This window comes from Cannabis sativa, unplaced genomic scaffold (genome assembly GCF_029168945.1).
Source record: "Cannabis sativa cultivar Pink pepper isolate KNU-18-1 unplaced genomic scaffold, ASM2916894v1 Contig2, whole genome shotgun sequence".
In the NCBI taxonomy this organism is placed as follows: domain Eukaryota; kingdom Viridiplantae; phylum Streptophyta; class Magnoliopsida; order Rosales; family Cannabaceae; genus Cannabis; species Cannabis sativa.
In genome coordinates, this window is record NW_026870038.1 from 95,809 (window position 1) to 166,115 (window position 70,307).

Genomic DNA, 70,307 nt, shown 5'->3' on the forward strand with positions numbered 1-70,307 from the left:
TTTGTAATTGTGTTTTAGTGTCATCTATATAACATAGACAGATGAGTAAAAAAATTGTAATGAAAAATAGAGTCACAAACACAAAACTTTACATTGAGATATTAATCTTTTATTATGTACTTGGTCACAGAACTTTACATTGAGATATAAATCTTTAATAAACAAATAAAGTGAATCATTACATTACCACCATTTTTAATCAACTCAAAGTCTGTATTTGGATTAAACTTCACCTCCTCTCCTAATAGAAACCAAACTCTTGACATAGAAACAACCCAAAAAAGCAAATATGTTTCTATCTAGTTCTAAAACATAAACAAGTTCTCTTAACATTCCTCTACGAAGGTTGCAAGACACCAACTGTGGTTCAACCCTACAATCTTTCCAAACTTTGATTAGAATATCATCATTTTTCGAAAATGGTAACACTCGAAAACAATTCTCTAATGGTACCTTAACAACTTTGGTACCATCCATGGTGGAGATATGAAGAATGTTGCCATTGAATCTCCAACACATTACAACTGAATCTTTCCATACTGACAGGTGAGGCAAATAATCAGGAACCAAAGGTTCATCAAAACTTGGCAAAGCTATGAGCTCAACTTCCTCATCATTCATATTAAAAGTCAGAATGTTTTCACATGCATCATATGTTAAAGGAATATTCAAACAAGAGCATTGTAATCACTATAATCAAATATATTAATCCAATGATGCTCTTACAACTATCCAAGATCCAAGCAATAAATTTAGAGCATTAATGGTTAAGAAAACATACCTCCCATATTGCTCATCCCATCATATTGAGCCATTGATCAATATCCAAGTCCAAAACACACAAAAGTAGAGAGTGAAGAGTAATCAAGAGACAATTGTGGAGCAAACCCACTTATGTCTAACCATCATCCTTAACACACACTTTTCATCGTTAATATATATATATATGTTTTTCACATACCCATCTAACCCTAAAGGGTTATATAGCTTATTGGGTTAATAAGGACTAATTGATGGTGGACTATAACTCAATGGGCCAATTATAGTCATATGGGTGCTCTCATGTGCCTCTAAATAATTAATAGTTGTTAACCATCCCATTATGGTTGTATGAGAAATATTAGGCACATAATTAATGATTGTAATTATGGTATTATATTAGTCCACAAATAAATAATTCTAACATTCTCCCACTTGGACAATATAATCAATCACCATAACATTGTCTACCACACATAAGGTAACCAATTAAAAAAACGTACATAATATCATATCGACGGGATACATATATTATGTATGAATTGACCTCAAAGACATTTTAATTCAATAACAATCATTAACAATCAAACCAAACATGCATGAGGTACAACAAAATTGAGACTATGCGCATTCATCTCCTTTTGTACCTGTCACTTCGATGAATAACACATATATGCACACATATGTCAACAATAACTAGAAGTGACTACAATATCATTATGCATGTTCAAAACATTAATCATAAGCATTCCATACAAGATACTAGCATGTCCGATACATAATAATAAAACTCCCACTGAGCTCAACAAGCTAGGCTCCTAACAATCCCATTCGAGCAACATGCTCTAAAAATACACATATGGGTAAGCCTTTCGTTAGTGGGTCTGCTAACATGCCGATCGGGCGTGTATTCAATGGAAATAAGAGACTCTGTAACTTTCTCTTTAACAAAATAATACTTTATGTCAATGTGTTTAGAACGAGAAGTACTTCTAACATTTCTAGAGAAAGCTACTGCTGCGGAATTATCACAATACAATTTCAGCAGCCTCGAGATAGAGTCCATAACACCCAATGCTGAAATGAAGTTCCGCAGCCATATTGCCTGACAAGTAGCCTCATAACACGCCATATACTCTGCCTCCATTGTTGAGGATGCTGTGAGTGTCTGTTTGACACTTTTCCACGAAACAGCCTCCTCCAACCCATCATGAAAATGTAGCCCGATGCGATTTCTTATCATCCACGCATCCTCGCATAATCGCGCGTCACTAAACCCAACTATATCAAGAGTGTCAGCTCGCCGATAAGTCAACATATGATCCTTGGTACCCTGAAGATACCGCATGACCTTCTTAGCCGCTTTCCAATGGCTAAGTCCAGGATCACTCAAGTATCTACCCAACACGCCAACAACAAAAGCAATATCAGGGCGTGTGCATACTTGAGCGTACATCAGGCTACCCACTACTGACGCATAAGGAACCACTTTCATTTCATCTCTCTCTTTGTCATTTTGTGGACATTGGCCCTTTGAGAATTTGTCACCTTTCACTATTGGTGCCTTTCCAGGTGAACAAGTATGCATATTGAATCTTTTCAAAATCCGATCAATGTAAGTTCTCTGAGACAATCGAAGAATACCTTTAGATCTATCCCGAGGATCTCGTATCCCAAGTACATATGAAGCCTCACCAAGGTCTTTCATATCAAAATGGTCGTATAACAATTGCTTTGTCTCGTACAACGATTTTTATCATTAGAAGCAAGCAAAATATCATCAACATACAAGCACTGTGAAGATGAAGTCGCTCCCACCGACCTTCATATATATACATTGATCAACTTTGTTTTCCATGAAACCATTTGCAAGTGACAACCGCATCAAACTTGAGATACCACCGTTGTCGATGCTTGTTTAAGTCCATAAATAGACTTATTGAGCTTCGCAAACCATATGCTCCTTGCCGTGCTCCTCAAAACCAACAAAGTTGAGTCATGTAGATGTCTTCATACAAATCTCCATTTAGAAAGGCAGTTTTCACATCCATTTGTTCAAGTTCCAAATCAAAATGAGCAACCATAGCCATGATGATTCGTAAAGAATCTTTGGTGGAGACAGGTGAGAATGTTTCTTTGTAATCAATACCTTCTCTCTGGCTATATCCTTTAGCAACAAGTCTAGCCTTATACTTTACTGGTTGCCCACTTGAATCATATTTGATCTTGTAAACCCATTTGCACCCAATGGGTCTGCAACCTTTCGGTAGAACAACTAAGTTCCATACTTTGTTTCGCGACATGGAACTTGACTCATCTGTCATTGCATTCAACCATAACTTAGATTGAGGACTTCTCATGGCTTCTTGATAAGTAACTGGTTCAGAAGCGTCTCCCACAACATAATCATGTTCTTGCAAATAGACAAGGTAGTCATCATGAATAGCAGGTTTGCGAGCTCTCTCAGATCTTCTCAATACAACTTCACCACCCTCAATATCAGGATTTTCATCTTGCATATGATTCTGAGGTTCATCATGAGCTTCTGTTGGAATTTGTTCAATCACAGGATCAATAGTAGGAGCGGAAGCGGAAGCAACAGGTACAGGGACATAAATACGTTCTTCCCTGAACACAATTTCTCTTGGCCCTTGACTTGAACCAAATTCATCTTCAAAATAGATAGCTCTATCTGATTCTATCACCCTGGTGGTGTGAGAAGGACAATAGAATCTAGAACCCCTCGAACCAATAGTGTAGCCTACAAAATAGCCACTGATAGTCTTCGGATCAAGCTTCTTAGATTGTGGGTTATAGGGCCTTACTTCAGCTTTACATCCCCAAACATGAAAATGACGCAAGCTCGGTTTCTTGCCTGACCACAATTCGTATGGTGTCTTTGGGACGGACTTGCTAGGCACTTGATTCAAGATATAAGCAGCAGTCCTTAATGCCTCACCCCATAAAAATTCTGGCAAGCTAGAATGAATCAACATACAACGTACCATGTCAAGAAGTGTGCGATTCCTTCTTTCAGCAATTCCATTTTGTTGGGGTGTCCCTGGCATTGTATATCTTGCATCAATACCACATTCCAGCAAGTATTTGGCAAAAGGCCCGGGGTCCTTCCAGTCTCATCATAACGCCCATAATACTCTCCACCTCTATCCGAATTGACAGCTTTAATCTTCTTTCCCTTTTGAAGCTCAACATTCGTCTTGAAAATCTTGAAAGCATCTAAAGATTCAGATTTTTCACGAATGAGCTCAACATGACCATATCGAGAAAAATCATCAATGAAGGTGATAAAGTATTTATAACCACCCATAGCAGGTGGAACAAAAGGCCCACAAATATCAGTATGAATAAGCTCTAACACATCTGCAGACCTGTCTGACTTACTCTTTCTAACCTTGGCGATCAACTTTCCTTTTATACAATCAACACAAAGAAATCGTAAAAATCAAGATCCTGAAGCACACCATCTTTCACCAATCTCTCCATTCTATCTCTAGAAATATGGCCTAAACGTTTGTGCCAAAGCATGGAAGATTTCAAATCCGATCCGGCACGTTGTAGAACCAACACCAGCATTAAGAGAAGAAGAAGAAGAACAAGAGGGAGAAGTAACAGGAACAACATCAAGCAATTCAAGCTTATATAAGTTTCCACACAAAGTTCCATTTCCAATCAACATAGAGTCACGATACAAAGTCAGTTTTCCAGATCCAAAATGAAGACTATAACCTAGTCTATCCAAAATAGATACAGAGATCAAATTCCTCCTAATAGAGGGTAAATAAGCAACATCATGCAACTCCAAAAAATGCCCAGTATTCAGCTGCAGATTAACAGTCCCAAAAAATTCAACTCTGACTTTAGTATCGTCTCCCATGTATACATACTCCTCCAACCTACTCGGCCTTCTTCGACTTGTCACTGCCTGCAAAGAATTCGTAACATGAATTGTAGCACCAGTATCTAACCACCAAGTGTTTGAGGGTACATCAATAATATTGGATTCCAAACAAACCATCACAAGACAATTACCTTTCTTCTCTAAGTGAGCTTTGAGCTTTCGGCAATCAGCTTTCTTATGCCCGAAGCATTGACAAAAGTTGCACTTTCCTTTGAAGAACTCATTCTTATGACCAGTTGAAGAAGAGCTTGCTTGTCCATTTCCCTTAGGATTGGTGGCTCTCTTCTTATGAAACCTTTGGTCACTAGAGTTGTTGGGAGTGAACTTTCTCTTGTGAGAATTGTTTGGATTGGTCACCATGGAGATACTTCTTGCTCTCCCCTTTTTCATGTCCTCTTCTTCTTTGGCAAGAATAGCAGTCATCTCCTCAATGGTCCACTGCTCCTTTTGAGCATTGTAGCTTGATCTGATCGAATCAAATTGAGAAGGAATGGTTTCCATTACAAACCACACCATGTAATCCTCACCAAGATCCAATCCCATCCCTTTAAGCTTCTGGTAACAACCCATGAGCTTGTCGATGTGAGCTCTAATGTCACCCGTATCAAAGATAGTTAGTGCGATGGAACAAAGTTAAGCACTCATTTTTCTCATTCTTTGAGAACTTCTTATACTTTTCCTTAATGGCAGCAAGAAAATCTTTTGCACTTTCAGTTTGAGGAATACTATCACGAATGGACTCATCCATGTGATACCTCATAAGCATCAAACAACAACGATTGGAATGCTCCCAATCCTCATAGGACTTCTTGTCCTTTTCAAAGGGCATCATCACGGGTTTAGGCGGTGCATCCATTCTCAAGGCCAAGTCCACTCTCATAAGAGTCAAATTTAGCATGAGGGATTCAACCCACTCGCTTGTGGTTGGTTCCATTTAGCGTCAACATGGCAGAAGTTTCTTGGAGCGCTTAAAGCTGAATGAGAAACAAGAGCAATAACCATTAAATGCATGTTATAACAAAATCATGTCATTTGTGCTCTTTCTCTCATAAATAAATGATCGCAAAATAACAAATGATCATCATGTATGCTAGAGTTCTTAGACAAATAAATAAAGTAGAACTCATACACGAGTAAGAACAATCTATTAAATATTATAATCAAATACATTAATTTACTATCGAAAGGATAGATAAATTGTGATTCATAATATTTAATAAATTTTCTTCACCATATTAAGCATCCTTAGCAAGCAATTATTACCGATAGGATAATTAATTACTTATAAGGATCTTAATAAAATTTTGGAGGAGATTACAAAATTTAAATAAGTTAATATTTAAATGTTCCTCATGACCAAACAATTCCATGCTTAATCTTACGATAGGTAAGAAAATAAGCACTAATTGTTAGAAAAATAAATAAAGTTTATGCCACAATACAAAAATTAATGACCAAATATGAATAAAATTCATGAATTAGTATTGTGCAAGTAAATGATAGAAAAATTAAAAATGGAACAAAATGGTGAAAAAGGGCCCAAAATAGGCTGTGCACGCGCCCCCACGCGCTTCCACCTTTCCTCTTTTTTTTTTTTTTTTTTTTTTTATAGTGCCGTACGACATGTCATTTTTTGAAAACGACATGTCGTTTGTGGAAAACGACATGCAGCAGATACCCCAAACGACTTGTCGTTTGCTGCAAAAAGGGGGGCTTTCTGATGTGCGAAACGACACGTCGTTTGCCCGACAGTGGCAAAACGACATGTCGTTTTTACCACCCCTGTCACCCAAAAGTTTCTGTAACGGGTCCGCGGGTCTGCAACTCGGATCGGCGCGACCCGGTTCGTGACCCGGCCGGATAAACCACCTCCGGCCACCAAATTTGACGCCGCTTGAGGGGTTTTGTTCCATTTTCAACCCTCTATCACAATCCAATACCCATTTAATCCAAAAAATTCAAAATAATGGCCAAGGTACTATGAACCCGAAATGGGTTTTCCTCCATTAATGAACTCAACAAAAAAATGCAATCTTACAATACAAACATGCAATAACCGTCCAAAAGTTTTAAAAAAAACTCATTCTAAAATTTTAATCTCAGATTACCCATTAATAACATATAAATCCAAAAATGTGTTATTAATCCGAAAATTTATTTTTTGAATAAATGGGTTAAGCACAACAAATATTAAGCTCTAAAATTAATAGCTTTGGCTCTAGATACCAATTGTTAAAGGAATATTCAAACAAGAGCATTGTAATCACTATAATCAAATATATTAATCCAATGATGCTCTTACAACTATCCAAGATCCAAGCAATAAATTTAGAGCATTAATGGTTAAGAAAACATACCTCCCATATTGCTCATCCCATCATATTGAGCCATTGATCAATATCCAAGTCCAAAACACACAAAAGTAGAGAGTGAAGAGTAATCAAGAGACAATTGTGGAGCAAACCCACTTATGTCTAACCATCATCCTTAACACACACTTTTCATCCTTAATATATATATATGTTTTTCACATACCCATCTAACCCTAAAGGGTTATATAGCTTATTGGGTTAATAAGGACTAATTGATGGTGGACTATAACTCAATGGGCCAATTATAGTCATATGGGTGCTCTCATGTGCCTCTAAATAATTAATAGTTGTTAACCATCCCATTATGGTTGTATGAGAAATATTAGGCACATAATTAATGATTGTAATTATGGTATTATATTAGTCCACAAATAAATAATTCTAACATCATAAGAGTAAGACCACACAAACCAATAACAAACACCTCTCCAACATATTCCATCATTAAGTTGGGTACCAATAAGAGAGTATATTATGTCTTGAGAAATGTTGAGCTCTCTCCATGAATCAGAACCAACTGTGTATGCCTCAACTGTGCAATCTTGTCCATCGAGCCAGATGGCAACACATTTGAAATCATTGTTTATAGAATCAATTTCAAATCCTATCTTGGGATAAGGCCCTTTGATTGTAGTGTTATTTGGTTCTGGGAGAATCATGGATTCTTTCAAACAAGGATTGCATAACACCATTTTCCCAAGACTATTTACTTGCAAAATGAGTCCATCGCAGTGATAAATCCGATTCCATCGCACCTTTCATCACGAATAAGAGGTAAACTAATAGATCCTTTGACAGTTATAACTTGATAATTTGCATCATCATCATCATCACTTTGATCACCCTCAACACCATCATCATCATCATCATAGGTTATAGTCAATGATTGATATGTGATTGAGTTATGATCGACATGGAGGAAAGGCGACTATAAAATAAGGATACAGAGGACTGGTTTTTGGTCATGATGAGGTGCTTGGAAACAAATTCCTTGTTCTTGATGAAACCCGAGATCAGCGAATAACAGAACTTGTTCACAAATTTGAACTGAAACACAGAATCCGCAGGTACCAACAACATAATCTCCTCCAATATGTCTATTGGCAAATCGCAAAAGCTTGCCATGATCTGCATTAACCATAAATAGACTTTCATATATTAAAACAATATGTCCTAAAATCACACCAAGAATTAAAACAAGGCTTTCTATGAAAGTTTCAAACTCTTGAAAGAAAAAGACTAATAAGGCATTTATTTAATCACACAGCTGGTAATAGAAATTAACATAAAGATTAATGAAACTTCAAGATTATTTAGTATGTATTATTAACAGAACAGAATAATCAAATTAAGAAAATGCATGACATTTGTGTTTCTTTTTGAACAATATATAATCTTGAAATGAAACTTTTCAGAATAATAAGAATTAAAGAGAAAATGGAGGAGAAAATACAAACCAATGAGGTTGTAAACGAAGCAGGGAGAAGATGAACGTACAAGAGTTTCCTTTGAAGTTGAAAAGCAGAGAAGAAATCTTGGAGATGAGAAATGGCCTTTCTTTCTCAGAAAACTCAAAGAACAAAGATTTTCAAGCTAAAAAAACTGTGAGCTTCCACTATATATATACTTAGTGCCAACGGCAATTCCACTATTTATTTTTCATAATAAAAATAAAATATATTGGGAAATTCTACAATGCACTCGTATTTATTGAGAAATATATTTTTTTTCACGGATACATTGATGCACTCTTATCTGTTTTAGCACCCGAAATAATTTTTTAATTAATTTTTTTCTCATGGTCACGTACGTTATAGTTATTTAAGACATCCTGCAAAATTTTAAGAAATTTGGAAAAGTTTAACACGCCGAAAATTACGTTCAAACAGTGTATTGCACGCGTGACTATTTTATTTTATACGCGTGTAAAATAGATTGTTTGAACATTGTTTTCTATATTGTAAATTATTCGGAATTTCTCAAAATTTTATAAGTTATCTTAAATAGTTATAACGTAAATGAATATAAAAAAAAATTAGACTAAAAAATTTTCTTGATGCTGAAACAAGTCAAGGGTGTATCAATACATCCCTTTTAAGAGGTGCATTCTATAATCACCCAAATATATTTATGTTTTTATTATAATTTTTGTTCAGGGAAATATTACATTTTTTTTTACTAATTAGGATTTTTAATTAAATTTTGGCATGTATCAAATTGTGCATTATAAACTTTTCTGATAGTTATAAATTACCATTAAACTATTGAGATTAGTTAATTTAATGATTTATGTGTAATTTCATTCAATTCAATGCGCCAATTATCTATGTACAAAATCATATTTTCAGAACGTTGATTTTCTTTGGGAAATTTGACATTTTATGCTTAAAAATGTGTAATGGTGTTAAATTATACCATCATCCTAAGAATTTGGTAACTATGCCAATCTTTTAATGGTAACCCCAAAATGCCCTCTCCTCAAACCCAAATAAATCAGCCCCTCCTTTCTCTCTCTTTCCCTCTCGTTTGATCTCTCTCTCTTTCTTCTCTCACTCTCTCTCTTCTCGCACTCTCTCTCTTTCACTTTGTCTCTCTTTCTCATTGCTCTCTCCGTTGCCGCCGACTGCCGCCGCCTGCCACCTCCACGTCTTGGCCGACTGCCACCTTGAAGATTCTCACCCTCAAAGTCCACCACACTCAACAAAGCAATGGGTAAGTATTTTTCTTAGTAAATAGTGTTGTTTTTTGTTGTATTGTATGGATCTGAACGTTGTTAGTTGTAATATGTGACTTTTGTGTCCTTGAAATGGAGGTAGAGTTTGTGGCTAACAGTCTGTGTTTTTCTGGGTTTTTTTTGGTTTTGGCGATTTTATGCGACATCATGCGATGTGTTGTGCGATGCCATGAGAAATCTGAGGTTAGGGATGACATGATTAATTTTGGCGACTTTGTACGATTATTGTACGATTGTATATGCGATATTAATGTTTGGCGATTTGTGTGCGATTTATATTGCGTCGTTATGCGATTTTGTTGATTTCCAGATATTGTGCGACTTTATGCGATTTCTTTCCTTTGTTGTGTGATTATTGTGCGACATCATAACTGGTTTATTTTATGCTAGCTTAAGGCGATGTTGTGCGATATTGTGCGATAGTGTGTGCGATATAGTATGGTATTTTTAAATGTAAGTTTGTTTGTTTTTCTTTGGGACAGATTCATCTCTATTTGTGCTTGTACTGTATGATGGCGTTTGGACTGTGGAGGGTTTCAACTGGGTATTTGATTCCTCAAAAAGTAAGACATTGATATTGGACGTTGAGTGTACACTGAAAAAGTTGCATGAAGTTTTGCATGAGGAGTTGGAGGTGGACCCCTTGGTGTTTGAATTGAAGTTAGAAGTTCTTTACATGTACATGAAAGGCACTAAGTTTCCACCTGAGGTTTTAGTGAAAGATAGTCAACTACGAGTGTTCTTGAGCATGAAGGCAAAAATGAGTGTGGACAACTTGTTGCCACTATTTGTGACTAAGGTGAAGAAGAATGTGAATTTGGAGCAGACTCCCCGAAATGTAACCCCTAGAAGTGTTGTTGGGACCTTTGTCCCAGAAACTGATCTGGGGGTTGGTTTGGACGAGCAAGTTGGCACTAATGTAGATGATGAGAGAGTGGGTATCGAGTTTCATCATTCAGATGAGTTCGATGCTCCCTTTTACAACAATGATCCTGTGGTTGATTTGGGTGTGGATGATGATGTGGCTGCTGATGTACCTCCCCTGAGGATGGAACTAACTCCAAGCAACCAAGTAGAGCGACAAAGAAGACCCCCCCGTAGTGAGAATCGCCAAACACCAGGAACTAGTAGCAGTCGGCCAGGTCCTTCTAATAGTGCTCCTGTATCTGAATTTGAAGTTTCTACTAAATTCAAACCTCTTGTGTGGACAAGGGAAGACATAGAGGAAAATAATGTGTATACAACATCTCTTAGTGGTACGCCTTCAGGGGAGATATATCTTGGCAAGTTGTACAAAAACAAGAAAGAATTGAAGAATGTAGTTGGTAGGTATGCACTGAAAAATAATTTTGAGTGGATGGTAAGTAAGTCTGGCACTGATGTGTTTTACGTTACTTGTAAGGATGAAAATTGTAAATGGAGATTAAGGGGGAAGAAGAAGGCACTTTGTGACATGTTTGAGGTTACTGTGTTTCACAACGAACACACATGTAACTTGGATTCTAGACATTCTGATCACCGGCAAGCAGCACCGTGGGTCATTGGTCACATTATTAAGAACAAGTACACATCAGATGGATCTAACTACAAGGCAAAAGACATACAGAGGGATATGTTTGATGAATATGGCATCAAGATGAGTTACGAGAAAGCTTGGAGATGTAGAGAGAAGGCAGTTATGTACAAGAGGGGTACTCCAGCAGAATCTTATACGAAATTATATGGTTACTTCTACATGCTGGAACAGAATAATCCAGGCACTATTACTGACATTGTCAGCGAGGATAACCGGTTCAAGTACTGTTTCTGGTCACTCGATGCTTGTAGGAAGGGATTTAAGTATTGTCGTCCTGTGATTAGTATCGACGGAACATTCTTGAAGACGAAGTATGGAGGAACACTGTTAGTTGCTGTTGCGTACGATGCAAACAACCAATTGTTTCCGGTAGCCTTTGCAATTGTTGACAGTGAGAATCATGACTCTTGGAAGTATTTCTTGCGAAAGTTGAAGGAAGCCATTGGTCCGGTTGAAAATCTTATGTTCATATCGGATAGGCATCAAAGCATTGAACATGCTGTTGATGTTGTTTTCCCAGAAGCATGCCACTGTGCATGCTTCAAGCATATTACTATGAATGTCAATCACAAGTTTAAGACTGATGTATGCAACAAGCAAATATGGCTTGCAGCTTACGCATGGAACAAGACGGAATGTGATAGGCATTTTGAGGTGCTGAAACAGATGGACCCTGCCATTGCTACATACGTCGAGCAAATAGGGTTTGAAAAGTGGGCTCGTCCTTATTGTCCAGGCGATCGGTACAACATAATGACAAGCAACGCTGCCGAAAGCTTCAACAAGGTGACAGAAGAATTCAGAAAATATCCAGTAACTATTTTGGTTGACTTCATCAGGTTCACACTTCAAAATTGGTTTGCTTCTCGTCTCGAAAAGGCTAGTAAGTGCGCTACTCCTTTGGCTACTACTTTTGAAAATGATTTAAAGGATCAACACAAAGATGGTATGTTCAGGAGTGTCCTTCGTAATGGTGCCCAATTGTTCAACGTTGGTACGAGTCCTCAAGGTGAGAGAGGTGGTGATGTGAACTTAGTGGAGAGAACATGCACTTGCGGACTTTTCCAAATGCTGAAAATCCCTTGTCCACATGCATGTGCCGCAACAGTTAGTCAGAATGTGAGCGTGTACACACTTTGCTCTCCATATTACACTAAAGAAACGTGGAAGAAAACCTACGATGCCACAATTAATATTGTTGGCGAGGAGGATGAGTGGGTACTACCGGAACATATCAAGAACATAAGAATCGGGGTACCAGTGGAGAAAACCAGTAGGTCGGCCTAGGAAGAGCAATGCACGTAGAAGACCGACGAAGCGTCGACCTTCTAAAGTGGTCGGTGGTAGTGGAACCTCGTCATTGTTCGCTATGTCACGGTTCGTGCACAACAGAGCTACATGCAAAGCTCAAGTTTGAACCATTTCTCCAATTTTTAAATGAATATGTGTTGTATTGCTGGTTGTTGGATATTGTGCTTTTTTCTCCTAGATTAATAATTTTTTGGTTTGTTTACCCATTTTAGGCGACATTATGCGATTACTGTGCGATTTGTAACTGACAGGAGCTAGTTTGTAGTTTGTTTTGTATTTTTTGGCGATATCCTGCGATTATTGTGCGATTTTTGTGCGATGTTAACTGACAGGATCTTGACAGGATCTTGTTTTTTGGTTGCTCGTTTCTGTAGTGTCTGGCGATATTTTTGCGATTATGGTGCGATTTTTGTGCGATGTTAACTGACAGGATCCTGTTTTTGAGTTTGCTTTGGTTCTGTATTTTTGGCGACATTGTGCGATTATGGTGCGATTTTTCTGCGATGTGAACTAATCTAGATTTGTTAGTTTGTGTATTTTGGCGATATTATGCGCGATGAATGTGCGATTTTAATGCGATTCCTAGTGAAATAATTTATCAAGAAGTGATCTTCTCACAGGATTTATGAAAAATTTAAAAAAGAAATAAATTGATACAAGCAACAATTTAAATAGCTTTAAATTTACTTGTTATATATAAATTTGGTGAGATTATAATACAATTACAAAAGGGGAGTTTATGTGTACAAGATTAACATTGCAAAAACCTACAAAAAACTACCACGTTAAGTTCTGGTAAAATAGGTCCACACACCACCTATGTCTAAAGGTGAGCATGTTATCATCATGCACATGCTCCAACGACCGATCCAAAGATCAAGTTGCTCAATGTGCTCCATGGCATACATTCCACAATTGCCACTAAAAAAAAAAACTAAATATTAGCAACAATTAAGTTAAGTAATTCATAATGGAGTGCAAAATTAAATAAATTACTCAAAATATACAAAAGAAAAAGAGATTCACCTGCCGTTCGTTTGTGGTACAACCTCCGAGGTAGCTCGTCTATAATGGAGGGGTAGGAGCTGACTGAGATCGCCCAACTCCACCGGATGTACATAATTATTGTATTGGAAATAACCGCTATCTCGAATTAGATTTGCAAAGAGCTCGCTGTAAGGCTTCAAATATGACTCCATGGCTGCCTCAACGGTGGCACCGATATCAGAATCATATACAATGATCTCCCGCTCGATATCCACCTCAACTGCCACCCAGTGGCGCTCTTTGGGAAGGTGCAACACAAAGTATATGTACTCCTGCTTCTCCCAACATGGCAAGTATCTGTGCGGTATCCCCTGCACGTAACTCATGACGCTCTCATCCCATTTCATCTTGCTCCTGTCACCCTCACACATATTCCAAAACATGGAAAAGAACTGTGGAGCAGATGTGTCCAAAACTACACCTTTTCGGGTGTAGACTTCTGGGTACAGGGTCCGTCTTCTTCTCAATAAGTGCGCCATGGCATTAATTTGCTGTGTTCCAAATGAAAACAGTTAGAAAGAAGTCGCATAAAAGTCGCACAACGAATCGCAGGAAATCGCACAGCAAATTACCAAAATTGTTTCAAATAATCGCACAACAATCGCACAAAAATCGCACAATAATCGCGAACCAACATAAATCAGTTTATAATCGCAAGCACATCGCACATAAATCGCATAAAGTCGCATAAACCAGATTACATATAGAGTAAGTATAAATCGCATGTAAGTCGCATATAAGTCGCACAAACAATAAAAAACACAATAAATTAATTCTGTTAAGAAATAACTTACAGCATCTTCGAGCCATTCGTTCAGCACCATCAACTTCACGAACCACGATCTAGTGGCTTCGCCAGTGTGAACATCCCTAGGACGGCCAGTGTCCCTAGCATAAGTGATCCACTTCTGGAAAAATTTTAACAGCCGGGCGTCCGCCGGTTTCAGGGTGTCTACTACCACGGGCCCATGTCGTTGTTTCTTCTTCCCAGCAGTGTAGTCATTCAAGAAAACCGGCTTGCGCTTTCGCCTAAGCCTACAAAACTCCACTCCATCTGGTGGCCCCTGCAACTCTTCCACATCCTGAGATTCAGTATCACCCAGCGAAATGACAATGGCGTTTGCAGGAGTAGAAGGAACGTCACATGCGTCAGGTTGCCAATCTTCTGGGTAGACCTCATCATCATCATCATATGTCGGCGGTGATGGATGTACCGTCTGTAATGGCTCTGCCGTGTCTGATGGTGTGGGGTCTGATTGCTGTGCCGGCCCTGATGGTTGTGTCGGCTCCGAAGGTCGCTTCGTAACAAACTTATCACGGCCGCAATTTGATCCATGATAAGATTCTTCATCTCTTCTCGACTTCTCTTGAAGTCGCCCTTCATCTCGGCCTCGCGCAGCCGAATCGCAACTTGTTGCGCTTCTACCTTCTCCAACCTCTTAGCCAACAAGAGGTAGTTGGAGTCATTGGCTGGAGCAGAGCTTGGGGGCACAGTGGCAGGCGTTAGGGGCACGGTGGCAGATGTGGAGGCGTCTGGTGCTTCTTTGGGTGGGGATGGTGGAATAATTTTGGACTTTTTCACATAATCCGCCACCCGTTCGGCTTGGGTCTGGAATGCGGTCGAATCTTGCGCCCCGACTTGCGTTTCTTCGACCTCATCCAACCCCATTTCCACCGTGGGGACCTCACCCTCACAATTGCTCTTCCAATAGTCCACCTCCCAATTCCTAGGATACAGAATTTGAAGAACAACCATCTGGAAAAAAATATATATTAATTATCGCACAAAAATCGCACACACGTCGCATAAAATCGCAGAAAAGACCAGGTTTGTTTAAAACACAAAAAGCATATTAAACTCGCCCAAAAATCGCAACTAAGTCGCATAACATCGCAGAAAATAGCAGAATCCTATTCAGCATAGTGAAATCGCACAATAATCGCACGAAAATCGCATAAACTCGCAAAATAAAACAGTTGCAAATGAAATAGGTCTAACTCGCACAAAAATCGCATTGAAATCGCATAAACTCGCTAAATGAAACAGAGGCAAATGAAAAACATGTTTAAATCGCACAAAAATCGCATTATAATCGCATAAAATCGTTGTAAAGCACAATTTAGCAAAAGAAATACCAAAACAACAAAGAAAGTCAGATTGGCATACCCTTTTCTCGAATAGGGTAGCGACATCAGGTTGCTTGACATCATGTTTCATAACTGTGTTGGGGGTGCTCCAATTCAACATTCGAGGGAATCTAGTCCCTCTGCACTGCCCGTACTTCTTCCCCAAATCCTGCATCACCTCAAAGGCCCAAGATTGTAGCGCCGTGCATATCCGTAGACATTGTACTTCGCCTCTGGTTGAGTAATTTTTTTCTCCTTCTTCCCTTTCTTCTTATCCTTAGTAGATTTATCAAGGTAGTTCTTCCTCGAGTCACCATACTTTTGGCTGTGGATGACAACAACTTCTGATATGAAAGAAGGCCCCACGGATATTCGAAGAACTTCTCCTCGTTTTCTACTAACTTCAGCATATCCGACCATATATAAACACCCTCAGCCCTAGATAGAAGCACTCCTTCAACAAATGCACACAGCCCCAGCTTGTACACGTCGTCGGCCACATCGCACGCCTCAAAAGCTAGCCAAAGGGTTTTGAAAGTGACCCGTTTGGCATTATTGAGGTAGTCCCGCAATATCCGATCGACTCACATACCGTATTCAATTCTTCGCCGAGGGGCCACCGCTCATCTTCAGTCCCGTAATCAATCCAAACTCAGATCTTCCAAATCTGGCCTCGGTTTTACCCACGTAAAACCACACTTCATCATTCTTTACCTCACTCACTTTCATTTTCCTCAACAGTAGTTGATGCACAATCACCCCGGAGAATTTCAGTTCATTCGCATTCCAAAAAACTCCAAAAGGAGTTTCCTTCACCCTCTCGGTCAGGTTAAAGGCTTCAAACTTTGCTTTAATAGAAGCAAAGTACCCATTTCCTCGGTAAGTGATACGCCCAGGAAAATGCTCAACCAAGGGGAGAATGAGTTCTGGAGCCATCTGCAAATACAAACAGGAAGATTATTAATCGCATAGAAATCGCATAGAAATCGCATAGAAATCGCATAACAGCCAATGAATGACATACAACATCGCACAAACTCGCACATAAATCGCACATTAATCGCACACCAGAAATAATCCTGGTTGGCAACATATTTGAATATAAATCGCACACCATCGCACAAGGAATCGCTAAAAATCGCACAAATATAAAAATTGCAAACACAATAGCTATAAAATCGCACAAAGTCGCACACGAAATCGACAAAAATCGCACAAAAGACGTTTCCACATTAAATGGTAATTAATGTGACATTTATTATCCCGCCTAACCAACTACTTGATTATGTCGCTAACATGTCGCACATAAATCGCGACATGTCGCGAAAATTGCCCAGATTGCTTTTTGCATGACAAACATGTGTACAATTGTGTAATTCAATTTTTACATTTATTATCCCACCTTCCCAACTACTAGTTTTCTCTATAAAAGCCAATTGTCTATCTCATAAGTTACACATATTTTCTTAATTTTTTTCCTCTTAAGATAATTCTCTTAGCAATGTCTACTAGAAGGAACAAGGGCAAATATCCGATTCTTACTCCTGAAGAGATCAAGCAGGAGCCTGATTGTGGGGAAATTACGCCTCAAATGCAAAAAGTGCTTGACGACATGAAACGTTTTGAAAATGAACGGCTTATGAACGAGTGGAGGTTTCTAAAACTTGAAAAAAAATTTAACAAAACAGGTGTATGGCCGGCTCCACCACCAGGGTTCCCCGAAGGCTGCCGTCGCTGCAAGTTAGGTTATTTAAATGGTAAACAGGTGAAGCCTGGATCTCTATGCAAATATTGCAAGGCTACACTTCGCTTTGAGTCGCAAATGTAATCGTTAAACGTCGCTAAATATCGACTTTTCACTGAATAAATAAAAGTTACATTAATGTCGCTATATGTCGCTAACTTAATCGTGAAACGTCGCTATTTTTTAATTTTTTCCAGAATTGATAAAAGTTCTTCCTACATGTCGCTTTGAAATCGCACATAATCGCACAGAAATCGCACAAAATAAAAAAAACCCCAAAATCTATCTCCCTAAACTCGAGCTTTCTTCCCCAAACTCTAAAATTGATAAATTTAAACAAATACATTTCAGCTTATATCACGTATGCACAATGTATATGATAAATTGCAAAAAAAAGTTAAGTTTAGCCCATACCCGGTTCGTGGATTGTGCTTGGGACGATTTCTCCTGAGTGGGTCTCGTGTGGGTCGTGTGGGTAACACTTGGAAATTTCGATGTCGAAATCGCACAATAAGTCGCAAATAAATCGCATAATGTCGCTAAAAATTCAAAACCTTGACCACATTCTATAAATCGCTCAAAATCGCACAACATCGCATAATATCGCTTAACATACCCAACACAGAAAGTCTACAACTTAATCGCACAAGATCGCACATAAATCGCACAAAGTCGCAAAAACACAAAAACACATGAACAGATCAATCAGCACGAAACCCATATTTTTCCTACATTTTTCTTGCACAATTTATCACAAAAACACATACTAACTCAAAATTAACCACATATTCATCCACAAATTAGGTCACACTTTAAAGATAAATTAAAATAAAAATTTGAAAAAAATACCTCTTTAATGCGATTGGGTTCGTGGGATTCGAGTGGGTGTAGTTGGTCGCTGGGATCGATTTGGTCGAGAGGGTCGGTGTTCGTTGTGTCGAGAGGGTCGTTGTTCGTTCGTGAGTTCGTTGGGTCGTCGTTCGTTCCGAGGGGTGGGTTCGTTGGGTCGTCCGTCGTTTGGGGGGTGGGTTCGTTGGGTCGTCGGAGGGGTGGGTTCGTTGGGTAGTCGGAGTCGTCGGAGGTTGGCGTCGATGGTCTGGTTCGAATGGAGGGGTGGGTGGGTTCGGGGTTTTGGGTTCGAATGGAAAGGGAAGGAAGAGAGAGAGAACGTTGATAGAGAGGAGGAGGGAAACTGAAAAGCTAGGGGTATTTTTGGAACCCAATTGAAAAATGAGCATATTTACACAATGTGTAATTTTTTTGTTTAAAATAACACCATGTGTTATTTTTTAGCATGAAAGATCAAATTTCCCTTTTCTTTATATTCGAGTCTACTACTCGTCATGTGTTTGCTAAGTCACTTAATTATTCTATTAAATGATAATATAAATATTATTTAGGATTTTATCCTGAATTATGACATAAGTATTATTGTGCTCCTGAATTTTTTAGACTAATTTACAGTATTAAATATAGTGGACCATTTTTAAAAGGCTAAAAAGTTAAGAGGCACACTAATACATAAGTCATAATTCAAAGGTAAAATCCTAAATAACATTTAGGAGAAAAAATAGATGGGTAAATACTATTTTTGACCCTATATTTTACAAAAGTTACCAATTAGACTCTTCGTTTTGTTAAATGACAAAATTGACCCTGTATTTTCTAAAATTGTACAAATAGGACTCTGAACTGATTTTTTATCAAAATAAAACTTAATAATAATATGATCTAGAGATGTTATGATAAAACTGGTTACATTTTCTTGTATTAGAAATTTTCTTAAAGGTGATTATATTAAAAAATAAAATTGTTAAAAATTGAGCTCAGGGTCCTATTTTACCATTTTGAAAAATATAGGGTCTATTTTGGTATTTAATAAAATAGAGGGTCTAATTGATAACTTTTGCAAAACACATGATCAAAAATAATATTTACCAAAATAGATTAATTACTAAATCAACAATGATTTAGAGATGTTATGATAAAACTGGTTACATTTTCTGTATCTATTCGTATTAGAAATTTTCTTAAAGTTGATTATATTAAAAAATAAAATTGTTAAAAATTGAGCTCAGGGTCCTATTTTTACCATTTTGAAAAATATAGGGTCCATTTTGGCATTTAATAAAATAAAGGGTCTAATTGATAACTTTTGCAAAACACATAGTCCAAAATGATATTTACCCAAAATAGATTAATTACTAAATCAACAAAAATTTTAAACAGTTTGGTACGAGGTGTTCAAAATAATTTGATTATAGAAAATATTATGAAGGAGAATATGATTATAGGGAAATGTGTAAACTGTGTTTGGTTGTGTAGGGTAATATGTAATCATATTCCTGTTAATTAAATTACACTGTTTTGTTGAGTACATGAATCTTATATATTGTTTTAAAAAATTAAAATAAAAATATTTTTTTATTATATTTATTTAATGTTAATTATATAAAAAATAAAATAATTATTTATTAAAGAAATTTACTTATTAATTAGTAAATATTAAATTTTATTGTATTTTTTATTAATTAAAATGAATATTTTTATATATTTTATCACTACATTATTTATTTTTGTTTGCTATATCATTTATGTACAACATCCGCATAAAATTTATGTGTAATGAATATACATATATTATTGCAAATAATATAAAAATAACTCAGTTAAAAAATATTTTATTTATAATAAATGATAATATTATTGGTATTTAAATTTATTTATTAATTCGAAAATGCTATTTAAATTAATATAATGGAAGGTAATGATTCAATCCTACCATTTTTTAAAGTATCAACATTACCCTCCTCAAGGGTAATTATATTACTAAGGGAATAACAATCCAAAGCTAAACACTCAGGGCTTGTTTGGTACGCCGTATTGTATTGTATTATAATGTATTGGGTTGTATTGTATTGGATTGGATTGTATAATTTTAATACAATACTATGTTTGGCATTGAATTGTATTAGTGTTGTGTTAAATTATACAATGTTTGGCTCACATTGTATTGTATTGTATTAATTAAAAAATTTGCAAAAATTAAAAAAAATCAAATAAAAACTGAAAAAAAAATTAAAGACTGTTCAGATCAAACCACAGCCGAAGTAAGTACCGAAGAGGCTGAAGCTGCTTCATGGATTCTTCCTAACCCTAAAGCCATGGAAAGTCCAAATCTGAACTCCGGTCAATACGTCTTCCCCGATATGGTTCTGTATCTAGATTTGGATTACGATCATCTAGATCCGAAACTTGAAGCTCAAGAACAAAATAGTTCAGGTACTGATGGAGTTGTACCCGTACACAGTAATAAAAGCTCTCAATCGATTTCTCTGGAGAAGAGAGAGAGAGGAGAGAGAGAGAGAGAGAGAGAGAGAGAGAGAGAGAGAGAGAGAGAGAGAGAGAGAGAGAGAGAGAGAGAGAATACCAAACGAATTTGAGAGATTGGTATGCTAGAAAAGATGAAGTTGCTTTTCACTGAGAAATGAATCTGAGAGATCGATTTGTCGGAGAACACGAAGTTGCTCTTCACCGAGAAATCCAGGCCAAATCGGCCAGAGAATCGGCAAAGATGGCTGAACGGGAAAATGAAGAAGTTTGGGTGAGAGGGAGAGTACTGGCTAACACCGTCCAAAATAATACAATACAACCTTATACACTGTTTTTATTCAGCATAGAATAATACAGGATAGATTGTATTAAAAATTAGGGTTGTAATATCTATTACAAACAATACAAGGTCCCACCCAAACATGATACTCTTATAATTTAATACAATACGGAGCCCTTATACAGGGATCCAAACGAACCCTCAAAACAAACAAGATTCCCTTGTTAGCAATAACCCATTCCAAACACCCACTTTCCTTCCATTTTTATAAATATAAAGAATGCAGTAAATAAATATTATAAGTAAATAGAATAAAAATATATTTATTTCAAAAAGAAAATGTTATAAGGAAAAAGAATAAAAATATTTCTCTAAAAAATAAATATATATATATAGAGAGAGAGAGAATAACAATATGATTATCAGTTTGAGAAACTCGATTGAGATCTAACTGCCAAGGAGCACCAAAAATGGCGAAATCGAGCGCAGACGACGATGAGCTCAGGCGAGCTTGTGAGGCGGCAATCGAAGGCACCAAACAGAGTATCCTCATGTCGATCCGTGTCGTCAAAGGTCGAGGCGTCTGGGGTAAATCCGGCAAGCTTGGCCGTCACATGGGGAAACCTAGGGTTCTTGCGCTTTCCACAAAATCCAAAGGTCAGAAAACTAAAGCTTTTCTTCGAGTTTTAAAATATTCCACAGGGGGAGTACTTGAGCCTGCAAAATTGTATAAACTAAAACATCTTTCGAAGATTGAGGTCATATCAAATGATCCCACTGGGTGTACTTTCACGTTGGGATTTGATAATCTTAGAAGCCAGAGTGTTGCTCCACCTCAGTGGACAATGCGAAATATCGATGATAGGAATCGTCTTTTGTTGTGTATTCTTAACATTTGCAAAGATGTGTTAGATCGTCTTCCTAAAGTTGTTGGTATAGATGTTGTAGAAATGGCTCTTTGGGCTAAGGAAAATAAGCCTACTGTTACGAAAAATCAAAGGGTTGTACAACAAGATGGTCCTGTTTCAACAACAGTAACTGAAATTGATTCGAAAGTTACTGTGGAGAAAGAGCTTGTTTCTCAAATTGAAGAAGAGGATATTGTTGGGGAGGCTCTTTTGGGTACTTATGTTATGGGTATTGGTGAAGCAGAGGCCTTTTCGGAAAGGTTGAAGAGAGAGCTTCATGCTTTGGAAGCTGCAAATGTGCATTCCATTTTAGAAAGTGAACCTTTGATTGATGAGGTATTACAAGGGCTTGAGGTAGCTTCGAATTGTGTTGATGATATGGATGAATGGTTAGGAATCTTTAATGTGAAGCTTAGACACATGAGGGAAGATATTGAATCGATTGAAACTCGTAATAACAAGTTAGAGATGCAATCTGTAAATAATAAAGCTCTCATTGAGGAGTTAGATAAGCTTCTTGAGCGATTGCGTGTTCCTTCTGAGTATGCAGCTTGTTTAACAGGAGGTTTATTCGATGAGGCTCGTATGGTTCAGAATGTAGAAGCCTGTGAATGGTTGGCTGGTGCTTTACGCGGTCTTGAAGTACCTCATTTGGATCCTACCTATGCTAACATGAGAGCTGTCAAAGAAAAACGAGCTGAACTTGAGAAATTGAAAGCTACATTTGTTAGGAGAGCTTCTGAGTTTCTGCGAAATTACTTTGCGAGTTTAGTTGATTTCATGATAAGTGACAAGAGTTACTTTTCACAGAAGGGACAATTGAAGAGACCTGATCATGCTGATTTGCGGTACAAATGCAGGACATATGCTAGGCTTTTACAACATTTGAAGAGTCTTGATAATAACTGCCTGGGGCCATTGAGGAAAGCATACTGTAGTTCCCTTAATTTGCTTCTTCGTCGAGAGGCTCGTGAATTTGCAAACGAGCTTCGTGCTAGCACAAAAGCGTCGAGAAATCCAACTGTCTGGCTTGAAGCTTCTACAGGATCCTCACAGAATGTTAATGCTGCAGATACTTCTACAGTGTCTGAAGCTTATGCTAAAATGCTGACGATTTTTATCCCGCTCCTTGTAGATGAGAGTTCCTTTTTCGCACACTTCATGTGCTTTGAAGTTCCTACACTTGTGCCTCCAGGAGGTGTTGGTAATGGTAATAAATCTGGGAACAATGATGACGGGGATGATGATGATTTGGGGATCATGGACATTGATGAAAATGATGGAAAAACCAGTAAAATGTCTGTGGAGTTAGCAGCACTGAATGAATCTCTTCAGGATTTGCTGGATGGGATCCAGGAAGACTTTTATGCTGTAGTAGATTGGGCTTACAAGATTGATCCTTTACGTTGCATATCAATGCATGGGATTACAGAGCGCTATCTCTCGGGGCAGAAAGCCGACGCAGCAGGTTTTGTGCGTTTGTTGCTCGGGGACTTGGAGTCGAGAATTTCCTTGCAGTTCAGTCGTTTTGTTGATGAAGCCTGTCACCAAATTGAGAGAAACGAACGCAATGTACGACAAATGGGTGTCTTATCCTATATTCCAAGATTTGCAACTCTTGCTACTCGGATGGAGCAGTACATTCAAGGACAATCCAGGGATTTGGTTGATCAAGCATACACAAAATTTGTAAGCATAATGTTTGTGACTTTAGAGAAAATTGCTCAAACAGATCCTAAATATGCTGATATCATTCTTTTAGAGAATTATGCTGCATTTCAGAATAGTTTGTATGATTTAGCCAATGTTGTGCCTACACTAGCCAAGTTCTATCACCAAGCAAGTGAAGCTTATGAGCAAGCTTGCACTCGTTATATCAGCACAATTATTTACAGTCAATTTGAAAGGCTTTTCCAGTTTGCACGAAGAATAGAAGATTTAATGTACACAATCACACCTGAAGAGATCCCTTTCCAGCTTGGTTTGTCGAAAATGGATCTTCGAAAGATGTTGAAAGCTAGTTTATCCGGGGTTGACAAGTCTATCGCTTTAATGTATAAGAAGTTGCAGAAGTACTTGACTTCAGAGGAACTTTTGCCTTCTTTATGGGATAAGTGTAAGAAGGAGTTTCTAGACAAATATGAAAGTTTTGCACAACTGGTTGCCAAGATTTATCCCACCGAGAACATCCCATCGGTTGAAGAAATGAGAACCCTTTTGGCTTCTATGTAAAGAGTGAGTTTGTCTTAATTTATATGTAATGTTTGTAGCTTCGTTAGAGTGAGAACTTGTCTTACCTTGCTGCTATAACTTCCTTTTCTTATAATTTGATTTCTTAGACAAATTTTGCTGCTATAATGGTATATAAATATTTTATTATTATTATTATTATTTTTCTCTTTAGATGATTAATGGCATGTTGCCAATGCCATATGTGGTCCAAAAAAAATTGAATATATGATAGTTTGTATAACCTCTCTTCATAGTAACCAAATAGGATGTCTTGGTTAGGCTATCATCTCAGTATGCATGAGAAATTAATGTTTTAAGGCTTAAAAACATCTAATGGCTTCCATTTCCTCTGGTGAGTAACAGCCTCGAATTGATTTCGATAGTGCAGCATCAAGATGGCTCCCAAACTATCTTGATTTTGCTTTCCAAGTTATGCTTTCCGAAAATGTTGCTGCCAACTGGTATAGGATATCACACAGTTGCAGTGAAATAAGACATGTCCTATCGATTCGTATGCATTGGAACAAAGAGAACAAGTTGCTAGTTATGATTTTCATGTGAATAAATTGACAGCAGATGGTTGGGCATTATGAATCAATCTTTACTGACGTTGTGAGACCGACCTTGAATAAGACTCAGCAGAGGAATCAATGGAATAGCCAAAAAAGCCTAAAACAATAACTCTAAAGACTATTAGAATAAGCTCCAAACTAACTCTAAAAGTCTAATATTTAATAAAAAAAATAAAAATAGCAGTACCCTATTTATATCAGGTTTGCAAATAAAAACTAAAACTCAGATTAGACAAATCTGCATATCCAAATATGACTAATGTTAGTGATCCTAAAGCAAAGTTTTTTCTCTTTTTTTTTTCTCATGTGGACTAATATGAATGAAACTTTGCTTTTTTCTTGTTTATTTAAGGTTTTGTTATCTGCATTTGTTTTCTCAACTAAATGATAAAGCCATTGGATATCATTATAGAACATATATGAGTAACTTGAATTAGAGGGATACAGTTTGGGAATCTTATGCTGCTTGCTTGTGGTCTGAAAAGATTGCATATTTTAGAGTTTTGTTGTATCAAACAAAATGTTTGATCAACCAAAACAATAATATTAATAGAGAATTGCATTGCAGATAGAAATCATATTTGATTGAATTGTGGAGAAGTTTGGACCATTTTTCTTTAATTTATATATATATAAATATAAATGAGTAATTTATGGCATAAATATAGTTATATTTTTGAAATTAGGTACTCATCAATATTGAGCTAAAATTAATAACCCTCTTTCAAAATTACTTTTACCAAATAACCTTTTTATAAAATTATTTTAATTTTTTAATTTTGTTAAAAATAATTTTATAAAAAAGCTCAATATCCCCTTTATCAAACCTTCTTTTGTCCAATAAAATTTATACTTCAAAATAATCACCTCACACTCACACCTATTAATATAAACATAACAATCGAACTTTCAATATTTATAATATACTTTTTTATAAACACATGTACAAATAATTAGCATACCTTAATTTTTGAGTCTTAGATCTCTAAGAAATAAGTGTAAAGAGAATACAATCAAGTGAATTTTGATTTTCGATTGCTATGGCTATGAAATACACAACTCTGAATCTAGAGGACTATGATGAGAAAGATCTCAAGGATAATGAATTGAGAACGACTAAAAGGTTGCTCAATAGAAAATAAAAAAAATTAAACGTATAAATAAATTGAATTTAAATAAATTACTCGTATAAAAAATTTTTAATTATTAAACATATTTTTTTTTATTAAAAATCAGTTGAAACCTGCATTTAATTTTTAAATATAAATATATAACCTACGCTACAGGCCACTGTATAGCTGAGTTCGTTTAAAGTATTAGTTTTTAAAAAAATATAAACCCTTTAAAATAGCTGAAATCGTTTCAATTATTCAGTAATGAGTTAGTTTAGGAATTCAGTTGTTGATTTTGGACTCAAAAAAATAAAAAAATAAATAAAAAAGGTATTAAAATAGTGTACCTACGAGTTGATATACTTTTTTAAATTTTTGATGGGTGGTTTCTTTTTTTGTTTAGTAATTTGTTTGTTTGTTTTTTTTTTTAAAATTATATAAAAATGATAAAAAGAACATCAGTTGTTTTTTTTTTTTTTAAGATTAAGATAAATTACTCTTTTCTTTTCTAAGAAATTAAAGAATTTTGTTTGGTAACTCGGATCTCAGCTCATTCTTCTTTCCGATTTCCCTCTAAAATGTCTAGTCTAGAAATCGAAGCTATAGATGTGATCAAAATTGTGCTTCAATTTTGTAAAGAAAATTCATTGCACCAAACATTTCAGACACTTGAGAATGAGTGTCAAATATGTTTGAACACAGTAGATAACATGGAAACATTTGTTGGTGATATTAATAATGGAAGATGGGATGTGATACTCCCTCAAATTGCTCAACTCAAACTTCCAAAGAATAAATTGGAGGACTTGTACGAGCAGATTGTCCTCGAAATGATTGAGGTTGGTGAATTGGATACCGCTCGTGCTATCTTAAGACAGACTCAGGTAATGGGTTGTGTGATGAAGCAAGAACAACTCGAAAGATACTTGAGGCTCGAACGTCTGTTGGTGACAACATATTTTGATCCGAACAAGGCTTATCAAGAGTCAACCAAAGAGAAAAGAAGAGCTGAAATTGGTGAAGCACTTGCAGCAGAGGTTAGTGTTGTACCACCTTCAAGGCTAATGGCTCTTATTGGTCAGTCTTTGAAGTGGCAACAACACCAAGGATTGGTTCCCCCAGACACACACAAATTTGACTTATTTAGAGGAACAGCTGCTATGAAACAAGAAGAACAAGACACATTTTCATTCCCATCCTCAACTCTTGCACATACCATAAAGTTTGGCACAAAAAGTCATGCTGAATGTGCTCGTTTTTCCCCTGATGGACAGTTTCTTGTTTCCTCCTCTGTTGATGGATTTGTTGAGGTTTGGGATTGTGTTAGTGGGAAATTGAACAAGGATTTACAGTATCAGGCTGATGAAACTTTCATGATGCATGATGATCCAGTGTTGTGTGTGAATTTCAGTAGGGATTCGGAGGTTCTTGCGTCTGGATCACAAGATGGGAAGATCAAAGTTTGGCGCATAAGAAGTGGTCAGTGCTTGCGCCGTCTTGAACGCGCACATTCTCATGGCGTCACCAGTGTTTTCTTCTGTCGTGATGGAACGCAGTTGCTGAGTACATCGTTTGATGGCACAGCAAGGATTCATGGTATTAAATCTGGCAAGTTGTTAAAGGAATTCCGAGGCCATGGATCTTATGTAAATGATGCAATCTTTACACACCATGGAGCTCGCGTTGTTACAGCCTCTAGTGATTCGACGCTTAAAGTGTGGGATGTGAAGACTACGCAATGTCTACACACCTTCAAACCGCCTCCTCCTCTAAGGGGAGGCGATGATGCCTGTGTCAATTCTCTTCACCTTTTCCCCAAAACTAGTTCTAATAGCGACCAACACATCATTGTATGTAATAAGACGTCGTGTGTATACATCATGACACTTCAAGGACAGGTTGTAAAGAGCTTTTCATCAGGTAAAAGGGAAGGTGGAGATTTTGTGGGAGCTTGTGTGTCACCTAAAGGGGAATGGATTTACTGTGTTGGTGAAGATAGGAATGTCTACTGCTTCAGCTATCAATCTGGTAAACTAGAGCACCTAATAATGAAGGCTCATGACAAAGATGTAATTGGTATAGCTCATCACCCTCATAGAAATTTGGTGGCCACATATGCTGAGGACTGCACAATCAAACTATGGAAGCCTTAATTCAAAATTTTCTGTATTGATTGATTGATTGATTCAACTATTATTTACTTTTGTCCATCCTATTGACATTCTTTAAATAAATAAACATTAATTATAATATAGTGTTAAAATTGAATTTTGCTTGGTTGAGATAATATATATTTCAAATTTTTATTTTATTACTATTTCTTTTTGGTAAAGATGATACAGAGATTTTGTGTGGGACTTTCATGATTAGAGGTATATCAATCCATAATTAGTCTCTTCTTCTTCACTATATTTCTGATTTTTACGCTGGGACTTTCATTTACTGCCTCTACTTCAAGAGCTACAGAAGAAAAATCCTCTTCTCATACAAGAGCATCAGGTAATAATTATACTTTATCTATGAGTATTATCTATTAGATATGTTACTTAGCTTGGCTATCTGAAATAGCTTCATTCAAAAGACTGAGGACTAAAAAATTCATTGATAAGGGGCATCAGCCACATAATGTTCTGAAGTAGCATGCAAAGCAAATTTAGCAAGGTATCAGCTACTACATTGACAATTCTTAGACAATAAATAAAAATCACAACAGAAAAAGTAGAGCATAAATCTCTAATATCATTAAGAAAGTAAACCCAAAGAAGAATCCAACATCGTTAAACTACTGAGCTTGTTGATTAAACTTTGATAATCGGATTCAACTTGTGGTATTTTTTTTCCTTATTAGTGCTTGATACAGGTGAAGTTTATGTTGAAATTAAAAAAAAAAAATACATACGCAATGGAGATCAATATCAATGTTACACAAGGTGCATTGTATAGAAAACAACACTCAAATCACACAATGGAGACTTGTGATCAAACCCTTTCTGTACTAGGAACTTTTAGTCCTAAAACAATAGAGAAGCCACCCTTTTATAGTAACTAACTTAACAGAATGATGACATAAAACAAGTCATAAAGTCTAAAGAGTCACTTATAACTTGTAACTAAACACCACACAAAACAATAATCTTATCTTTTAACATAATCACAAACACAATGGGCTAGAAGAAGTTTCCATGATTGATGATGATGATGATGATGTATGTACAAGTGTTAACATTTGTGTTTTTATTTTCAATTTGGCAGTACAAGAATCTACAAGGCCTTCGTGTTTGGTAATCCAAGTGTGATTGTGACGACGCCTGAAACGTGTAAGGGAGTGCTGACATATGATGATGCAGTCAAGCCGGGTTGGCCTCGTGCAACTGTGAAATCTTTTACTGGGATTTCATGTGAAGAACACAAGTGGTTGAGGAAATGGTCTAACATGGGATAAATTGAACACTCGCGATTCACTCGAGCCAAGCTCTTACCTTCCTCTCTCTCTCTCTCTCTCTCTCTCTCTCTCTCTCTCTATGACAACTCTTTTTGTGTGCTTAAATGGTTCTTTGGCTATTGATTTTATTTTCAGATTATGCATGTGTGACTTAAAACACTTTTACAAAAATCACTTGGTATATGGTGATAAAATTATACAACCACTTCCACTTCCACTTCCATTGGTTTCAGAATTCAAATAAACAGTACTTCTCCACTTCCATTTCTCCTAAATCACTTCTGTGGCCCCAACCAACCCCACCTAGATCTATGTAAACCAGATAAACTATAATTACCTTACAAACAGAATTAATGGTCAAAAAACCAGAATCAATCCACAAACACAAAACATTACATTGAGATCACTTTCCAAAATAACATACACAAATGTTTAAGAACAATTATAAGGTAGTGACACTAACAGGATCATAACTGTTAGATATTAAGTGTATATTAGCTGTAAGAGAGTTAGATATTTAGTAGATATTTAGTAGATATTTAGTCTCCTAACTCTGTATATAAATATGTATTATTCTATGAAATCAATACACAATTCGAATCACTATTTTCTACATGGTATCAGAGCATTGTGATTCAAAATTCGAAATTCGAAATTAGGGTTCTGTAATAATAAAAGAAAAAAATAATAAATAAAATTAGGGTTTGAGTTTAGGGTTGTTTTCGAAAATCCTATTTGGAGTGAACATCTTTTCTCACCGCCCACATAGGAGGACTGCCCAGCCGCCGATCTACAAACCCCCGAAGTCCGGTCGCCGGATTCCTCGCGCGTGGGGCTCACGCGCCGCCTGAAGCTTCTGCGCGTGGGGCTCACGCGCCGGCGCGTGGAGGCGCGTGTGACGGCGCCTTCGACGGCGTTCTGTTGCCGATTCTTCACTGGGTTCTTCTAAGCCCACTCGCATCTGTTCTAGGTTGTAATTCGGTATTTGTTTGTCTTCTTCGTGTTTGGGTGTTCATTCCTTGGTGTTCTTTTGTTCTTTTTCTCTGTCCTTTGTGTTTGTTTTTGTGATTATGGCAGAGATAAGATTAGATTCAAAATCAGTTGTTGTTTCTGATGTTGTTCCCGTGATGTCTAAAATCACGGATCATAAGTTGATTGGTTCGAATTATTTGGAATGGAGTAAGACGATTCGACTGTATTTGAGGAGTATTGACAAAGATGATCACTTGACTGACGATCCTCCTGAAGAAACAAACGATTCAAGGAAAATATGGCTCCGTGAGGATGCTCGCTTGTTCCTTCAAATTCGAAATTCTATCGATAATGAGGTAATTAGTTTGATTAATCATTGTGAATTGGTTAAAGAACTAATGGGTTACTTGGAGTTTTTGTATTCTGGCAAAGACAACATATCTCGCATATATGATGTTTGCAAAGCTTTTTATCGCGCGGAGAAACAAGATAAGTCTCTTATGAATTATTTTATGGCTTTCAAGAAAACATATGAAGAACTTAATGTGCTATTACCGTTTAGTCCTGATGTAAAAGTTCAACAGCGCCAACGAGAACAGATGGCTATTATGAGTTTTCTTGCAGGACTCTCATCTGAATTTGACTCTGCAAAGTCACAAGTTCTCTCTGGTTCTGATGTCTCCTCTTTACAAGATGTGTTTACTCGTGTTTCTTCGCACAGAGACTACCTCTTCAACTCCTCTGAATAGCGCCTTGGTGAGTCGTAATAATTCTGCACCGGAAAGAAACTCTACTCCAAGTGGATTTAAAGGAGGTAATTCACAAGGACCTGATAACCGCACACCAAATTCTGGGAGCATCATGTGCAATTATTGTAAGAAACCAGGCCACACCAAGTTTGAGTGTAGGAAGTTACAATTTAAGAATCGACAACAACACTCTGCCAATATTGCAAGCACTAGTGATGCATCTGACAAATCGGTCCTTATTTCTGCTGATGAATTTGCCAAGTTCTCAAGGTATCAGGAAACACTTAAGTCTTCATCTTCTTCTGTCATTGCGATTGCTGAATCAGGTAACTCTAATGCATGCCTTCTTTCCAAATCCTCAAAATGGGTCATTGATTCTGGTGCCACAGATCATATGACAGGTAATTCCCGTCTCTTTTCCACTTTTCAGTCTCATAGTCCCACTTCTGTTGTCACCTTAGCTGATGGGTCAACAGCTTCTGTTCTTGGATCTGGCACTATTGTTCCTACACCTATGCTATCTTTGTCATCAGTCTTACATTTACCTGATTTGTCCTTTAATTTGCTTTCTGTTAGTCAACTCACTCGTAATCTAAATTGTTGCATCTCATTCTTTCCTGATCATTGTTTGTTTCAGGATCTTGTGACGAAGAAGATTATTGGTAAAGGACATGAATCTGGTGGCTTGTATGTTCTTGACCCACTTCCGCCAACCTCTATTGCTTGTTCGAGTGTTGCTTCCGCTTTTGAGGCTCATTGTCGTTTAGGTCATCCATCCCTTCCTTTGCTCAAGAAACTGTGTCCCCAATATAGTAGTTTATCTTCGTTAGATTGTGAGTCATGTCAGTTTGCCAAACATCATCGTGTTAGTTTGAGTCCACGTGTCAATAAACGTGCTAGTGTTCCTTTTGAGTTAGTTCATTCTGATGTTTGGGGTCCTTCTCCTATTTTGTCTCAACCTGGATTCAGGTATTTTGTTACTTTTGTGGATGATTATTCTCGTGTAACTTGGTTATATTTAATGAAAAATCGTTCTGAGTTGTTTTCTATATTCTGTGCTTTTTGTGCTGAGATTCAAACTCAATTTAATGTATCTATTCGTACTTTGAGAAGTGATAATGCCAAAGAGTACATGTCTGCTCAATTTCAATCTTATATGACCTCTAATGGCATGCTTCATGAAACTTCTTGTGTTGATACGGCACCTCAGAATGGTGTTGCAGAACGTAAAAACAGACATCTTCTTGAAACTGCACGTGCTCTCTTGTTTCAAATGAAAGTCCCTAAACCTTTTTGGGCCGATGCAGTTTCCACGGCATGCTTTCTTATTAATCGCATGCCATCCTCTGTTCTTAATGGTGCAATTCCATTTAAAATTCTTTTTCCTAATAAGTCATTATTTCCAGTTGCTCCGCGAGTGTTTGGTAGTGTTTGTTTTGCTCGCGATGTCCGTCCATCTGTCACCAAATTAGACCCTAAGGCACTAAAGTGTGTCTTTCTTGGTTATTCTCGTCTTCAGAAAGGGTATAGGTGTTATTGTCCTGATCTCAACAAATATCTTGTTTCTATTGATGTTACTTTTGTAGAAAATACACCTTATTTTTCATCTTCCACTACTTCTACTAGTCAGGGGGAGGATGATGATTTGTTGGTTTATTCTGTCACATCCTATGCGCCTGCTACATGTTCTGGCGGGTCTCTAGTTCCTTCACCTGCCTCGGTCGTCACCCCCACAGTGTCTACACCTCCACCACCTCCACCACCTCTACCACCTCCACCACTCCCTCGGCCTCCTATAGTGTACACCAGGCGCCCCCCTCCTCCACCTCCTGTTTCATGTCCTGCACCTGCATCTTCGTCATCAGATCCGGAAATCTCAGATGATCTTCCCATTGCACTACGTAAAGGTAAACGCCAATGTACTTTTCCTATTACTTCTTTTGTGTCTTATAATCATCTCTCCTCTTCTTCTTGTTCTTTTATTGCTTCTCTTGATTCTATCACTATTCCTAAAACTGTTCGAGAAGCGATGTCTCATCCTGGTTGGCTTGCTGCAATGATAGAAGAGATGAATGCTTTGGTTGCGAATGGTACTTGGGTCTTGGTTGATTTACCTTCTGGAAAACAGGCCATCGGGTGTAAATGGGTGTTCACGGTTAAATTCAATCCAGACGGCACAGTTGCTCGCTTAAAGGCCCGTCTTGTTGCCAAGGGTTATGCTCAAACCTATGGAGTGGACTATTGTGATACTTTTTCTCCTGTTGCTAAACTCACATCTGTTCGACTGTTCATTTCCATGGCAGCTACTCATCATTGGCCTTTGCATCAGCTTGATATTAAAAATGCTTTTCTTCATGGAGATCTTGAGGAAGAAGTATATATGGAGCAACCTCCTGGGTTTGTTGCTCAGGGGGAGTTAGGGCGAGTTTGTCATCTTCGCAAATCTTTATATGGATTGAAACAAAGCCCTCGTGCTTGGTTTGGTAAATTTAGTCAGGCTGTTGAGAAGTTTGGTTTGTTGAAAAGTAAGTCAGATCATTCTGTGTTTTATAAAAGATCAACTGTTGGTATCATTTTGTTAGTGGTGTATGTTGATGACATCGTTATTACTGGAAGTGATACTGAAGGCATCTCATCCCTTAAGTCTTTCATTCACACCCAGTTTAACACGAAAGATTTAGGGGAGCTCAAGTATTTCTTGGGGATTGAAGTTACTCGGAGTAAACAAGGTATTTTTCTGTCTCAAAGAAAGTATGTACTTGATTTGCTAACTGAGACAGGGAAATTGGGATCAAAACCCTGCAATGCTCCAATGAATCCAGCTGTGCATCTTACACGTGATGGGAAACCATTTGAAGATCCTGAGAAATATCGCAGGTTAGTTGGAAAGTTGAATTATTTAACTGTGACTCGTCCAGATATTGCATTCCCGGTTAGTGTTATCAGTCAGTTCATGTCTTCTCCAACAATTCATCATTGGGCAGCATTAGAACAAATTTTATGTTATTTAAAAGGAGCACCAGGACGAGGTATAGTTTACAAGGATCATGGACATACCCAGATTGAGTGTTTTTCTGATGCAGATTGGGCAGGCTCCAAGGTAGATAGACGATCCACTTCAGGATATTGTGTATTTGTTGGGGGCAATCTGGTCTCTTGGAAGAGTAAGAAACAAAATGTTGTATGTAGATCCAGTGCTGAATCAGAATATAGAGCTATGGCCCAGTCTGTGTGTGAGGTAATATGGATTTATCAGCTTTTGACTGAATTTGGGTTTAAGACTTCTATTCCAGCAAAATTATGGTGTGATAATCAAGCTGCTCTTCATATTGCCTCGAATCCCGTATTCCACGAGCGAACTAAGCACATTGAGATTGATTGTCATTTTGTTCGTGAGAAAATTCAACAAGGTCTGATCTCCACAGGATACGTGAAGACCGGAGAACAACTAGGAGATATTTTTACAAAGGCTTTGAATGGGGTGCGGGTTGATTATCTTTGTAACAAGCTGGGCATGATTAACATCTATGCTCCAGCTTGAGGGGGAGTGTTAGATATTAAGTGTATATTAGCTGTAAGAGAGTTAGATATTTAGTAGATATTTAGTAGATATTTAGTCTCCTAACTCTGTATATAAATATGTATTATTCTATGAAATCAATACACAATTCGAATCACTATTTTCTACAATAACCAAACAAACAAACTTACCCCCTAATAGAAACAAGACTTTTTACATAAGAACAAACTGAACTATCTAATATGCTATTATCCATATCACAAACATCTCTCATCTGTTGGGTGAAAATGTTGCAATACACCAATTTTAGATTAGTCATATCATCTTCCTTCCCGATACTCATTAGAATCTCATCATTCTTCCAATATGGTAACACTTTGTGATGATTGTGTATTGGTCCAACCTTCACATCATATTCGGTGCAAGAATCTTCTTCAGCTTCATCCATCCTAAAGATATGAATGATTAAGTTTTCAGTTGTCAAACACATCATTACTGAATCATTCCACACCGAAAGGTGGAGCCAATAACCACATTCAATGCCCAAAGCTTCAAGATCTGGCACATGAAAGAGTTGGAGTTCCTCATTACTCAAATTGAAACTCAAGATCATGTTATCATCCTCACCGGATGGATCCTTAACCAACCAGTAACAAACACCTCCCCAACATAAACCGTCGTATAATTCCTCAACTTCCGTCATTTCATCCTGTATGTCATCCCATATGTCTTCATGTGTGTTGATCTCTCTCCATGAATTAGATCCCAATGTGTATACCTCAACTTTCAATCCTTCGTAACTGCACCAAACTGCAACACATTTGTAATCATTGCTCACTGGGGCGAATCCAAATACTATAGCAGGTAAAGCCGATTGAAATGTGATGTTGTACGGTCGTGGAAGAACCATGAATTCTTTCAAAGCAGGATTACATAACACCATTGTCCAAAACTTATTTACTAGCAAAATGAGTCCATCACATGTATAAGCCTCCCTCCATTGATTCATATCCTTGTACCTTGCATCAGGAATAAGTATTACACTGAAATCTTCATCATCATCCTCATCCTCCTCATGGGTTTTATTCAACAACCGGTTACAAATAAGCGGTACACTACAAGCTTCTGTGGATGCTATGAAATGATCCTTCTTACCATCATCATCATCATCATCATCATCATCATCATCATCATCATCATCATCATTAGAGGTTATAGTCAACAATGGGAATGTGATCAAGCGATGATCCACATGGGGGGATGGCAAGTTGAAAAGTAAGGATGTAGTGGACTGGTTTTTGGTGATGAGAAGGTGTTTGGAAACAAATTCCGGGTTGTTGATCAAACCCGAGATAAGGGAATACCAAAACTTGTTAACAAATTTAAACTGAAACACAGAATCAGCAGGTGCCCACAACATGATTTTCTCAATTATTTCCTTTGGCAAATCACATAATCTCACCATTTCTGCCACAATGATCAACTAATAATAAGCTGACATTAAATAAAACAAAAAAGAAAAGAAAAGAAAAGAAAACTTAATATCTCAATATACAAATCATGTTGTAAGGTAACGACAAATACAATACTAAAAATTCAACATTTCACATCCAAAGTATCTATATTGTTAAATTTAAAATGAAATTAGTTTCTAACAATTACTTACTGCTACTAACATAAGTAAATAAATAAATAAATAAATATTCAAGATTACTCATTGTGAATCTAAAATCATGCATTTTTGTTCAGTGTGAAAAAAGAAGCATTCGATTCTGAAAATTGGAAATTAGGTGTAATAAATAAAAGAGTATGAAAATAAAGGAAAAGTTGCCATTTTTACCTTTGATTGTTTGCAGAAAAAGATTGGATTGTGAGTTTGAAACTAGTATGAACTGATGAGAAAGAGAAAGAAGAGAAGAGAGAATGAAACATTTAAAAATGTTTACAGTTACAGGCTGTCCAATTGATCCATAATAGCTGTAGAGATATGTAGAGATGGTCTACTCTATTTAATCTTTATAATAATAATACCCTCTTATCACTATCCAACCATTTTCCAATAATATAATACATTAAAAAAAATAGTCCTTTGACTTGTATATTATTATTAATGATCAAGTTGAGCTGTAGTTAGATTGCAAGCTTAAAGCTCTTCAAAACGATTGGGCTAGTTTTTTGACCACTCACGGTATTGTTCACAAGGTTTCTCGTCCCAAATCATGAATAAAATGGCATTGTTGAAAGAAAACACCGACACTTGATGGTAGAATGTGGTCTTTGGCCATATAACTCTACCAAAATGGTAAAAAAGATATTCCCATTACTTTAAAATACAGTAAAATAAATAATAATTCATTTCTACTTCATTACACCTAACCAAACAGACCCTTAAAGTCTGGCAAGAGGTGTTATGGTCCTTAACTATCATAGTGCTCAAATCCAACTTATATATCTTCTTGACCATGCACATTGCCATTGTCATCCAAATTCTCCACTCCAAGTAAATCACTTCTATGGCTGAATCTATAATAAGTATTATATATGTAAGTGTTCTTGTTATTTTTAGAGAGACTTTTGAAATTGACTGTGCTGCAACACAGAAGGGATCTATTAGACTATTATTATAATTATTATTAAAATTAAAGGTTCTGTTAGTTTTAATTATCTAGATCAGTATATCACCATTATTGTTACATTCCCATGAATGATATCTCTTCATGACTATATATTTGAATGCTATAAATTGAATTATTGTAACTGAATAACAGAATAAGAGAAGATTAACCATGAAAGAGAACATCCTTTTTCTCAACTTTATCATATGAAACAGAGTAAATGGCCAAAAAAAAAGAAACTGAATCATTCCACAAACACAAAACATTACATTGAGATCACTTTCCAAAACAACATACACATATGTTTAAGAGCAATCATAAGGTAGTAACACCTAACAGGACCATAACCAAACAAGCTTCACCTCCTAATAGAAACAAGACTTTTTACATAAGAACAAACTGGACTATCTAATATGCTCCTATCCATATCACAAACATCTCTCATCTCTTGGGTAAAAATGTTGTAATACACCAATTTCACATTAGGCATATCATCTCTCTTCCAGATACTCATTAGAATCTCATCATTCTTCCAATAAGGTAACACATTTTGATGATTGTGCATTGGTCCAACCTTGACGGCATATTTGGTCCAAGAACCGTCTTCAACTTCATCCATCCTGAAGATATGAATGATTAAGCTTCGAGTTGTCAAACACATCATTACTGAATCATTCCAGACAGAGAGGTGGAGCCAATAACGACGGTCAATGCCCAAAGTTTCAAGATCTGGCACATGTAAGAGTTGGAGTTCCTCATTACTCAAATTGAAACTGAAGATCATATTATCATCCTGACCGGAGGATGGATTCTTTACCAGCCAGTAATAAACACCTCTGCAACATAAACCATTATATAATTCTTCATCAAACATCATATCATCTATTATGTCATCCATTTTGTCTTCAGGCATGTTAATCTCTCTCCAAGAATCAGAACCCAATGTGTATACCTCAACTTTTAATCCTTCATAATGGCACCAAATGGCAACACATTTGTACTCGTTGGTTACAGGATCGAGTCCAAATCCTATACCGGGAGAAGGTGATTTAATCTTGGCATTCTTCGGTTTTGGGAGAATCGTGTGTTCTTTCAAAGCAGGATTACATAACATCATTGTCCCAAGCTTATTCACTAGCAAAATGAGCCCATCACAGCTACAAACCTCACTCCATTGACTCATATCCTTGTACCTTGCTTCTCGGGATATAAAATCCTCATCAAAATCAGAATAATCATCATCATCATCATCATAGGTTCTAGGTGGTACACTAAAAGCTTCTGGGGATGTCATAAAATGATCATCATAATCATAATAGTCATCATAATCATCATAGCTTATAGCCGAAAATGGTTTGCTAATAAGCGATGATGTTATTAAATGATCATCATAACCAAAATCAGAATCATAAAAATCATAATTATCATAGTTTCTAATTGGTGGTTTGCTAATTATCAGTGGTACACTTACAGCTTCTGTGGATGTTATAAAACGATTGTTCTTACCATCATCATGGTTTATACTCAACAATGGGAATGTGATCAAGCGTTGATCGGCATGGGGGGAACGCGAATTGAAAAGTAAGGATGTAGAGGAATGGTTTTTGGCAATGAGAAGGTGCTTGGAAACAAATTCGGGGTTATTGATGAAATCCGAGATAAGGGAATACCAAAACTTGTTAGCAAATTTAAACTGAAACACAGAATCTGCAGGTGCCCCCAACATGATTTTCTCAATGATTTCCTTTGGCAAATCACATAGCCTCACCATTTCTGCCACAATGATCAAATAATAAGTTTATTATCAAATTAATCACTTGAACATGACATCACATAAAACGGTATAGATATATAATAAAAAAGAGAACTCAATATATCTCAATATACAATTCATGTTGTAACCCTAATATACTAAAGACTCAAAATTTCACATCCATATACCTATCCTATTAAATTGAAAATGGGAATAGTTTCAAACAACTACTATTAGTAAAAATTAACCTATGATGATTCAATGGAAAATGAAAAAAATCTATAATCTTGAATTTATAATTCAATGAAAATTGGAAATTATGTGCAAAAAAAAAGTCATAGATAACAAATTCATCAAAATAAGGGAAAAAACAGTAGCAGCCTAATGGTAAAGTTTAGAATTTTACCTTAGATTATTTGCAGAGAAGATTGGGAGTATTCAATGGATTAAATAAAAGAGGAATGAAGTAAAAGTGTGTGATTTTCAAATGCTCTTTTTAATTATAATTTATATGAATTTGGAAACCGACACCTCTCTCCCGCCCATTTACATCACCACTCACTATCATTCTCCAATCAAACTTTATTGCAGTTATTTAGAAAAATATGTTTTTAGATATTCCCTTATTTTAGCAACTAATTTGACTTAATTGATTCTTTTGTAGTTAATTTATATACTATTGCAACTAGCACTCTAACTTAAATTGCAACAAAAAAAATCGTATAGAAAAAATTAAAAAAAATAGTATATAAGATAATTTCCTATTTTTTTATGTACGTATATAAATAGAAAGAGCATAATCTCAAAATGAAAACAACATAATATCGAAATAGAAATAACTTTTATAAAATGGATACTATAACCTCAAAATAGAAACAGCATAACCTTAAAATGAAATCAGCTTATATAATAAAAGTTAATTATATTAAAAAATAAAATTGTTGAAAATTAAGCTCATGGTCCTATTATTACCATTTAACAAAACAGAGGGTCCATTTTGTCATTTAACAAAACAGATGGTTCAATTGGTAATTTTTACAAAACACAAGGTCCAAAATGCTATTTACCCAAAAAAATTCTAGATGCTGAAATATGTAAGGGTGCATCAGTGCATCCCTTTTAAGCGGGTACATTGTAATCACCCATTAATATTAATAAAATATTTAATTAATGTTTTTATGGGGTTAGAATTATAAGGAGTTCATTCCTTAATTAATTTTAATGTTGTGATCGTGTTTATGTGTTGAAACTAATTTAGTTTTTCCATTAGTCTTGTCTTTTGACATGATTCTTTAGTCTTGTCTTTTGACATGGTTCTTTAGTCTTGTCTTTTGACATGGTTCTTTACTCTTTTCCTTTTAGTTTTTTTCTGGTTCGAGTCTTGTTTTTTAGCATGGGTTGTGTAGCTCAAAATTATCAGGGTGCTATGGTAGAAGCATTCAAGAAGGGGAAGATTTGATGTGTTCAACCCGAAATTACTGAAATAATAGGCATTAAAGAAGCATTGAGTTGGATTGCAACTCATTCGTGGGATAGAGTCATATTGGAAACAGATAGCTTGGTGTGTGTCCAAGCGATTCAGAGCGGTATTTTATACCTTCACAATTTGTGTTTTGTAAAACGATCTGCAAATAAGTTGGCTCATTGCTTGACAAGAGACTCTTGTTTCTATACAGGTCGTGTGCTTCAGTTGGAGGACTGTTCCTCTAAAGTACGAAAGATTGTTTTGAACGAATTTATCAATTAATAGATCTTATGATTTTTATTCAAAAAAAAATATTAATAAAATATTTTTAAGCAACTAAAAAGAGAGAAGGCATAAATTACTTACGTCAACAATAAATTATCACCCGTGCTAGGATTATTGCACCCTGAAAAACCAGTGAATTCGAACCAAAGCTAGGATATCATCTAAAACATGAACTAAAACTCATTTAGATAAAGATAGAATATACTAAACGCATACATATAAGCATGCAACTTCCCAAGTGTAAATCAACAGTTGAAGATATTGTAATATCCGAACTTACATCAAAAAAATAGCAGTACACAATCAGTAGTTGTAAACCTTCGCACACATCAAAAGTGATGGGAAACAAAGCAAAGATATTGATCAAAATCAAATTTCTAACCTCATACTCAGAATAACTAACCATCGATCTTACCAAACTTTGTTAGACAAATTCATAATGTTGTTCCAAGTCCAAATAAGCAGTCTGATCAGAAGAACAGCCAGTAAACTCGAAAGCTGGAATACTAGATGCGTAAATCATAATAGATAATACCAACAACCTCTTTACCTTTAAAATATATTCTAGATTGCCCAAAAATCACCAAGACATGAAAAACATACCATAAACATGGAACTTACACAAAAGGAAACAAACAATACAAAAATGAGAGATAAATGTAAGATAAGAGAGTAGATAAACATGCAAAAACAAGTTCACAAATAGGTGTTGTAATTCTCTATACACATCAAAACCTAATAGATTGATAAAAGAAAAAAAAAAATCTAATTTATAACTGAGAACAACCAACCTACCATCTAACCAAACTTTGTTCTCGAAATGGTGTTGTCAAGTTCTGAACAAATAAAATGCTACAAGGAAATAAACCAAAGATAAAGAACCAAACTGAGTATCTGACCTCACACTAGTCTAAGACATCCAATTTACAATCAAACCAAACCAGCACCTAAAATGATAAGGCCAAATATCAAACCTTATACTGAGAAACCAACGAAATTAAAGTACTTTTTGAAGCTACTTCTGCATTGTTCAAAAAAAAAAAAAAATTGGAGCTGCACTGTTATACCAAAATTAAAAACAATGAAACTGGGACGAATTACCGATAGAAAATTATGTCTGAGTCGCGGACAATGTCGCTTTCTTTAAGACGTTTCGCGGCTCTGCCCGAAGTGTGCACGACAGTCTAGCAACCACGGCGTCCCCAGGATAAAACAACCTCTGTATACGTACGATATGTTCTGCACCGAACTATATCGCTCTATTACACCCTAAAGTTTGCTCTGAGAAAAATCATAAGGAAGAAAGATTTTTTTTTTAATGTTGGAAAAGATATTTTCTTCTGTTGTTCTGATACGACTTCTATATAGAAGTCGATCCAAGAATAAACGGTAAGAAAACGGTAATGTTATCGTTCGTGGAAGAGTTGGATTATGGGAGTAAAAAGTGGATCATTGACTGATCGCATTTTACTACTTTTGATAACGTTAAAATTAATTAATAAATAAGAAAATAAAAAAAAATCTTTATTTAATTAAATAATTTTTCTTTAAATAATTAAGTTACACCTCACCTGGCTCGAATCGGGCGGCGGCGGCGCGTGTGGTGGTCCAGTGTATGAGTCCTCACCCATGCGCACAAAACTGGGTACGACTTCTGTTGTTTTGATACGACTTCTAAATAGAAGTCGATCCAAGAATAAACGGTAAGAAAACGGTAATGTTATCGTTCGTGGAAGAGTTGGATTATGAGAGTAAAAAGTGGATCATTGACTGATAGCGTTTTACTACTTTTGATAACGTTAAAATTAATTAATAAATAAGAAAATAAAAAAAAATCTTTATTTAATTAAATAATTTTTCTTTAAATAATTAAGTGACACCTCACCTGGCTCGAATCGGGCGGCGGCGGCGCGCGTGTGGTGGTCCAGTGCATGAGTCCTCACCCATGCGCACAAAACTGGGTACCCCTTGGGGCCCAAACCTAATTCTCAAACATGCACTATTTATACACTTCTAATGAAGTGCTCCTATCCCATGTGAACTCCAAACAATCACACACTTCACTTTTCAATTTTTATATAATTTCATAAAAGTTCCAATTATATTCCCCCACTTGAAATTTTTAAAAATATTATCTTAAGCAATATCAAACAACTATAAGACAGTGCTTGAGCAAAGATATTTTTCGATTTGAATCTTGCGCAGTGAATACGATTTAGATTTTACTAGAGTGACTCGAAGTCTTGAACTCTATCTCTAACATCGTACCACGTACTAATCTTTCAAGGATGTATTCAAATAAGCATGTGTGTTAATGGTCATGCACGTCTATCCTAGTATAGTGAACGATCTAGAAATTTTACTCCAAATTTCATAGGAAGCGGCCTCACTCCCACATTCACATAGGTGAGTTTATCAAGAGTACTCCTGTAGCTCGGTTCTCCACTCCACATAGAGTATAGATCTCATTAAGAGTTTCTATTAACTCATCATCTTATCGCTTCAAGACTTCATGATTCTCATATAACAATAGCATGATCAACACATATCACCTCATAACTTGTTATTACCCGTTGAACTTAATTCTTGGGATCTCCAGTCATTAGGTTGGGTTACCATTATGGGCATCTTTCTAAAGGCAATAGTCTCATTCCTTTCGAAGTTTTATGGACTTTCTCTCTAGCTAGTCCTTTCGTTAAAGGATTTGCTAAATTGTCATCAGTGCGTACATCGATCCTTACTTTTATACTAAATTAATTGAAAGTATTAGAATTAAAATAATAATAAATTTGATACGGTATACGACACACATTAGAAAATGCTTAAATGGATATTGAGGTGCATGAAAGGGACTCTCAATACTGGTCTAGTATTGGGAAAACTAGGTAATTTTAAAGAAAATGTGACTAATTAAGTTGACTAGAATATGCTGCAAATCTAGACACTAGAAGATCCTCAACACTGGATATGTGTTTACTATGCTTGGAGGTTATGTGAGTTGGAAATCTAACCTTTAAAATGTTGTTGCTCTACCATTCACTAAGGTTGAATATGTGGCAGCAACAGAGGCAATAAAGGAGGCCATTTGGCTTATATGGCTTGGTATCAAGATTGATGAGTTGATTGTTCTTAAAGTGCTATTCACCTTATCAAAAATTCCATATTTCCTGAACGGTCAAAGCACATAGATATCAATCTAATTTTATAAGAGATATCATTAGTATCAAAGAGATTTCAGTCAAAAAGATTCACACCAATGAGAAATCGACTAATATGTTCACCAAGAGTATAACAAGAGAAAATTTTAGGCATTACCTAACCTAAACTTGTTGAACATTGAAGAGCACTAAAAGTCTTTAGTTTTTCAAAGGCACAATAGATGGAACGACAGGGTGATGAGCGCTTAACTCTTGTGTTTTCTTTTGTATTTCTCTATTGTTGAAGATCGAATAAAGTTTGACCAAAGGGCAGTTCCTCTCGGGAATCAGTCACCACAAAAAAGGTGATTCTAAAAAATAGGAAGTAAGTCATACAATTACCTAACTCTATCAGACAATTCTAAAAAATAGGAAGTAAAAGTCATTTCTATAGAATTGTTTGAGGTTTCAAAGGCACATTTGACCATTTGGATCACACAGTTTCTCACTCACTATGTTAACTAATTACTTCAGTCAATTGAGTTTATAAGAGTGTATATATCCAAGTCTATATATGTCAGTTAATTCAGGTACTGAATTACCTAACTCAAGTTTGAAATGTTTCTGGTATCACCTGTCACCTCTTTCTCAAGATAACTTACCAATTATCCAAACTTGTACACAATTCAAGATAATATGATTGATTTCTGTTTGATATAACAAAACTCTAAAATATGCAATCTTTTCAGACCACAAATAACATAAGATTGACAAAAAGAAGCCATGAGTAAAATTTTCAAATCTTGTTATGACATATTAATGATATGCTGCAGTGAAATGAAACCATTCACAAACTCAATAACAAAGCCTAACACAATTTTATTGATTTTTTTTTTAAAAAAAAATCATACATTGGAGTTTTTCTTTTTCCATTATTATTTCATACATCCTTGGGTCTTTCGTTTTTCATAATCATAATTCAACATGTTAATTTATTTGGTTTGTTTCTTAAAGAGTTTTGTTTGATGTTTCTGTAAGGAGAAGGTGAATATTAATTCAGACTAAAACATATATATGTACTTTGTTTTGGAAAGTGATTTCGAAATGTCTCATTTAAGACCTACCTTTTTTCTTTTAATTTTCTGTCCAAGTGGTCCTTTGGCCATTGATTCTATTTTCTGATTATGCATATGTGACTTAAAATACATTTACAAAAATCACTTGGTATATGCTTATAAAATTATGCTATATACACATCATCTGAATTTATATACCAATAATAATAATAATAATAATAATAATAATAATAATAATAATTATAATAATAAATAAAGGCAAAAAAATTAGAAACATTTACACCAAAAATACAAATTATACACTTTATTACATATAAACCTACACACGGTCAAATCAACTTTTTTACCTTTTCTCAATATTTTATTACACATATACCACATACACATCACATCTATGCACCAGTCACGTCAACTCACCTATCAACCATCATGCATCCCTCAATCACTTCCCTCTCTCTTTTTCTTTTGTTTTCCTTTGATTTTTTTATTTCATTTCATTTTTTTTTTTTTTGAAATAACAAATAATAACATTTTCTCTAAACCATCCCATAACATTTTCTCTAAACCATCCCATAACATTTTCTCTAAACCATCCCTCAATCACGATTCCTCAACCATTTTCCCTCTCATTTTTGTTCTTCAAAATTTTTTCAACTCCCTCTAAACCATCCCATAACATTTTTCTCTCTTTCTTTTTGTTTCTCAATCTTTATATAAAATGGATGTGACCCGTTCTTCTTCATCTCCTTCTCCTGTTAAAAAAAAAAATTCAAAATGGGTTTGAAATCACTAGCTAATAAAGCTAAGGGAAAACGTCCTTTTATTGAGGAGGAAGACTCTGATTTTGCTCCTCCATTAACGAAGCGTGGGAGAGCTCCTCCTAAGAAGAAAACAAAGGTCCGTGTGCAAGAAAAAATGGCTGAAGATGTTTATGGGAAAAACAATAATGTTGGTGTTGCTGTTCGAACCGAGGTTTGTTTTCGGTTTCATTTTCGTTTCCCCCCAGTTTAAACATTTTCTTGTATTTCCATTTCATCGTTTTGGTTTTTTCTGGTTTGTGATATTTTAGGTTTTTCATTTTAAAATTTCGTTTGGTTTTCTTTGGATTTTTAGGACTTTAATTTTCTTTAATCAATTTTATTTTGTTCTTGGGTTTGGCATTTTAGTTTGTTTCTTATTAGTTTCGTTTCATTTTTGTTGTGTTTTATGTTCTGTTTGTGTTTCTAGTTTTTTTTAGATATTTTGAAACATTTGTTTTTGTTTTAGTGTCTCTAATCAGTGGGTTTTAGTTTTTTTTTTTTCTAGTTTTTTAATAGTTTAATATGTTTATGTATGATGTGTTTTGGGAATATTATTAGGTATAGTTGTTTGCTGTTCTTTTTTAAGTAACAATTCGATTTAGATGTTTGTAGTTTATATTCGTAGAGTTGTTTCTGCTTGTCAGTTTGTTTTTAGTTTTTTTATAGTTTTATTATAGTTTGTATACTTGTTTATTTACAATTTATATTTATTGCTGTTAATAAACTATAATAAAACTAAAATGAAACTATTAAGAAACGTTTAAATTTATTTCAGAAACTAACTATTTCTCAAAGTGTTTTCTCCTTTTCTTATTTCCAAAATAAATTCTTGCAAACAATTGAATTAAACTAATATAAAATAATGATGCAACTGTAAATCAACTTGAAAAGCCACAACACTTAATTCAATTTAATATAGTTGTGGTCATTGTGCTTTTTCATCAGTTTTATTTGAATCAGATCAATTGAATTAATAGTTGTATTTTTCTCGTTTTGGTTTCATTTTGGTTGTTTTGCAGTTTTGAAACGAGCGCGTATTTTCATCTTTATGGTTCGCTCTGTACAGCTGAAGGCTTAGTGCATGTGGTATTTTTGTAAATATTTGTATGTGGACTGTATAAATGTTTAATGGGCCGGCCCAAAGTATTTTTGTAATTTTTTTTCCTTTTTTGTATTTTTTTGTTTTTTTCCCAAAAAATTACTCAAATTTTACATTATCAAGTCTAGGGTGTCAAAAAAATTTCAGAACTATTGAGATTATAAACTCAATGACTTTTGTTTAATTCCATTACATTTTACTAACACGACAATTGTCCATGTATTAAACCGTATCCTCAAACTTAATTTATATAAAATCGTGTCCCTAAATTTTTATAGAGGTCAACCCATTTATAAACATGTCGTGTTTGTGTTTTATTTTCTAACACAATTATTAAACGGGTGGTGTTCAGATCAAACATATACCTATTATTCATCACAACATGAATACTACTCGAATTCTTACCCTATAAAGATTTGGGGCAAAAATCCTAACCTAAAAATAATAATATGAATTCTTTTCTTTTTTGGGTTGAATTCTTCCATTTATCACAAACTAATTTCAACAGCTTTTAACCAAAAACAGAAAAAAGGCCACCATCCACTCAATCTCATTACCTATTCCTCTCGTTCTTTCTTTCTTTCTCTCTCTCTCTCTCGTTCGCCATAGCCTCCGCACTCCTATTTCTCTCTCATACACGCAAAAATGGTTGCTTTGAATGTCATCACCCCAATCACCACCACCACCAAATCTTTCCACCATAGATATAGATACCCTCTAACCACAACCACCACGACCAACACCCTCCATTACCCATCTCTCCCTCACCAATCCACAGCCGCCATTACCAATGCCCACAAAGCTTTCCCCTTTTCACTCAACCCCATCTATCGCATCCACCATCTTCTTCCCAGAGCAGCCTCCTCCTCCAACGGAGAAGAAGCAGAACCAGCTTCTCCCCTTTCAACCCCAACCCCAAAATCGAAGGCCACTCAGGTTCAGCTCGCCATTGTTTTCGGCCTCTGGTATTTCCAGAACATTGTCTTCAACATCTACAACAAGAAGGCTTTGAATCTCTTCCCATTCCCATGGCTTCTCGCTTCTTTTCAACTCTTTGTGGGTTCCATTTGGATGGTAGCTCTCTGGTCCTTAAAGCTCCAACCTTGCCCCAAAATCACTAAACCCTTCATTGTTGCTCTCCTTGGACCTGCATTGTTCCACACAGTAGGTCACATTTCAGCTTGCGTTTCATTCTCCAAGGTAGCTGTTTCGTTCACCCATGTCATCAAATCTTCAGAGCCTGTTTTCTCTGTTGTATTCTCCTCTTTCTTAGGTGATACATACCCTTTAAAGGTATGGCTCTCTATTCTCCCCATTGTTATGGGTTGTGGTTTAGCTGCAGTGACTGAGGTTTCTTTCAATCCCCAAGGCTTGTGGGGTGCTTTGATTAGCAATGTTGGGTTTGTTTTGAGGAATATTTACTCCAAAAGGAGTTTACAGAGCTTTAAGGAAGTAAATGGGCTTAATTTATATGGTTGGATTAGTATAATTTCACTGTTTTATCTATTTCCAGTGGCCATTTTTGTTGAAGGGTCTCAATGGGTTCAAGGGTATCACCAGGCCATTGCTGCTTCTGCTGGAAAACCTTACACATTCTATACATGGGTTTTGATCTCTGGTTTGTTTTACCATCTTTACAATCAATCTTCATACCAAGCTCTTGATGAAATTAGTCCATTGACATTTTCTGTTGGGAACACAATGAAGAGGGTGGTGGTTATAGTGTCTACTGTTTTGGTGTTTAGAAATCCAGTTAGGCCTCTTAATGCTCTTGGATCAGCCATTGCCATTTTCGGAACTTTCTTGTATTCACAGGCAACATCTGGATCAAAGAAAAAGGCAATTGAAGAGGAAAAGAAGAACTGAGTTTCTTAACCCATAATGATGTTATTTTGTCATTCTGTTTTTCTTTTTTGTTTTTGATTTGTTGTAGCCTATAGGCTTAAATAGAAGTTTGATTCAGCAAGGTTTATGATTTTTCATACTTCTATTATATTCAATTAAGTTTGAGTTAATAAACTTGTATCTGTTCAGATCAATTAGCCTGGCTATATAAGTTGAGTTAATAAATGAGTGAAGGACTGAACCACATTAGCTCATATGATAAGAAAACACAACAAAGGCTTGTTGTGGCTCACTTACTCACTCTTTCACTTTTTTTGCCGCCATTGTCATCAACAAACCACCACCTAGGGAAAGGGATGCACACGGGGCGAAGAATTGGCAGGGAGTGAGTGCTCCTTTGTCCCCTTCCCCGTTAAAAATTTTAATCTTCATCCTTGCTTATTTTTCATAGGTGATGGGATAGGAAATCTCTTAATGGAAGCTAGGACAAGGCGGGGACTCCTCTAATAAAAAAAATAAAATTTATAATAAAAATTTAAATATATAAAAATATTAAATAATATAAAAATTAAAATATTACATATTAATTTTATTCAATAAACTAATTATTATCTAAAATTTAAATTTATAGAAAATATACTAATATATTAAAAAAAATACAAACATAAATTATAAAACATAAAATATTATTAGAAATATAAAATAAAATAATAAATGAGTTTCTCTCGGAACGAGCTGTGTTGTCTCTATTTCCACCTCGTTTAACATTCGAACACAAAAAATAATCTCCGTCCCCATCCTGTTTTCCATGGGAAAAATGTCCATCCCTACCACCACCTCTTCCACCGTTGCTACTTGCTACCTTTGGCTCTCGAGTAGCATAATACATATAGGTCAATGAACACATTTGGGATTCCAACAATCTCGAGCTATCTGTGATATCAGTTAGCTTGTTAGTATCAGGTTATCTTCGAGACAAGGTTAATCTCCCAATCAATTCGAGTGCGAATTTCATTCATCATCATAATTGTCAAAATTGTTACAAATTTCATTCCATGACCCCGGCCCCAGTCCCGGACACTGACCATGACGCTGATCCCAAATCCGAATCTAAAACTAGCTTAAATAAAATCAAAAAATAAAAATAAAAATTATAAAATACACTTTTGTTTTCTGTTTTTAAAATTCAAAAACAAAAATAGTTATAGAACACATTTTTATTTTTTAATAACAAAATCTTAAAAACACAAATTTTACTTTCATTTTTGTAAAAATTAAAAAACAAAAGTGTTACCTACTGTTCCTAATTTTTTGTTGTTGTTGTTGTATATTGTTATATAATTTTTTTTTTTTTTTTGAAAAAACAAAGAATAATTAAATAAAAAAAAATTGTTTTAGCAATTTTTTTTGGGAAACTTACAAAAATATTGGAATTTGGGTTAATTTTTACAAAAATATTGTCACACGAAAATCTTTTCAAAAATACTGTGTTTTTATAAAACACCAGTAAAACACAAAGCAGAACAACTCAAAACAACAGTAGAACACCAGTAAAACACCAGTAGAACACCAGTGAAAACTTAACACAGTATACTGCAGTATGAAACTTATAAAAAAACACAGTAAAAATGTAAAAAATACCGTCTGGCAGTATTTTTATAAAAAAATAGCAAAAGTTAGTATAACATGTAAATTTCTCTTTTTTTTTTTTTTAATATTTCCTTAACAAAAAGAAAATGTATTAATGTTTTTATTATCAGTAAGTAAACAGAGTCTCAAAAAAAGGGATTAAGGATCAAAATCAAATTCCATTTTTTTTAAAAAAAAAAAGAAAAAAAAATTCTGCATATTTTTATAATATTAATTATATTTGTATATAAACAATTAGTTTGAAAATCTTTTTTCTTTTGAGTTTTTCTGAGAAAGAAAAGCCATTTCTCATCTCCAAGATTTCTTCTCTGCTTTTCAACTTCAAAGGAAACTCTTGTTCACTAGTTTATCTTCTCTCTGCTTCGATTACAACCTCATTGGTTTGCATTTTCTCCTCCATTTTCTCTTTAATTCTTATTATTCTGAAAAGTTTCATTTCAAGATTATTGTTCAAAAAGAAAGAAAAATGGCATGCATTTTCTTAATTTGATTTGTTTATTCTGTTAATAATACATACTAAATAATCTTGAAGCTTCATTAATAATTATGTTGATTTCTATTACCACCTGTTTGACTAAATTCCTTATTAGTCTTTTTCTTTCAAGAGTAAGCCTTGTTTAATTCTTGGTGTGATTTTAGGACAGTTTTAATATAAGAAAGTCTATTTATGGTTAATGCAGATCATGGCAAGTTTTTGTAATTTGCCCAGAAACATATTGGGGAGAATTATGTTATTGGTACCTCCTGATTCTGTGCTTCAGTTTAAATTTGTGAACAAGTTTTGTTATTCGCTGATCTCGGGTTTAATCAAAGACCCGAAATTTGTTTCCAAGCACCTCTTCATTACCAAAAACCAGTCCTCTGCATCCTTACTTTTCAAAAGGCCTTTCATCCATGTCGATGATCACTTAATCAAATACCCGTTATTGACTATAATATATGATGATGATGATGATGTTAAGTTGTTCTATTCAGTTGTACCTGTCCCAGGATCTATTAGTTTACCTCTTATTCATGATGAAAGGTGCAATGATGAGAATCGATGGAATCGGTTTTATCACTGCGATGGACTCATTTTGCAAGTAAATCCTCTTGGGAGAATGATGTTATGCAATCCTTGTTTGAAAGAATCCATGATTCTACCACAACCAAGGAACACTACAATTGAAGGTCCTTATACCAACATAGGATTTGAATTTGATTCTAAAACCAATGATTACAAATGTGTCGCCATCTGGTTCGACGATGAAGACTATGCATTTGAGGTATACACAGTTGGTTCTGATTCTTGGAGAGAGATCAACATGTCCCAAGATGTAATAGTTGGTATTATGGGTGCTAAATTACAAGATGGTTTATGTTGGAATGGTGTTTGTTACTGGTTTGTTGTGTTTGATGATACATATGAAAATGTCCTGACTTTTAATGTGAGTAATGAGGAATTTGACCTCATAAGGGATTTGCCAGTTGGTGAACTTTTGGTGTCTGATGATAGGCCTCACCTATCAGTGTGGAATGATTCACTTGTTTTGTGTTGGAGAGACACTGACAACAACCTTTGCATCTCCACCATGGATGGTACCAAAAATGTTCAGCTTCCAACATTAGACAGTCATTTTCGTGTTTTACCATTTTCCAAGAATGATGACTTTTTAATCAAATTCTGGAGAGATTATGGGACTCAAACACAGTTTGTGTCTTGCAACTTTCCTAGAGGAATTTCCATGATTTTTTATGTTTTAGCTAGAAACGTAGCTGCTTTTTTTGAATGTTTCTATGTCAAGAGTCTGGTTTCCATTAAGAGAAGAGGTGAAGTTGATTAAAAATGGTTATGTAATGATTCAGTTTTTGTGTTAGTGATCTCCACATGTAAAGTTTTTATGTTTTCGGAATGATTGATGATACTGTTTATTTGTTTATAAAAGATTTGTGGAATACTTCTTTGACCATCTGTGACCAAGTTACCATCTTTAAGAGAGAGTGAGAGTATTTGTTTTAGTTCTCATCTATAAACTTGTTATTTCATGCTTTCCCAACAAACCCAAACCAGCTCATCCAACTTATACTTGTTCTTTGAGAAGAACCAGTTTTTCACCAACCACACTATAAGAAAAATGACTTTTTATTTTTTATTTTTTTTTAATTTTATTGGTTTAACTTTGAATTAAAATAAGAGACAATTTTCCTCAATCAAACACACAAGGTTGAAATACGTTGCTTAATTAAAAAAAATTAAACATGTATTGCATTTAACATTACCTAATTGAATCTAACGAAAAAAAAAATTAATTAGACATGTATTATACGTAACATCAATCTAGTTTATATAAATTTAAAAAAAAATTGAATGTACATTTTTTAAATATTAATTAGAAAGAATAATAAATGTGATCTTTTAATTAATTTTTTAATTGTTGTATTGTTATAATTTGACTGATTTGCGGCATAAATACTTCTTAGTTATAAATAAATATATAAGTTAATTTTTTAGCGGTATTAATACCTAAGTTATATTTTTGGAACCCTGTAGCTAATTGACCATTAAATATTAAGTCATTATCCAAGTGTAATTTTCTTATTGGTATATTTAAATCAATTTTTTTAAAAAAATAAAAAATTTAATGACTTGAACTAATTAAAAATTGTCACGTGGTAATTTATGTAACACTAATCTAAAAACAAAAAATAAATTTTAAAGATCAAACTCCATTATTCCAAAATTAATCTCTCAATATTAGTTATACTAGTATCTACCGAGCCACAACTTTGAAATTGAATTTTGTGAGAAAGAAAGTCCATTTCTCATCTCCAAGATTTCTTCTTTGGTTTTCAACTTCATCTTCTCCCTGCTTCGATTACAACCTCATTGGTTTGTATTTTCTCCTCCATTTTCTCTTTAATTCTTATTATTCTGAAAAGTTTCATTTCAAGATTATATATGGTTCAAAAAGAAAGACAAATGTCATGCTTTTTCTTAATTTGATTTGTTTATTCTGTTAATAATACATACTAAATAATCTTGAAACTTCATTACTCATTATGTTGATTTCTATTACCACCTGTTTGACTAAATTCCTTATTAGTCTTTTTCTTTCAAGAGTAAGCCTTGTTTAATTCTTGGTGTGATTTTAGGACAGTTTTAATATATGAAAGTCTATTTATGGTTAATGCAGATGATGGCAAGCTTCTCTGATTTGCCAAGTGATATATTAATGGAAATCTTGTTCTTGGTACCACCCCATTCTGTGCTTCAGTTAAAATTTGTGAACAAGTTTTACTATTGGGTGATCTCGGATTTCATCAACAACCCAACATTTGTTTCCAAGCACCTCTCCATTACCAAAAACCAGTCCTCTACATCCTTAATTTTCAAAGGACCTTTAGTCCGTGTTAGTGATCACTTAATCTCATACCCATCATCGACTGTAATATATGATGATGATGATGATGTTGTGGTGAACTATTCTGTTACACCTATCACAAGATATATTAGTTTACCACTTATTCATGATGAAAGGTGCAATGATGAGAATCAACATAATCGGTTATATCACTGCGATGGACTCATTTTACAAGTAAATACTCTTGGGAAAATGATGTTATGCAATCCTTTTTTGAAAGAATTCAAGATTCTCCCAGAGCCAAATAACATTATACTTAGAGGGCCTCATCCAAAGATAGGATTTGAAATTGATTCCACAACCAATAACTACAAATGTGTCTCTATCTGGCTCTATGATCAAGATTGCACAGTTGAGGTCTACACACTTGGTTCTGATTCTTGGAGAGAGATCATCATGAGGGAAAACATTAAGGACATTATTAGAGGTACTACACTTGAAGATGGTTTATGTTGGAGAGGTGTTTGTTACTGGCTTGTGAAGTTTTTTAATGATAAATATAAACATATACTGACTTTTGACATGAGGGATGAGAAATTTGGCCTCATCTTAGATTTTCCACTTGGAGCTTTGCTCACTTGTCATTTGCCTCACCTGTCAATGTGGAATGATTTACTTGTATTGTGTTGGAAAGCCAATGCCAATACCCTTTGTATCACAACCTTGAATGGTACCAAATATGTTCACCTTACAAAATTTGAAAATCAAGTTCGTGTGTTACCATTTTCGAAGAAGGATGATATTTTAATCAAAGTCTGGAGAGATTCTATGACTGAAACGAAGTTGGTGTCTTACAACCTTCTTAGACACATGTGTAGAGAGTTTGTTTGGGATGGAAACACATTTGCTTTTTTTGAATGTTTCTATGTTAAGAGTTTGGTTTCTATTAGGAGATTTTGAGTTGATTAAAAATTGTAATGTATTGATTCAGTTTTTGTGTTAGTGATCTCAACATGTAAAGCTTTTGTGTTTTTGGAGTAATTGATGTGTGATACTTCTTTGATCATCTGTGACAATGAGAAATTCCTTCTTTATTCAATTTCAAATGAGTAAATTTTCAACAAAGCAGGAAAGATGACATGGTTTTTTATCCCACCAATTAAATCTTTTATTTTCATTATGCATATATTATCAAAATTCAGATAATAATAATAATAATAATAATAATAATAATAATAATAATAATAAGAGAATATATACCTTGTGTTTTCATAAAAAAATATATTTAGTACCTTGTATTTTTAATAACTAGTAAATATCTCGCGTTTCGTGGCAGATATATAAAATATTTTAAATTATGTATAAAAAACAAATTGTGTATTTTAATTAATAATAATTACTTAGTAAAATTATATTAAAATTTAACTTTACTATTAAAAAATTTATGACATAAATACTTAAAATATTAAATTTGTTGCTAATAAATACCGAAATTCAAAAAAAAAAGTAGCATAAATCTTCATTCATAGTTTAATTATTATTCTGGTGTGTGTGTTAAGTTCTGGGTTCGAATTTTATTGCATGTGTTTTTAATGTTTGAGTTTTAGTGTTTTATTGGAGTTCTAATATTTGGGTTTGTGTTTATGAGATCTGTTTTTTTATTTACTTATTTTTATAGATTTTGAGAACTGAAATTTGATGTTGTTTCTATTGATTATTGAGATTGAGAGTTTGATTTTTCACACAGGAATTAAAGTTTGCCTTTTCGTCGCATTGATTGAAAAATATTATAGTAGAAAGTTTATGGAATGAAAATTTTGAATATATAAAAATAGAATTGAAAAATAGCATTTGAATCGAGAATCAAAGTTTATTGTACTTTATAAAAAAAAATTATTGTTAATCTCTTTACAAAAAAAAAAAGTTTATTGTAAAGATAATATAGCTGGAAGAAGATGAAAAAATTGATTTTATTTCATTTAATATGTATATAATATTTTTTCTTTTTTGAATAATATAAATTTATTTTAATTAATTTTTGTTTTTTAAAATTATTTTTTCTAAAGAATTATTAGTTTGGCCAATACTATGTTTACATGTGACACTTTATTGATCAACTAACATAACGATAAATTAAGTGTTAAATTTATGAATTTGAGGATATCAATAGGAACTACAATGATGACATCAATTTTATATGATTGGAATATAAAAATAATGCATTATGAAAAATTTTGATTCGTAATTTTACACCTGTTTCTTCTTCTACATAATCTCACACCTGCTTTTTTTTGTTCAATTCATAATGTTTGATTCATAATAAATTTTTTCTATCTATAAAAAAAAACAATTTTCCTATATATAGTTATGAATACATATATATATATATATAAATAATTGAATAATTATTTAATTTTAATATTACTAATTTAGTTTATATTTATTATTATGTGTTTTTTAAAAAATAATTAATTTAAGACATATATTTTAGTAGAAAATATATTAAAATAATAGTAAAATATTTTGTAAATTTATGCTTTAATAAAATATTAAAAAATTAAAGAATTAAGGAGAAAAAAGAAAAATAACTTTAAAGAGATTTTAGACCACTACGTCACCGCCTCATACTTATCTTTTATATAGATATATAGATATAGATACTTATTTAATATTTTATAGTTTGAAATCGTATATATTTGGTAATCAAAATAAAATTTTATGAAAAAAAAATTAAATTTAAACTATTAAATATGTATAAATTTAAAATACAGGTACGACACCCTAATAAAAATAGTATGAAGCTTGCTGTCCTTAATTCTCTAGTTGAAGAATTTTTTATCAAATACACAAGAACACTAATACAAAATGTATAAGTTTTCAAAATGTATAACTTTTTTTGTGATTATATTATTTTTGTTATACATTTATGAAAAAAAAAATATAGAATAGTATCAAAACAAGTAAATAATAAAAAATAAAAAAAATCTATTATTTTATAATAATTATAACTTATTTGTAAAGCTTTTATTGCTGACTATTTGGAGACTCTAAAGTAGTGTAACATTCCCGCTTCAAGCTTTCATTGGGTCCTTACACCGACGGAATGAATGACTCTTATACACGAGTACGTCACTCTGGCTACTTCATGGACTGATGACTGACCCTACAGATCAACACAAGTGTTTCCAGCGTGCTTTGTCCTCACTCACACGCTTCCTGGGAAAACTTCCCAGGAGGTCACTCATCCTAAAATTGCTCCAGGTCAAGCACGCTTAACTGTGGAGTTATTTTGTGATGGGCTACCGAAAAACAAGATGCACCTTGTTGATATAGGTAGTACCAATCAATCCATTTAAGCCATCTTCAACTGTGTAGTACCATGCCTACACAGTCTTAGAATCATCCACTTGACCTTCCCCAGGCGGTGTGGGATTGCACAACTTACCCGGTATTTTCCCTTACGGATCACAGGACTACTGACTGTCACAATCACCCCCTTATGGGGTCCGACGCCCTCGTCGACCACACTTCCGGCTGGGTCAAGGCTTTGATACCATTTGTAATGTCCCCACTTCAAGCCTCCATTGGGTCCTTACACCCACGGAATAATGGCTCTTATACACAAGTACGCTACTCTGACTGCTTCCTGGATTGATGACTGAACCTACAGACCAACACGAGTATTTTCAGCATGCTTTGTCTTCACTCGCACGCTTCCTAGAAAAACTTCCCAGGAGGTCACCCATCCTAAAATTGCTCCAGGTCAAGCACGCTTAACGGTGGAGTTCTTTCGTGATGGGCTACCGAAAAACAAGATGCACCTTGTTGATATAGGTAGTACCAATCAATCCATTTAAGTCCTCTTCAACTGTGTAGTCTCATGCCTACATAGTTTTAGAATCATCCACTAGACCTTCCCCTGGCGGTGTGGGATTGCACAGCTTACCCGGTATTTCCCCTTACGGATCACGGGACTACTGACTGTCACAAGTAGGGTTGTTAAAAAAAAATTACAAACCGTCCAACCTAAATAAACTGCTCAAATCAAATTGAATAAACCGATAAAAAACACAACTCAAATAACTTTACGAAAAATTCAAATCGCCCAATGAATATATTGGGCAGGTTGAATATTATTCTAACCCACCCAAATAACCTGAATAAATCGAATAAATCGATTTATATTTTTTTTACTAAAATTATCTATAATATAATATATGAATTACGTCTAATAATTAAACCATTTTACATTTAAAGTTTGTATTTTATAATACTTAATTTGAAATTTAAAATTTATAGTTGATAATTTTGATGGTGTATGAATATTGAAGTTGAAACTTAGAATTTACATATGAATCTATTTTTTTAATTCTATTTTTTGAAAAATGTTGTTAAACACTTCAATGTTTATTCAATTTATATTTATTTTTTAACATTAATTTAAACTATAACTATTTTAATCTTAAAAGGTGTATACTATACATTTATTTTTCCAAATCAATTATTTGAACACTAAAAACTAATAATAATGAAAAAAAATAATAAAAATCAATTTAAACGGGTTAATCCGATCAAAATCATTGGACAAGTTGTATTTTTTTTTATTTTTTTATTGGACGGGTTACAATTAGATATTTGCAATCTTATATTTATATTGAGTTAGTAAAAATACACTATACCCCGACCAAACCGATCGATGTAGAAGAAATAGCATAAGTAAACAAACATAGGTGGTCTCCAAATACTAATCTTAGACAACCCACAAATAAATATATAGAGAAATAGGAGGCAATACATAGCGTAACAAACAAAAGCAACAAAGAATCCTTTCCTCACATAAGCAAGATACCAAAAAATATCCTAATCCAACAAAACTCAAACAAAACAAGCAAGAATGATGTTCGAAAAGCTCACACCTGCCTCGCTCCGCAGCTAATTCAAAAATACCAATCTTTATTTAGGGTTGGTTCCACTTCTTTCTTTGTCTTTCTTGTTTTAATCTCTCTCAAAGGGAGGGCTCTTTCTCAAATTCATATAAAAATATTTGTCTTCTGTTTCGGTTTTCTCATTATTAACTACTACTCTTCTCTCGCTTTGCTTTATTTAATCATCTCATTTGTGTTCTGGTTTTTTTTTTTTTTTTTTTTGGCTGGCTAAGAATTTTGGATTGTGGTGGATTGTAAGAAAGTGCTCTACTAATGGAAGAAGGTAATTTTTATAAGTTTCATTATTATGTATATAATTAACAATGGAAATTCTACATGAAAATCTTCATTACTTGATTTGATGTCAAAGAAATGTATGTTGATATAACTAGTTACTAGGTTTTATGGAGGGGATGGGGGTAATATTTAGTAAGGGAAACACCACATATGGAGGATGCTTATATAAATATATCATTATGAGTTGGTAGACTTATACCCTTTTTGAGAATTTAATTGAAATTTGATGTAAAACTAAATGCCTAATGCCCTAAAAAAATTGAGGGTAATTTTATGTTAAGCACTAAGTAGTGGGGGCAGGGGAATTTGTATGCTCGATTGTAGATAAATACTAATTTCAACGAATCTATATTTAAGAATTTGGTGACTAGTTAATGTTGCTTAAAAAAATTTACATTCATAACAGTCATAAGGTTGAAATTGGTTATTCAATTTGTTGTTGAATAGGGAGGATGGCATCCACTTCAGATTCGATGAGAAGTGGTGATAAAAGAAAGAGGAAGCTGACAGAGGTAAATGCTTTTTCAATAATAAAGTTTTTGGAATTTTTTTTCACACTTATGGTGGTGTTGCAAATCATAATGCATTGGATTTACTGGGGAAAAACAGTTGAAGGACGCAATAAATGAAACTCCAGACAAGAAACTCGACAATAATGGAAGAATGGCTGACGTTGAAGATGCCCGGTTGGAGTTCCGGTCGTACCCGGATGATGCATGGTACACTGTTCGGGTTCTGGTGGAAGGGGATTACAGTGACGTTCTAAGAATCAAGTACTGCAATTTCCCTGATGATGGGGACAGCATTTTCCGAACAGCTGAGTTCAAGGACCAAGATCATTTTAAAGACTTCGCTTCTAGGTTTAGACCCGTATCTTCTCAGCTTCAAGACTCTGAGTGCTCCCTGGTTGCCCGGGGTTTGCTTGTGTCCGCTTCACATCACTTCAAGACTGATGACATTCGCTTCTATGACGCAATTGTTGAAGAGGTGGATCATTGTGAACATTCTTTTGCAAATGGAGAAGAAGAGTGTTTGTGCTCTTTTATTCTATCCTGGCTACATGGTCCATTGGCTGGATACATTACTGCTGAAAGACTTGAACAAATTTGCAGAGTTCATCATAGGGACGAAATAGATTCGGTTGTAGCTTCTTTTTTAAGTAAGGTGAAGGCGAAACTCAAAACTGGTTCTTGCAGATCTAATCATCAAGTTACCAGAGGTGTCACTCACAATAATCATGGGGAACCCCCAATGATGAAAATTTCACACAATCTTAGTTTTTCTCACCATTTAAAGCAGGAAACAAAGTTCACCAAGTGGATTTTGAGTGATACCGTGTTATCCAAATGGGCTATTGGTCGTCCTTGTGAAAAGAGTGGGCAAGACATTGACATTGGAGGAGTCAAAAACTATTTGATTTTTGTTGATAACATTGACAAAGACTTGACCCATATCGAAATCATGGAGTTCATAAAGGAAAAGGTGTCGGTCGCATCTCAAGCGTTTCTTTTTCCTAGTTTGTCATCAGATGTTTGTACTCGAGTCTGTATTATGTTGGATACCCAAAGTCACTTTGAGAAGTTATGTAACTTTCTGAGTAATCCAGATCATATTATTGTGTCTTTAAGTGGGAGGCCATGGGTAATGACCGAAACAATGAAAGTGAATGATTCTCTTCGAGCTTCAATACTAAGCCTCTCACTTTTATCTCAGGAAAGGAAAAGGAACAATGGAAGTAGAGATGAATTGAAGGTTGTCCATTCAGGAAGTGATGAATACAGGTTAGCTAAGCATCTAAGCAATTTGTACAAGGACCTTTCTAATCAAGAGAAGAGACTGCAGAAGAGGTTGATTGTTGAAAGTTAAAGTGTTTCCTTGCTGTGCATAACAAATCAATAGGAACTCGACAGTAACAAACTAGATATGGATAGCTTAACAGTGACTCGACTTCAAAGCCTAATTGCAGTGGAACCAAGTACCGGAAAATATTACACGTTCCCCTTGGAACACTGGTAAGCTATTGCTGAACATTCTTAACTATCTTTGAATACACTACAAACAGTCTATTAATTTGTTCTAGATTATCAATTTAATATGCCCTTAATAAGCATGCCAGACCCGTGGAATAAAAGGGCAACATGGATTATTGTGTAGTTGCTGATATCGCATATGGTAGCTGAGATACAGGATAGGATAGGATAGATTGTTAGGAATTACATACTACGGCTTTTACAAGTAGTTTTCGGCTTTTAAAAGCTAAAAAACTCCACAGTATTGGGTAGGTGTCTTCATAATTTAGTTTTTCAATTAAGAAAGCTCATTGGGATGAAGCTACTTCGGGTAGCTTTTTAGGAAAGAGCTTTTCAAAAAAACATTCTCCAAACAAGCCCATAGTAATAGCTGCTGCTTGCTCAATAATGTGTTAATGTAATTTTCAATTTTCTTCTTTGCTTTAACGATTTTTTAGTTAGGATAGATGTGGGAGGATAATTGTGAAGTTTCTTCATTAGTACAACACAATTCACGGAAGTATATATATCATCAGCTTCATCTTTTCTTTCATTTTGTATGATATAACATTCATTCTATGGATGAAGAAATTTATCATTACATTAGTAAACATTCACAAGCTTATTTGGATTAGGTTTCCATAGCTCATAATGATTGTGGTTCTGTTGAATGCTCATATTTATGTTTTCATTGAAGTATTTCATAGCAAGTTTTGTTATTATTGTTTCATTTTGACTCATTTCATTTCATTATTTATGTTGGTCTATTTTTGTTTATTAATACAGGTACAAATATGAGGAGAGTTCCATCAAGAAATATTTGGGAGATTAGACAAAGCAGTTAGTATGTTGTTTTGTTTTGTTGAGATGAGAATAAAACAAAGCATGTGTAAATATTCTTCCTTTTTTTCTTTGTGTATTAAAAACAATGACTTTAACATGAGACATAAAGGCAAAATATGTAGTATTTACAATCTGTATCTACTAAATTAACTTAGGTAACAATTGAACAACATTTATTTTATTCTTTTTTGTTTTATACATTTAATCACACACCAAATTACCACATATCCAATTATCAAAACCCTTTCAACATTTATTTCAATACTGCCAATATAGGAGCAACACTAACTCTGTAAATGTGCACCAACTCGTCTTTCAAAATATGAATTTCGGTGTAAAAATTGTGTTATATTTGGTATAAAAAATAGATTTGTAGTAGACTTATATCAAATTTTAGTATTGTGTTTTAATGTATAATTGTAAAACTTTGGTGTAAAATTTAATATCTAATTAATGTTTTTATTAAAAAAAATAAAACTAATAATTTTTTATTATCAATTTTATTATTATTTTAAGACTAATTAGGATTTTTACTTCCGAATTTTGACATGTAACAAATTATGCCACGTGATTGAGATTGTTAGATTTTTGAATTTTTTTCTAATTTTAGTAAAAAAAAGTCTAACATGAATGAAAGTTCAAGGGGCATGATTTAGTATATGTCAAAGTTCGAGGGGCATGATTTGGTAGATATTAAAGTCTGGGGATCATAGTTTAGTAGATAAACAATCACTGAAATAGTTTAATTGAATGAAATTAAACAAAAGTCTTTAAATATAACAATCTCAATAGTTCAGGGTGATTTTTTTACGGCCAGAAAAGTTCAAATGACATGATTTGGTACATGTTAAAGTGTAGGGGATAAAAATCTTAATTAGCCTTATTATAATATGTAAGATAATAATAAAAAAAATTATAATTTAATGCTATAGTTAATTATACTAATAAAATAATACAAATGATATAAATGTAAATAAAAAATAGTATTTATTGTGATGTAAATTTTATATCATAGCAAATGTTGTGCTAAAATTGACATAAATTTTACTATGCGCTAAATTTACATTATTTTTAGTACATCATTAAAGTACATTTTTCGTTAAATGAGTTTATATTTTAACTTTTCATTACTTATTTACATTGCAAAAATAAAAAAAAGGAGAACTTTTATAAAACTTTTACAATTTTTATATAAATAATTTAAGGAGAATAGCTTATCAGTTGGATCTTATCTAAAATGTTTTGGATCTTATCTAAAATGCTGGTACTTAGTATTGTCAGAAACTTGGGATTTGTGAATCGAATATGAGGTTGAGAACAAAAAAACAAAAACTTTCCTGCCAATTACTTGTTAAAATATGAAGTAGAAAAATTGTTAGTACTCATTAAAGAAATTAATATGATATTGTCTTGTTTTGGTTAGAACAAGACCAATACTTCATTTGTAATATTGGCTAAAAATGTATGGTTTTTTTATTGTGTTACTTATCATTTCAACTACTTTTTATCTTCGTGAAAACTAGTATTTTCTTAAGAAAAACTAAAAGTCCTAATATTCTAGAACATGTAATATTATTATTGGTATAATTAAATATTACATCTCATATAATTTAATATAATATTTTTTATAAAATATTGTTAATTATCGCAAGACGTTACCTTAAATGATACTAAATATTACTTGTGCCTTATAACACTATTTTCTTAGAGGACTTTAATAACTTTCTGATTAGTCTGATGAATAAATCTGATACAAAGTACTTGTAAAATAAATTATTATTTTATTGAATTTTATTTTGTTAAAAAAGTATTATTTTTATTGTAGCATAGTGTATTAATATATCAATTTATCTATGTATATATATATATATATTTATATATATATAAATGAGAAGTATGAGGCGGTGACATAAAACTCTAAAATCCCTCTAAATAGTCATATTTGCTCTCTCCTTAATTCTCTCATTTTTTAATTTTTTATTAAGTTTATAAATCTCTTAAAATCTATTTATTTATTTTTTCAATTTTTTTTTCTATTTTCTATTAAAAAAACTTAAATATTTAAACCTAAAACATCATAATTAATTAATTATAATAAATCATTTACTGTAGCTTTTTTTTTATATATATCTATTGTTTATTTTTCAATTTCATCATTAGAAAATTTGATATATATCTTTATATATTAAAAGTGGCTATCTAATAGCAATTCTTGGTTTAACAATATATTCTCTTTTTATTCTATTAAATTTAAGTGCACTTTAACTCTAACGTTAGTTTTATAAAATACACATTAAACCCCTAAAATATAAATTAAACCATTCAAAATGCTAATTCTTTCAAGCCATGAACTACCCAAGAAAACTACTCTCCCAAGCCGTCGACTAGGATTATGTGATCTGAGTCTGCAGTCTCCTCCCAATCCAAACGCCCGTACACCATCACTTCGCTCCATGGAAATGGTATCGTTCCAGAAATATCATCACTTCACTCCATGGGGATGGTATCGCTCTAAAAAATCTCTAATCAACAACCATGGTGACAAAGGTACAACATCCTTTAACCTTTCCAAAAGAGTCCATATGTGGTGACGGTTTTAAGCGGCTAATGTATCATAAAGTCCCTAATAGTAATGTTGTTACTATAATATATTTACTATACACTACAAGAAATGTCACTTTTGCCAGTACATTTTGGTGCTGGCAAAAGTTGGTATTGCGCCGGTAAAATAGAATTTACCTATGATGTGTTGGCAAAAGGGGGTTGGCAAATCAATGTTGGTATTAAAACTTTTGCCAGCATAAAATGAAAAGCTCTGGCAAAAAAGACTTTTCCCAGCGCATAAATGTGCTGGTAAAAGTTAGATTTTAGCCACTGCAAATGTACGCTGGTAAAACTTTAATCTCTTTACCAGCGCAGTTTGCGAAATGCACTGGTAAAAGTGACATTTCTTGTAGTGATAATCATATATCAGCAAGATGAGTTGAGATCATTCTTTAAAAAGAAATGATAGTCTTGCATTTATTACATTTAAAATATCCATCTTCAAACTAATAATTATGTGGCTATAATAAATATGTATATGTTATTTTTTTTTATAAAAAAGATATATTATTATTATTATTATTATTATCATTATTATTATTATTATTATTATTATTATTATTATTATTATTATTATTATTATTATTATTATTATTATTATTATTATTATTATTATTATGTGATGTAGATTACTCCATTAATTGCTATATGAGTTGCTATATGAATTTTCGTAAAAAATAAAAAAAAAATTACTTTAATATATAAAAATGAAATAATAATACACTTCAAATAAAAATAATGTGTTATTGGACTCCTTATAAGATAGGAATTAATATCCTTTATTCATTTATTTATTTTTAAAACAAGTGATTAATAAATTTATTATTAATAATAATTATTAATAATAAATTTCAATTGATATAATGAATATAATAGATCGAATTAACAGAAACAGTGACAAACAGGACCACCTTCATTTTTACATATACCTCCTCTACAAGGTCCCTTCTTACACTCGGCGTCGCATTTAGTGGGATTCGACTCTGAATGAGGACATAAATCTGGACGCTTTGTGCTCTTGCAACATGCAAGGAGCATAGGATAATCTTGTCCTAGAGTACCATTGAAGCCTACAAAAACAAAATATATAGTATGAGTACTAATAATAATGAGAAATATAATTTCAATAATGCAAAAGGAACAATATAAAAAATATGTATATATTGAGACCAACCAAAGGAAGAAATGAGAATCCCCACAAGAAGAAGAAGAGAAAAAATTTGAACTTTGGCCATTCTTCTTATTAATTATTTTCTGTCTCTTTTTGTTTTAGTTTTATGAAAATATGTTAGCTACCAAAGAGTATTATATACAGTGTGAAGAGATAATATTAATTAATTAAAATTTCCTTTTTGTTTTATTTCTTTAATTTTTGCCATAATTAGTGATATACGGATTTAAGTTTTGTTACAATATTGTTGGAGAATATATGATATATGATTTTCTTAATATATATTTTTGTAATTTTAGGATAATATGTTCTTTGATTAGGAGGAGTTTTAGGAGTTTAATTAGTTTTGGAAACAATTTGTATATACCAAATATAGATGATATGAAGTGATTGAAGAAATCTTTTAATAAATAAATTTCAAATTTTTGTTTTTGCATAAATAATTGGTATCTCTTTCTTTCGTCCCTCCCTGTTTCTTTTATTTGACAGGAAATCATATCTCTTTTTGAGTACTAAGAAAATAAGATTTTTAGTATTTATAAAAACCTTACTCCATGCATTTAATTATGTTAATAAATTAATTTTTATTTAATACCAAAATATATATTATAAAATACAATAAATAACAGATTTATATTTGTAAAAAATATATATATTAATTATAGCCATTAATTCAACTCAATAATATTTTTAAAAAATATATAATTTTTTTATGAACAAAATATAATTAATTAATATAACAATTCAAACAAAAAATTCATCATTTAGTATAACTGGTAAGTATATTCAGATGTGATATGAGTTCAATTATTTATTGTTAAGACTTCTTGATGATGGTTTAAGACTTCTTCGCTAAGTGGGTCTTGCTTGTCTTGTACTATGTCCATATTTTGAGCACAACTCCCTCAATATTAATTTGATTTGAGCGATTCAAGTTGCTATAGAAAACTGAGAAGAAGATTTGCAAAGGTGAGAAGTCCTTGGCCGAGTGACATTGGACGAGAGTGTCTATGTGGTTTGGATACAATCATAACCTACACATAGTGAAATAACTATGAATCGACGAACTCAATAAGAAAAGCAATCATAATACAATCATATATCTGACTTGTAACTGAGAGCACATACACTTAGTTATCATAAGTCTACTAACCACATCTAATGCGCAAATTGAGATCCGAACATTTGTACCTATAGTATGATTAACCATAATACCAGCCTAATTCCAATACTCTAGTCACATTAATGTTGGTAGCACCAATCCATACTATTCAATACTGCCTACCATACTAGATATCAGTATCTTGATGCAACTATATGTACATACCGATGTCGATAATATGCTAGCTATATAGAAATACCATACAGGTGTAGCTAAACATGTGCATATGTGCATCTGAATATTTTTCTTACTTGATATCCATAATCATCTGTGCAAGAAAACTTGAGTAGAATTTTACTCATCGGTCAGAGATTCTAAGTCACATCAGCAGTAAACTAAATCACAATTTGTTGTGACTAAATGTATCTTTAATCACAATAAATATTTATTGTGACTAAAACTAAATTAGTGACATCTTGTATCTAAATATTATGTTTTAGTCACATTTAATTATTTGTTGTGACTAAAAGTTACATTTAATCACAAAAAAATTATATTGTGACTAAAAGTTTGTCACTAAAGGTAGTTTTTTTTTTTTGGTAGTAAGAATTTCGGTTGTATCGGTAGAAAAAACTCAAAAAAAATCAGAGTTCTAAGCCCCCAAAACTGCTCAAAACTCTTCCAATTGCAACCAAACTTTTTTTTAATTAAAACTTATTTATTGTATATTCTTTGAAAATAAATCTTACATATTTCATTAATTTTTTTGTTAAATTTTTTTTTTTCAGTTTTAATTACATATTTTTAAAAGGAAAGGTCTAACTTTGATTTATAAATTGCCTTCTTTCTTTTTTTTTTTTATTATTTTTTTCAGTTTGTTAAAATTAATAATTAAATAAACTAAAAATTTAAGCTTCCAATTGATAGCTAATTCTTTCAAAACATAATAATAATAATAAAAAAAGAAATATATCCTATCAAAAATCATTTTTTTGGTAGGGATTCTAGTAAAAATCTTTAAAATAGTTGTCATATTAGAATATGGCAATTGCCAATTTTAGTTGTTGTCATTTTTTCATGTGGAATAAATTATACATAAATGAATAAGTATTTATACATAATCTGTAATGAATTTTATTATTATTTATTGGACTATCTTTTCTTTCTCTAAAAATAATATTTTAAGTCTTCATTCATTGATAAAAAGATCTTCTCTACTTTTGATCATGTTCATCATTGGCAAGACTCTTCCAGAAAATATGTTTTCTTGTAAAACCTGTAAAATTAATAATAATAATAATAATAATAATAATAATAATAATAATAATAATAATAATAATAATAATAATAATAATAATAATAATAATAATAAAGACTACACCCTTCTAAAAATCATATCCTGTCATAAGAAATCAACTAGTTTTAGAATTAAATTTTGCTAAGGAATTTTTGTAGAACCAGACATTAAATTAATTAAAAGAACTAGCTTTGCATCCTCAAATTTAAAAAATCTCTTCTTCTCTTGTAATTCATTGGTTCTTCTATTTGACTTGATTATAAGATTGGCAATCCATTACTACAAAATGCTAGAGAAGAGAGGTGGCAATCAATTACTACAGAATATTAGATTTAATTGGCTTGAGTGAAAAAATAAACTTTTCCCAAGGTCATGAATAAGATTTAAAAAACTAAATAATACTTGAGATTTTAGAGAACTTGATGGATCGGTTGTTACAATCCCAGCAATTAAGATCATGGTATATATACTAAAAATCAAGGTATAAGGTTCTTCAACATTATTGTAGATTTATAAATTGGGAATATTATAAAGTAGTAATTTCAACAATATAAGTATTAGTTTCTAAAAATAACTTCTAATTCTCTAATTTTATTGGTTGAAATTATTATTTCTAATTTCATAAAAATACAAATATAATTTTACTTAAAAATATATATTGGTAACCTGCTATAGTAAGTAATTAGATTGCCACATCATTAATTTTTTAGTATCCATCAATGTGTATTACCCATTAAAAAGTGTTCTATATATTTTATATATATAAAAATACTTTTTTTTGTGAGATAAAATGTTGACATTTTATAAAAATAGTCTTGATATGGCTAATTGTAAAAAAGAAAAAAGGAAAGAGATGAATAATATGTAAGTTATATATAAAAGAAACAAATTAATAATAATTATTGAGCGCATTTAAAATATGCACCACTTTTTTTTTATCTTTTTTTTCACAAAAATAGGTCTTAATTTAATTAATTATAATTAATTAAATAATTTGTTTCGTTATTATGTGTCATTATTTTAAGTATATTATTTTTCTATATAAATTATCTCACTTTACATAATAATAATTACCATATATGTTATTTTTTAACATTTTTTTTTTAAAAATTTACAATTTAGATTACTGCAGTGATTTTTATGTGGATTTCAAAATAAATTTTGATTGTGTTGTAGATTGCTCCATTAATTGCTATATGAGTTGCTATATGAATTTTCGTAAAAAATGAAAAAAAAAATTACTTTAATATATAAAAATGAAATAATAATAATAAATAATAATACACTTCAAATAAAAATAATGTGCTATTGGACTCCTCATAAGATAGGAATTAATATCCTTTATTCATTTATTTATTTTTAAAACAAGTGATTAATAAATTTATTATTAATAATAATTATTAATAATAAATTTCAATTGATATTATGAATACAATAGATCGAATCAACAGAAACAGTGACAAACAGGACCACCTTCATTTTTACATATACCTCCTCTACAAGGCCCTTTCTTACACTCGGCGTCGCATTTAGTGGGATTCGACTCTGAATGAGGACATAAATCTGGACGCTTTGTGCTCTTGCAACATGCAAGGAGCATAGGATAATCTTGTCCTAGAGTACCATTGAAGCCTACAAAAACGAAATATATAGTATGAGTACTAATAATAATGAGAAATATAATTTCAATAATGCAAAAGGAACAATATAAAAAATATGTATATATTGAGACCAACCAAAGGAAGAAATGAGAATCCCCACAAGAAGAAGAAGAGAAACAATTTGAACTTTGGCCATTCTTCTTATTAATTATTTTCGGTCTCTTTTTGTTTTAGTTTTATGAAAATATGTTAGCTACCAAAGAGTCTTATATACAGTTTGAAGAGATGATATTAATTAATTAAAATTTTCTTTTTGGTTTATTTCTTTAATTTTTGCCATAATTAGTGATATACGGATTTAAGTTTTGTTACAATATTGTTGGAGAATATATGATATATGGTTTTCTTAATATATATTTTTGTAATTTTAGGATAATATGTTTGTTGATTAGGAGGAGTTTTAGGAATTTAATTAGTTTTGGAAACTATTTGTATATACCAAATATAGATGATATGAAATGATTGGAGAAATCTTTTAATAAATAAATTTCATATGAGAAATCTTTTAATAAATAAATTTCAAAATACAAGATAATATGCTTTCTATATATAATACCGAAAGAAAATATAACATTAATAATAAAAAAGTAGTATTATGGAAATGGGCCCATCAGACCATTAAA

The 70,307-nt window shown here is 33.6% G+C and overlaps 9 protein-coding genes across 12 annotated transcripts; 6 read left to right on the top strand and 3 right to left on the bottom strand.

Annotated features, from left to right (window-relative positions):
• Positions 1–4,493: 4,493 nt before the first annotated feature.
• On the bottom strand, positions 4,494–5,271 carry LOC133033048 (uncharacterized). Its single transcript, XM_061107587.1, has 2 exons — positions 4,810–5,271; positions 4,494–4,702 (listed from the first exon to the last, which is right to left on the bottom strand). The coding sequence occupies exons 1-2, from the start codon at positions 5,246–5,248 to the stop codon at positions 4,674–4,676; spliced, it is 468 nt and encodes a 155-aa protein (XP_060963570.1). The 5' UTR covers positions 5,249–5,271; the 3' UTR covers positions 4,494–4,673.
• Positions 5,272–21,550: 16,279 nt separating this feature from the next.
• LOC115716128 (exocyst complex component SEC3A) lies at positions 21,551–24,498 on the top strand. The gene has a single exon (XM_030644857.2). It carries the CDS (start codon positions 21,673–21,675, stop codon positions 24,340–24,342), a length of 2,670 nt encoding a protein of 889 aa, XP_030500717.2. The 5' UTR covers positions 21,551–21,672; the 3' UTR covers positions 24,343–24,498.
• Positions 24,499–26,389: 1,891 nt separating this feature from the next.
• LOC133033064 (suppressor of mec-8 and unc-52 protein homolog 1-like) lies at positions 26,390–28,922 on the top strand. The gene has a single exon (XM_061107622.1). The coding sequence runs from the start codon at positions 26,605–26,607 to the stop codon at positions 28,177–28,179; it is 1,575 nt and encodes a 524-aa protein (XP_060963605.1). The 5' UTR covers positions 26,390–26,604; the 3' UTR covers positions 28,180–28,922.
• A 5,901-nt stretch (positions 28,923–34,823) lies between these two features.
• Positions 34,824–37,008, bottom strand: LOC133033003 (uncharacterized). Of its 2 annotated transcripts, none has more exons than XM_061107511.1 (2): positions 36,550–37,008; positions 34,824–36,203 (listed from the first exon to the last, which is right to left on the bottom strand). In XM_061107511.1, exon 2 carries the CDS (start codon positions 36,172–36,174, stop codon positions 34,897–34,899), a length of 1,278 nt encoding a protein of 425 aa, XP_060963494.1. In that variant the 5' UTR covers positions 36,175–36,203; positions 36,550–37,008; the 3' UTR covers positions 34,824–34,896. The 2 variants fall into 2 exon arrangements, with proteins under 2 accessions (XP_060963494.1, XP_060963493.1); XM_061107510.1 differs by having other exon boundaries at positions 34,824–36,176; positions 36,550–37,005.
• A 481-nt stretch (positions 37,009–37,489) lies between these two features.
• On the bottom strand, positions 37,490–39,639 carry LOC115716943 (uncharacterized). Its single transcript, XM_030645869.2, has 2 exons — positions 39,484–39,639; positions 37,490–39,097 (listed from the first exon to the last, which is right to left on the bottom strand). Exon 2 carries the CDS (start codon positions 39,093–39,095, stop codon positions 37,683–37,685), a length of 1,413 nt encoding a protein of 470 aa, XP_030501729.2. The 5' UTR covers positions 39,096–39,097; positions 39,484–39,639; the 3' UTR covers positions 37,490–37,682.
• Positions 39,640–47,387: 7,748 nt separating this feature from the next.
• Positions 47,388–48,978, top strand: LOC115715719 (xylulose 5-phosphate/phosphate translocator, chloroplastic). The gene has a single exon (XM_030644386.2). The coding sequence runs from the start codon at positions 47,585–47,587 to the stop codon at positions 48,803–48,805; it is 1,221 nt and encodes a 406-aa protein (XP_030500246.2). The 5' UTR covers positions 47,388–47,584; the 3' UTR covers positions 48,806–48,978.
• A 1,659-nt stretch (positions 48,979–50,637) lies between these two features.
• Positions 50,638–52,383, top strand: LOC115716498 (putative F-box protein At4g10190). Its single transcript, XM_061107632.1, has 2 exons — positions 50,638–50,814; positions 51,115–52,383. Exon 2 carries the CDS (start codon positions 51,118–51,120, stop codon positions 52,255–52,257), a length of 1,140 nt encoding a protein of 379 aa, XP_060963615.1. The 5' UTR covers positions 50,638–50,814; positions 51,115–51,117; the 3' UTR covers positions 52,258–52,383.
• A 749-nt stretch (positions 52,384–53,132) lies between these two features.
• Positions 53,133–54,874, top strand: LOC115716495 (F-box protein At5g36730-like). Of its 2 annotated transcripts, none has more exons than XM_061107633.1 (2): positions 53,133–53,307; positions 53,608–54,874. In XM_061107633.1, exon 2 carries the CDS (start codon positions 53,608–53,610, stop codon positions 54,733–54,735), a length of 1,128 nt encoding a protein of 375 aa, XP_060963616.1. In that variant the 5' UTR covers positions 53,133–53,307; the 3' UTR covers positions 54,736–54,874. The 2 variants fall into 2 exon arrangements, with proteins under 2 accessions (XP_060963616.1, XP_060963617.1); XM_061107634.1 differs by having other exon boundaries at positions 53,133–53,303.
• A 3,682-nt stretch (positions 54,875–58,556) lies between these two features.
• Positions 58,557–61,980, top strand: LOC133033033 (uncharacterized). Of its 2 annotated transcripts, none has more exons than XM_061107564.1 (5): positions 58,557–58,790; positions 58,961–58,983; positions 59,445–59,509; positions 59,607–61,009; positions 61,793–61,980. In XM_061107564.1, the coding sequence occupies exons 2-4, from the start codon at positions 58,974–58,976 to the stop codon at positions 60,861–60,863; spliced, it is 1,332 nt and encodes a 443-aa protein (XP_060963547.1). In that variant the 5' UTR covers positions 58,557–58,790; positions 58,961–58,973; the 3' UTR covers positions 60,864–61,009; positions 61,793–61,980. The 2 variants fall into 2 exon arrangements, with proteins under 2 accessions (XP_060963547.1, XP_060963546.1); XM_061107563.1 differs by having other exon boundaries at positions 58,558–58,737; positions 58,934–58,983.
• The last annotated feature ends 8,327 nt before the right edge of the window (positions 61,981–70,307 follow it).

What these genes read in the sequence shown, in the direction of transcription:
- LOC133033064 (XM_061107622.1), top strand. Translation starts at nt 26,605, where the DNA reads ATGTCTAGTCTAGAAATCGAAGCTATAGATGTGATCAAAATTGTGCTT.
- LOC133033048 (XM_061107587.1), bottom strand. Translation starts at nt 5,248, where the DNA reads ATGGGTTGTTACCAGAAGCTTAAAGGGATGGGATTGGATCTTGGTGAG. An exon ending in AGCTCACTTAGAGAAGAAAG is followed by an intron (nt 4,703 to 4,809) that starts GTAATTGTCTTG and finishes AATTCTTTGCAG; the next exon opens with GCAGTGACAAGTCGAAGAAG.
- LOC133033033 (XM_061107564.1), top strand. An exon ending in GAAAGAGGAAGCTGACAGAG is followed by an intron (nt 59,510 to 59,606) that starts GTAAATGCTTTT and finishes GGGGAAAAACAG; the next exon opens with TTGAAGGACGCAATAAATGA.
- LOC115716498 (XM_061107632.1), top strand. Translation starts at nt 51,118, where the DNA reads ATGGCAAGTTTTTGTAATTTGCCCAGAAACATATTGGGGAGAATTATG.
- LOC115716128 (XM_030644857.2), top strand. Translation starts at nt 21,673, where the DNA reads ATGGCGAAATCGAGCGCAGACGACGATGAGCTCAGGCGAGCTTGTGAG.
- LOC133033003 (XM_061107511.1), bottom strand. Translation starts at nt 36,174, where the DNA reads ATGGTGAGATTATGTGATTTGCCAAAGGAAATAATTGAGAAAATCATG.
- LOC115716495 (XM_061107633.1), top strand. Translation starts at nt 53,608, where the DNA reads ATGATGGCAAGCTTCTCTGATTTGCCAAGTGATATATTAATGGAAATC.
- LOC115715719 (XM_030644386.2), top strand. Translation starts at nt 47,585, where the DNA reads ATGGTTGCTTTGAATGTCATCACCCCAATCACCACCACCACCAAATCT.
- LOC115716943 (XM_030645869.2), bottom strand. Translation starts at nt 39,095, where the DNA reads ATGGTGAGGCTATGTGATTTGCCAAAGGAAATCATTGAGAAAATCATG.